The sequence below is a fragment of the Peromyscus maniculatus genome, chromosome 8, assembly GCF_049852395.1.
Source record: "Peromyscus maniculatus bairdii isolate BWxNUB_F1_BW_parent chromosome 8, HU_Pman_BW_mat_3.1, whole genome shotgun sequence".
NCBI lineage: Eukaryota > Metazoa > Chordata > Mammalia > Rodentia > Cricetidae > Peromyscus > Peromyscus maniculatus.
The window spans coordinates 33552163-33624251 of record NC_134859.1 but is presented as its reverse complement, the minus strand read 5'-3'; the positions used below and the strand labels follow the sequence as shown (position 1 = coordinate 33624251).

General features: G+C 41.0%; 3 protein-coding genes and 2 pseudogenes across 3 annotated transcripts; all 5 read right to left on the bottom strand.

The window, feature by feature from the left end:
* Window positions 1–12258: 12258 nt before the first annotated feature.
* LOC102912052 (olfactory receptor 2Y1-like) lies at window positions 12259–13194 on the bottom strand. The gene has a single exon (XM_006987107.3). It carries the CDS (start codon window positions 13192–13194, stop codon window positions 12259–12261), a length of 936 nt encoding a protein of 311 aa, XP_006987169.3.
* A 21707-nt stretch (window positions 13195–34901) lies between these two features.
* LOC102912381 (olfactory receptor 2Y1B-like) lies at window positions 34902–35822 on the bottom strand. The gene has a single exon (XM_006987108.3). The coding sequence runs from the start codon at window positions 35820–35822 to the stop codon at window positions 34902–34904; it is 921 nt and encodes a 306-aa protein (XP_006987170.1).
* An 8005-nt stretch (window positions 35823–43827) lies between these two features.
* On the bottom strand, window positions 43828–44347 carry LOC102913323 (large ribosomal subunit protein uL23 pseudogene; annotated as a pseudogene).
* A 5241-nt stretch (window positions 44348–49588) lies between these two features.
* LOC102913010 (olfactory receptor 2Y1B-like) lies at window positions 49589–50581 on the bottom strand (annotated as a pseudogene).
* A 10398-nt stretch (window positions 50582–60979) lies between these two features.
* On the bottom strand, window positions 60980–61915 carry LOC102912698 (olfactory receptor 2Y1B-like). The gene has a single exon (XM_006987109.1). The coding sequence runs from the start codon at window positions 61913–61915 to the stop codon at window positions 60980–60982; it is 936 nt and encodes a 311-aa protein (XP_006987171.1).
* Window positions 61916–72089: the final 10174 nt, after the last annotated feature.

Below are 72089 nucleotides of genomic sequence, written 5' to 3'. Positions count from 1 at the left end.
AAATTTTATCTATGAACAGAAAAGGAGGGCCTTTGTTTAGTCAGATATTTTTGAATTTGAACATAGTTCCAATTGCTGCCCTCAGGCCCCGACATATGGCTCCCCTATGAGGGCTTGGATGTTAACGGCACTCTTATGACTAACTAGGCACCAAAGCATCTTCCTATCAATTCTCTGGACTACTTGCTCTTGTGCAGACTCAATCATGCTCTGACCTGGCTCCAGTGTCTTTCATACTGTAAAACACATCGTATTACACTTTATTCCTGTAGTTTTTAAGGCAATCTGAAAGATTCTTCTATTAAATATCCTGTAAGAGCACACTCCAAAATTTAAGAGCAAGTCCCCCAAACCAGAGATGGACCAGAGTCTGTGTAGCTGACATTCAAAGAATAGTGAATTCACAAATGTCCTGCTTCACTGTGACTCTGCACACAGAACATGGTCCCCATCTGTGATGAGTTCCCTCTGTGCCCCCTGAGAAATTCTTAGTTTATTATAACAGCTCTGATCATGCCTTTGTTCTTTTCCTTCCAACTGTGAGGGCAGCTATTTACTACACATATAAGGACAGTGACTTCAAGTCCACCTTCACTGTGTATATTAAAAATTATTTCCCTTGCTTTAGTAGAAAAATATGAGCAGAAAAAGAGGAAAAGATGCAAGTGAGATTTTTTGACATACTGCATGTGGAGTAGGCACAGGGTGTATGCATGATGGAAGATGAAAGAAAATTTATTTGAGTAAATTATTTTTGCTGGAATTTATAATTTCTTTGCCCCCAAACTGGAGACCCAATACAATGGAGCTCACTGATGATTTCCTAGTTCAATATTTATTTTTAAATGTGCTTTTCCCCATGAATCTAACCATGTCAAGCATTCAGCACTTACCTGGAGTCCAGGGTCAGAAAACTCCCACTTTTGCTTTCTTCAAATATATTGAATTTGAAGGACAAATGAGACCCACTAGAGGCTTGAGGAAACTTCTGATGTCTGAAGGACACTTTGCATCTTGGTCCTAATTTCACCTGTGATAATAAGGACTCAGGTCAGAACTCAAGTCCTTGAGAAGTCACATAGCACATACAGCGGAGGATGCTGAGCAGGCTATCCCAAGAGGTGAAAGCATCCTCCTCAATAACCTCCTGCACGTCATACCAACCAGCTGACGCCAAGAAGCAGCTGGCACCTTATCAAGTCTCCAATTGACCCTAACTAAGGCTGTACATACCAGTTATGTTTAGAAGCATTCTTTTTCATGTCCTGTTACTCTAGGATTGAACCCAGGGTCTTGCCCAGGCTAGGCAAGTACTCTACCACTAAGTTATATCCCAGTCCCACAGATTCATTCTTTAAAAGCAGTGGAGAGGGAGTTGCTTTCAAAGCACAGCCTTGGAGACCTAAGGCCCACTGTGGCAATTATAATGAACTTGCCTGGCTCTCCAAGAACTGCCTTGCAGCTCTCAATACTCTCTGTTCTCCTAGTTCTGTCAAACCTAAGTGACCTAGTGTTTATTCCCAGGAGAGCTTCCTGATCACTCATGTGATTCTGCTCCCTGAGATTCGGTCTGCTTCCTGACTTAGACCACAGTCCTATCAGCCTTTTGCTAGACAAACTAAGTCCCACATCTCACTTGAAGCCAGCCATATTCACCATGTCACAGCTGTCTTCCTTCTCTGGAGTCATCACACAAAGCTTATGTATTTCCAGGTAGCTGCTCCTTTGATCCAGCTGAAATTTGTTTCCCTTATGTAAAGTATGATGCTTTTATTTTTTTCCGTTATAATATTTAATGGGTGAGTGCTTATTATTTTTTGCTCCATTTTTATTTTCAACATATTTATAAATTCACATATTCATTCAAAAACAATGCATGGGCAAATAACACCTTTTTCCTTTAGTATGGGGGAGAAGTTTGTGCAAGATTACCCATATTCACTTAAGGAATTGTATTATGAGTTAAGGAAAAAGCTTTGCTAATGCTATTAATAAATTTGTAGTCTTACATGACTGAGCCCCAGTTTCCCCATCAGTAAGATATTATTATGATCTATCTCTAATACCATTGTTTGTGGTTGAATGGCATATAGTGTGTAAGGTGCCTAGTGTATGGTAGATATTCATTGAGTGGTTCTTTATAATGCTAAAATTTATTCAGCACAGACATATTATCTTGGGCTAATTTAGTCTTGAAAACACACTCTAGTTGAAATAATTTCAATGTTGGAAGCACAAGTCTGTTCCTTAGCACAAGAGGCATAACACCATCAAGAGAAACTTTAAAACACTACACACACTATTATCTTCATACACAATTAGTGTAAATGGCACAGATTATCATATACAAATGGAAGAACAGTTATTTGGACTTGATCAATGAGTGGACAATAATAGCTAAAACTACATAGTGCTGTGACAGGCATTCTTCCAGGATCTCTGCACATTTCAACCCAGGCAATGTTCATAATAACTTGCCCTGTTACCATGCCCACTTCGCTGAAGACAGTGCTGAGCCACAGATTACCCAGTGTCAATTACACAGCTACCCAGTGCCACCTTTCCCTCTAAACCTTGGTGTGCTGACTAGATTTATGTCAACTTGACACAAGCCAGAGTCATCTGGTAGGAGGGAACCTCAACTGAGAAAAGGCCTCCTTATTACTGGGCTATATATAGGCAGCTTTGTAGAGCATTTTCTTAATCAGTGATTGATGGGGGAGGCCCCAGTCCATTGTGGGTGGGACCTCCCCTGGGCTGGTGGTTCTGGGTTTTATAAGAAAGCAGGCTGAGCAAACCATGATGAGCAAACCAGTAAGCCACACTCCTCCATAGGCTCTGCATCAGCTCCTGCCTCCTGGGCCCCACCCAGTTTGACTTCCTGCCTTTATTTCCTTCAGTGGACTGTGGCTCAGGATATGTAAGCCAAAAAATCTCCTTTCTCTCCAACTTGCTTTCTGTCACTTTGCTACATCACAGTGGTAGAAATTCTAATTAAGATACCAGATTAGACCAAATTGAGTTCCCAGGAATACTTTGCTATAGTTCTGGAGGAAAACCAGAGATGGTAGGAAACTATATGAATGCATATGTGGTTCCACAGTCATGTTACTCAGCCTTTTCTTCACTGTGACAAACACTTTCAGCACGAGTTAAGTGGGGAAGGACTTGTCTTGGCTCACTCTTCCAGACAATAATGGTGGGTATATGTGGTGGCTTGAATAAGAATGGCCCCCATAGGCTCATATATTTGAATCCTTAGTCATCAGGGATTAGCACTACTTGAGAAGGATTAGGAGATTTGGCCTTGTTGGAGTAGGTGTGGCCTTGTTGGTGGAAGTATGTCACTGGGAGTGGGCTTTGAGGTTTCAAAAGCCTAAGCCAGGTCCAGTATCTCTCTCTTCCTGTTGCCCTGGGATCTAGATGTAGAGCTCTCAGCTACTTCTCCAGCATCGTGTCTGCCTGTGTGCTGCCATGCTGTCTTCTATGCTGATAATAGACTAACCCTCTGAAACTGTAAGCAAGTCCCCAGTTAAATGCTTTCTTTTCTAAGAATGGCCTTGGTCATGGTGTTTCTTCACAGCAATAGAGCAGTGAATAAGACAATATGGTAAATCAAAACCATTGAAATCATGGCAGCCAGAAAACAGAGAGGAAATACCTGGGCTTGTGGGCTTCCAGCTTTTCTCTCCCTTTATTCCACCTGGGCCCCATTGTAGGGCTAGTGTTGCCTACCTTCAGGATGAATCATCCCCATTTAATTAATCTCTGGAAACACATGAGTAGATACAGTCAATGGGGTGCCACACTAGTCTCCTGAATGTCTCTCAGCCAAACTGAATTGAAAATCAAACAAATATTAAAAAAAAAAGCGGGTGGGCTCCTTGAGTAGAAGAAACCAAGCTGGAACTAAGTTGGAAGCTTCCTCCCTGCCACTAGCAATCATATGCTGAAAGGTGCCAAATAGGCTGAGGGGGAGCAAAGGCATTAGTAGTCTTACCTATGAGTCTGCATATGGCAGCCTGCTAGGAATATGGACCCAGTGCTGCAATAACGGCACAGCTGTTATGGGGGCCACCATGACCACTTCACAGTCTGCTCCTCAGGAGGGATTTTAGATCTAATATCATTAACCTGATTTGTAAAAAGGCATGGGTGAGGAGATCATGACCATTGATGAGGAACTTATTGTTGCATAGTTAAATTAACATGGAATCAAACTGCCTTCTAAACATTTATGCTTATAAAAATAGGCAAATGTTAACCTTGTGTCTCTTCACAAATAAAAAAATGATGGTGAATTCACAACCTTTTGGCTGCTCAAGGTGCTAAGAAAACAGGAGATTTGAGCAATCAATCATGAACAGGATATTTCTGCTATTCCAATCAATGCTCAAGGAATATGATGGAAGAAGGGACAGAAAGCCTAGACTCTTGTCAACTCTAGTGGTGAGTTGGCAAGTTCTCAGGGTCCTACCCCTCCCTGTTGATAAATTCTATACCCACTGGTGAATCCAACAGGCTCTACTGGACTATTCCTAACACATAGTCACACAGAGTAGGCTACAATACAACAACAACAACAGCAACAATGCATTGTTTTTATTTGCTGTCTGTTGCTGTGATAAAACCCTGACTAAAACAAACTTGGTAAGTGAAGGGTTGATTTCACCTCATAGGTTAGGGTCCATCATAGAGGGAAGCCAAAGCAGGAACTCAAGGCTGGAGCTTAGAGCAGAAACCATGGCAGAATGCTGGTTACTGTATTGTTTCCAGGCTCTCTTTCAGCTACCTTGCTTATATACCCAGGCACACATGCCCAGAGGTGGCACTGCCCACAGTGTGCTGGGCATCCTATATCAGTTAGCAGTGAGAAAATTGCCCCACAGACAGGATGCAGGAAATTCCTCTGCTGTGGTTCCCTCTTCCCAGATGTGTAAATTTAACAAGCAACATCAGTAACATTACTAGAGGGCATGAGGTTCTTGAGCACACAGATAAGCACTAGGGAAACCAGGGGGGTGAAACACATAGGCTTATCTCTTCACACAAAGGTGTTGTTTACCTGTTTTCCACCTGGAAAGTTGGAAATGGATGGAGTTTATAGCCTGATGATCTTTTGCTATCTGTGGGCCCAGGCATCACCTGATTCCTCCAGACCATTATGTTTGCTACTATTATATTATCTACAATATATTTTTGTTATATATATATATAGTTTGTTATTATACTATTATCCCAGACTTCTTTTCCTCCCTAGATCTTGAATATTGCTTCACAATCAATAAAACTCACTCTTATGAATGACATCACTTGTGCTTTATAATAGCCTGGGTAACTTCTATGTCATCTTAGGAACAGGCCAATCCTGACTCCCACAGGCTATTATGTTTACCTCAGTAATTCTCCCTAGACCTTTATGTTGAATGTTGTTTCTGAGCCAACAGAACAAACCTTTATGGAAGAGGCCCTATATACTTTATGAAGAGTTTCAATATACACACCTTTGTTGTACCCACAGGATTGAGTTGTCATCAGGAAACTTCAATCCTCAAATTGTGCTGTGCTTAAATAGGTCTGAAATAAACTGCCTGGCGTGAGAGTCTAGAAGTTTGAACCAACACCAGCTAACTAAATGGTTTTGGACTGTATTTTCTTCTTGCTTCACACAGATAGACATTCTTTTGGCCCTGGTGGTTGCAGGGATGTCCACATTCGGGAACATGGGAAAGGGACCTGTAAGAGGAGGGGTACAGTGGTGCGAGAAAGATAAGAGAGAGTGTGGGCTTGAGAGTAATCAGAGCACACTACATGTGTGAAATCATCAAAGAAGAAATTTCATTAATAAAAAGTATAAAAGGTGCAATTATTACTATACTGTTTATTGGTTTTGCATATAGGAAGGGTGTGGGAAGACTGTGGGACCTGTATACAGTGATAGGCTTTGTTTGCAATATAATCATCAAACACTGATTATAACAGCTTTCTTGGGATATAATTCACATACATAATGCACATGTTTAAGATCTACATTTTAATGTTTCAGTACACTCACAAATTTCCATATTTATCATTTTAGAACATTTTGTCACCTCATCTCATTTTATACCCATTTGCAGTCACTGTCCTGCCTCTCACTTTCAGGCGACCATTGATGTAAATTTGTCTCTTTGTACATTTCATAGTAAGACACTTCACAGTGTGTGTGACCTTTTGTTGTATGTAAGCTCCTTTCCTTTTGCGTAGTTTTAGGGGATTGTCCATGGTGGCATATTTCAGCACACCATTCTTTTTTTTTTTTTTATTAAGAAAAAATTTCCATTCGTTTCACAAACCAATCAAAGATACCCTTCTTCCCTCCTCCTGCCCCCTAGCCTCCCCCTCCCAACCCATCCCCCCACTCTGCCCCACAGGAAGGCAAGGCCTCCCATAGTGAGGCATATCCGGTAGAGGCAAGTCCAAGCCCCTCCTCCTGCCTCAAGGCTGCACAAGGTGTCCCATCATAGGTAGTGGACTCCAAAAAGCTGGCTCATACACCAGGGATAGATTCTGATCCTACCGCCAGGGCCCCTCCACGCAGATCAGGCTACATAGCTGTCTCACAGGCAGAGGGCCCAGCCCAGTCCCATTCAGGCTACACAGCCATTGATTCAACTTTCATGAGTTCCCACTAGTTTGGTTTAGTCGTCTCTGCTGATTTCTCCATCGTGATCTTGGTGCACTTGCTCATGTATAAACGAGTAGAATCTATATGAGCCAGCCTTGTTGTTAGGCCACCAACAAGGGACATTTGTGTTTCTCTTGAATCTTTTGGGAGTCTACAAGCCCCTGCCTCCAATCTGGGAAGATGACATGCCGTAAAGGTGCTGGTTCAGGGAAACAGCTGTGTGTGCTTTCTAGGGTTCAACTGCTGTTGATTTTATCTGAGGCAGTTCAGGATCAGTGTTGCCAGGAATTTGGACTCATTTCAAAGATAAAACAATAGGTTTTCATGTCAATTAAAAAAATTGCCAGCACAAGATCTGCACATGATTAAGCCAGTCAACAGTCCAGCATAGAGAGGGAGGCCCTCATGAGCCCTTAGCCGAGAGGTATTGACAACTGACAGCTGCCGGGGAAGGGAGAGTCAGTTTTCTTCAGTTTGCTTTTCCTCAATGATTTCTACTTGATTTCCTGTTTTATTGTGGTTTTAGGGCTTAAATCCAGGGCTTTGCTCACAGTCAGCACATCCCCTGCCACTGAGCTACATCCCAGGCCTTCTGTTTGACTTTTGAATTGTTTCTGCCTCACTAAGTTTTTTGTTGTTGTTGTTGCTAGGGTCCTGCATTATTTCTGTGTTGTCTGTATTTGTTGATTCATTTCCTTTCCACACCTATTTTAACTTCTCCATCCCTGCATTTGCCCCATCCATTCCTTGTTTTGTCAGGTAAAGTTGTGTTGCCATGAAAGAGCTTTGTCCATTTTTCTTTGTGACACCGTTTATGTACTGAAACACTAGGGGTTTATTCTAGCCTTTGCAATCTGGTTTTAGGCTTGTTTTTGCATATTTTTTCTATTTTAAAAAGTATTTTCTTAGTTTGAATGAATTAAATGCAAATAAAAATTAAGCTACAATATACATCATGAACAGAAACAACAAGAACAAACATAGCACAGGACTTGATTTCCTTGCATTAGTCACAAAGCATGTGACTAGAAAACTGCAAAATCAATTAAATTTCTTTGAAAAAAAAAGGGTAGTTCGATTCCCAATTTTCTGAGAAACCGCCATACTGATTTCCACAGTGGTTGTACAAGCTTGCATTCCCACCAACAGTGGAGGAGTGTTCCCTTTGCTCCACATCCTCTCCAACATTGAATGTCATTGGTGTTTTTGATCGTTGCCATTCTGACAGGTGTAAGGTGGTATCTCAGAGTCGTTTTGATTTGCATTTCTCTGATGATTAAGGATGTTGAGAATTTCCTTAAATGTCTTTCAACCATTTGTGATTCTTGTTTTGTGAATTCTCTGTTTTGCTCTTTAGACCATTTTTTACCTCAAGACCCAGCCATCCCACTCTTGGGCATATACCCAAGGAATGCTGATTCATACCACAAAGATACATGCTCATCTATGTTCATAGGAGCACTATTTGTAATAGCGAGAACCTGGAAACATCCTAGATGCCCGTCAAGAAGAATGGATTAAGAAAATGTGGTACATATACACAATGGAGTACTGCTCAGCAGAGAAAAACAATGAAAGCATGAAATTTGCAGGCAAATGGATAGAACTAGAAAAAATCATCCTGAGTGAGGTAACCCAAACCCAGAAGGACAAACATGGTATGTACTCACTCATAAGTGGATTCTAGATATAAAGTAAAGAACAATCAGGCTACAACCCACAGAACCATGGAGGCTATATATATATAGCATAGGGGACCCTAGGATGACTATGGCTTATAGTAAGTTTTGGTTTTATTCAATTACTGAGCAAACCTCAACAAAACATTTCACTATTAAGATAAGAATTTATTCTATATCAAACTGGTAATAGAAAAATTAAATTAATTAATTAAAAAATAAAAAATAAAAAAATTAAAATTAAAAATAAAAGAAAAATTTAAACTATTAAAAAACCAAACACATATTTTGCTAAAGTAAAAAGGGGGAGCTAGGGACTCATCATTCCTTTCCACATTCTATTCTTTCCCTTGTTTTATATATTTAAAATTTTTTATTGGTGGATTCTGCTGGAGTATCTGCTGCAGATAAGCACTGGAGGGCTCCTGTTGCAAATCACCCTCTGGAGTGATGGAAGGATCTTTCTACTGGCACTTGGGGGGACCCAATCTGGTGTTGGTGTCGGCCCGGGGTTCTGTTTATCTCTTTCCTCAGGACAATGAGGTTCCTCTTTGGATTCCTGCGCGCTGAGTGCACCTTGTGGCTACTGTTGAAGCCCAACATGGCAGAGACCTATTGGGCCTTCGTGAAAAACTTTCCCCTTCTGGTGCCAATAGGGACTGAGAGCCCAATATTGCCAACTTTGGCAAACATTAACATAAGCCTAGGAACTGTAACCATGAGGTTGTATTCTCTAGAAAGTAATGTATGGTAAGTGCTTTTTCAAGTATTTTTGAGAATGTGTCACCCAGACACCTTGGAGATTAAGGATAACCCTGAAGGTCAATGACCTCTATTTGTTAACAATTGCATGCCAGGAAGCCTTTTCATTTTCAAAATCCTCTTCAAGCTGGTATAACACATACTTTTCAGGAGTGGCTCTGTGTTACATTTATTGACCTCCTGAAATTCATTTAGCCCCCTTGGATGATACCTTAAAATTTATCAGCCTAGCTAGGCATTGGTGGTGCACGCCTTTAATCCCAGCACTTGGGAGGCAGAGCCAGGTGGATCTCAGTGAGTTCGAGGCCAGCCTGGGCTACCAAGTGAGTTCTAGGAAAAGTGCAAAGCTACACAGAGAAACCCTGTCTTGAAAAACCAAAAAAAAAAAAATTATCAGCCTAAACATAGCCATTATAAGACCATTAGTTATGCTCCTTGTGAGCTGCCTGTTTTTTCTTTATGGTTCTTAGTTGTCCTTTTACAGAGCTGCCTGATTATGTCGTTCTGGGATCAAGAAAAATGGACCTTGGCAGTTTGTGTTCCTGGAGTTGTATCCATGTCAATGGATGCCCACACACTCCAGAAGAGAATTTGACATTGCTGCTGCTGTTGTTGCTGTTATAACAGAGGTGGCCACCACTGCTACTGTTTCTGGGATTACCATTTCATAATTGCTTACTACAGCTAGCAAGTGGAGACCCTGGCAGCAAAAGTAGCTACCACAGTTAATTAATCTTTCATTCTATTGGGCATGATAAATTTAATTCAATAGTTATATACATTTCGATTGGTTTTTAAAATTATAAATTTATAAACTCAAGTTCCATTTGCCTTTGGGATACCATCTTACAAGGACTCCAATTTGCAGTAAGGCTCGTTAAGGAAGGGAATGGCTCAGTTGCCTTTAGCCTACTGGCTATGGGTGGGTTAGGACTTCTGTTGGTCTTTTCTATGTCAAACACACAGATTGCAAGCCCAGCACCACATTGAGATCTTTGGCAGCAGTTAACTCTGCAGCTCATACACGATTGAGCCTGTGTGATAATGAGTATTCAGAGATGGGTAATATCTGGGGGGCGCTCACCAACCTAAGACAGAGTGCCTATGTGGCCTGGGCAGGCGTCTCCATGATGGGTAAGGTGACCTGCTGACATTAGTCAGAAGCTCATTTATTAGTATAAGAGGGACCTGTAGGGTCCTGGCCCCCATTTTGGATAACTGTTGCTTTGCTTGCTGACCTTGATCTTGATATCTTCCCTATGCTAATTCCCTCCTGGGTTTCACCCTCCTGAATGCTTAAGGGAAGTTCCTTGTCTATGTATCCTGCACAATGGGCGTTAACAGCTTAGATGCAAGATTGTAAAACATCTGTAGCAAACTTCTACCCTCCAAGGTTCTCCCATTGTGCTGTAAGCCTGTATTCAAGACCTCCTCCCGCCTTCAATAAATGACATTCGGCGCTAAAAAAAAAAAATGATGGCTTGGGAAAGCTAAACACTGCTAGGAAGTTTTACTGTTTGTTCTTGCCAATACTTAGGATAGGCCCTGACTTTCCCCTTACCAGAACATTCACTAAAAAGATCTTAAGCCGGGCGGTGGCGGTGCACGCCTTTGATCCCAGCATGCGAAAGGTGGAACTCTGTGAGTTTGAGGCAAGCCTAGTCTACAGAGCAAGTTCCAGGAAAGGCTCCAAAACTACACAGAGAAACTGTCTTGAAAAAACAAAAAAAATAAAAATAAAAATAAAAATAAATAAATAAAATATTATAATTGTCAAAAAAGGGTAATAACCAGCAGTTACTGATACATCACAGCTAACTTAATATAAATTTCTTGACATGTATATACCAAGTGAACCAAAATGATCATTTTCAAAACAAAGAATTTCGACAATCAAACAAAATAAAATAGTTCATGGCTTCTAAGTGACGTTTTTGTTTATCTTAAAAACCCAAAACATTGATGTAGTAAAATAAGTTAAAGCTATACTATCATATACAAAAATATGACAATAGTCAATTAAGTATTATACAGTTTTTCAAACTAAAGGAAAAGAAATCAAAAGACTAAAAGATATTTCTGTCTAATCTAATGTATACTGATTTCTACAAGTGTTGTAAGGGTTTGGTGTAGTGCAACTGTTTGTACTTCTGCTGCATTTTAAAAAAGGCTAGGGTGAGAAGACAGCAGACTTCTTTGTGTGTTCTCTGGGCTTCTAGTTACTTTTGCTTTTTCAGCACTAGATGGCAGGCTAAGGCCAGGTTAGTCACATGCACACTCGTGGTGTGTGTCACTGTATCAGAAATGGAAGGTGATATAAGCCTAGAGATATCTGTAGACTTCAGCTGGTGTGTTGTTCAGCAAACATGAGTGAGTTCCAAGAGGTTTTTTCATGCTACAGTCCTCTCTGGATCACAGTAAACACCTCATTTACAATCAGTGGTTTGTGGTGAGAAGCAAGTCATTCTCCAGGATCTAGGTAGACTCACTATAGTGAGATAAGGCTCTGGATATATGCAACACCCAGGGCCACAAACACCAAAAAGACTACACAGATTCTGGCCCACTGAGACCATTGCAGGTCTAGATAAGACCAGTGGACAACCTGGCATGAGCTGTATGCTGCTGAGGTAGACCCATGGCCCAGTCCACTATAATCAGCCACAGGTGACAATGGCCAGCACAGAAAGGTGGTATCAGAGCAACAGGTCTCCTTTTGACTTAATTCAAGCACTCTTTGTACAAACACTAACCTGGGTGTGGAAACCATTAGGATCATCCCAGTGTTAGGTTTCACCACCCAACCTTGAATACCAAGGCAAAGGCTTGTGATTACTATGCTATCCTATTCTAGAAAACGAAGCCTCCAACTCTGATGAGTTGGGATAGCATGATGAAGGCAGTGTCTTGGCCACCTACGCTGACTCTAAGCTGGGACACACCACTAAGAAAATTGCTTGAATTTGTTCAACATTATTTCCAAAGTAATATAAAATAAACAGGTAATGACATTAGCAAAAAAAGTGAGAAATTACAATTAAAATGATGTTTTATATAATCGCATGTATGAATAATGTATTCCAATGGTACACACCAAACACTTTTGCACCCGCTTAATGTTGTATATATTACTGACTCTTGTTTCCTCTTCTACCTGGAATCTGTGCCTCTCCCCAGTACCTTCCACAGAGCCCCCTTCATGTCTTTGTTCCTGAGGGTATAAATCAGAGGGTTGAACATGGGGGTGATGATAGTATAAAAAAGGGCAACAAACTTTCCCTCACCTTCAGAATACTTGTGGACAGGTTGCAGATATGTGGAGATGCCTGAGCCAAAAAACATGGCAACCACAATGAGGTGAGATGTACATGTCCCAAAAGCCTTTCTGCGACCTGCCATTGACTTGATGTTCAGGACTGCCTTGGCAATGTGGGCATAGGAGCCTAGAATTAGCACTAAAGGACAGACTAAGATAATGACCCGGGCCACAAACAAGTTGGCCTCTGTTCCTCCTGTGTCCTCACAGGCCAACTTCAGGAGAACAGGCAGCTCACAGAAGAAGTGGTTCAGTTGGTGTCCACAGAGGGGCATGGCCATCACGAGGCTTGTCTGGATCAGAGAGTTCACGAGTCCTCCCACCCAGGAGAATACAACCAATGCCCTGCAGAGAAGGGGGTGCATAATGGTTGTGTAGTGGAGTGGGCGACACACAGCGGCATAGCGGTCTATAGCCATTGTCACCAAAAGCACACATTCAATTCCTCCCAGCGAGAGCATTATGAAGAGTTGGGCAACACACCTTCCAAAGCTGATGGTCCTGTCAAGTCCAGAGAGGTTGACCAGAAGCTGGGGCACAGTGCTGGCAGTGTAGCAGAGGTCCAGGAAGGAGAGGTGGCTGAGAAAGTAGTACATGGGTGTGTGTAGGTGAAGGTCCAGTTGTGACAGGATGATGATCAGGGTGTTGCCAAAGAGAGTCAGAGAGTAGATAATAGAAATGGAGGCAAAGAAGATAGGTTCTAGGTGAGGCCAGTCTGAGAAGCCCACCAAAATGAAGCCCTCTTCTGAACTGGTGTTCAAACTTCCCATAGTCTTCCACCTACACAAATTGAAGATAGCTCAATGTTTCTTATGAAGTATATGAATTACTATTCCTTATATGCCTCAAAAACTGCAGGTTTTATGGATATTAATATCTTTTAATTTCTGTTGGACCTTCCTTCCTATATAAATATGCTTATTAATTCTTAGAGAATTTCATACAAGCATATGAAATATTTTGATCATATTTTTTTCCACTCCTACCCCTAACTCCTTGTAAATTTACCCTTTCCTCCACCATTTTCTAACTTCATATCTCTTTAAAAGAAATAACCCATTGTGTTGAATTTGTGATGCCCATGTGTTCATGGCTATGGGGCTAAATACTGGAGCATGGATGACCTAGAGGCCATACACCCTCCCCACTTTTTTTTTTCAAGACAAGGTTTCTCTGTGTAGCCATGGCTGTCCTGACATTCACTCTGTAGACCAGGCTGGCCTGGGACTCAGAGATCTGCCTGCCTCCTGAGTGCTGGGATTAGGGTGTGAACCACCATGGCCTGGCATGAGGCCATACCCTTAGTGAAAACTGTGTCTTCCTCCCCAGTAGTCATCAGTTGTTAGTTGCTCCTTCCTCAGCTAGGAGTAGTGCCGTGAACTCTTCTCCCCTCCCTGCTGGAATATTGCCAACCTTGACCCTGTACAGCTCTTGTGCATGCTACCAAGTCTTTCTTAATTCAGCTGTTCTCTAACATGCAGATAACTGGATTAATAGAGTTGTGACCCTTTCTTGAATCCCATTCCTGCTGCCTGTTTGTTCTCTGATGTTAGAATGGCCACTCAGTCCTCTGGAAATGGTGTTTCCTTCTTTGCACGTAACGATGATGTAGTGCCGTCCTCATGGCATTAATATTGTGATCTAAAAATAGTAATGTGGGACTTATTTCCAAAATTTAATGTGGAAGATGAAGCATTAATATTTGGTGTTCTCAGGGTAACAACAGGATATCCAAGAAGAGTCTCAGTGAGGGCCCAGAATCAGCGGTGTAGTAGGAACCAGAGGCTGCAAGTCAGACTAATGACTCTTTGCGATGGACACTTGCAAGTAAAGATATGTGGACAAAGGGGTTCATGGTGTGACTCACTGTGTCACACTGCAGCTTCCGTGACGAGATTATTAATATTTTCCCTTTCCCTCTTTTTTCCTTTTTTTCTCTTAAATTTTTTTTTGGAGGGGTGGGTGGGTTGCAGGAGCAGAGGGTGGATGCGAAGGGACAGGGAAATAAATGGGATCAACATGCATGATATGAAAGACACATTGAATAAATGAAAAGAAAGTAAAAAAAATTTGGTGTTCTATTTTCTAATTTTTCTTTGCCTCTGAGAAAGACTCAGTAGTTTGAGGCAGAGGGTGAAACAGACCAAATTTATGAAAGTCTGACCATTTGGTTCTCTCTTCCTATATCAGACAATATTTTGAAATTATCATAACAAATATGTGTTCTGTAACTATAGCTTGATAAACAATAATGATGCAAGGAGGGTAATTTGTTAGTATAAGATATTTATATTACCCCTGCAGTAGAATATGACTTTGTGAAAGTAGAGGGTTAATTGTGAATGTTTATTGTCAACTCTAAGGCAAAGTCTTAAAATGGTATTTTAAAAACTAGCAAAATTAAAAAATTAACATACAAAGCAACAAGAGAGAACTGAGAGCTACAATAATCATAGATAAATAATGAAAGTCAGGTAGACATAAAAAGTTATTCTTCTCACTGTCCTGAGTGCTTAGGAGGTAGAGGTTGGTGGACCAGGAATTCAAGATTATCTTTGTCTGCATGGTGAATTCAAGGCCGCCCAGAGCTATATAAGACTATTGACTTGTTTTCTGTTGCTGTGATAAAACACTGACCAAAAACAACTTGGGGAGGAAAGGGTTTAGCTCATTTTACAGGTTCCTATTCATTATTAAGAGAAGGGTAGGATCTCAAGCCAGGTGCTCGAAGCAAACCTCAGAGGAAAACTACTTAGCATCTTGCTCCCTCTAGTTTTTCTCAGCTACCTTTCTTATACAGCTAAGGCCCATCTGCCTAGGGATGGTGCTGCCCACAGTAGACTGTGTTCTCCCACGCCAAACATTAATCAAGACAATCCTTGAAGACATGACCACAAGCCAATCTGATCTGGAAACTCCTCCAAATAAAACTCCCGCAAATAAATCTGGGTTGTGCCAATTTGATAGCCGAATCTAACTAGGAAAAAGACCCTGTCTCAAAACACAGTAAAAAAGTATGCCCAGGCTACCTACCCACTATACTAAGCCAAGCATGGATAAAGAGATTTCTATCTATGCTTACTGTGAATAGGTTTTGCCACTCTGACTCATGCTGCTTTGGGATAAATTTACTGAACTGGAAGATGAGCACAAACACACCAGAGCTGAATAGACGATTTCAGCAAGATATTTTGATTCTTCCCTCATGAAAAAGACAAACTGTCAACTATAAGGTAAATCATTATACATACATATATATATATATATATATTATATACCTCAAATCAGATTATCAAAGCTTCTTTTTTAATGCCCTCTCATAGGAAAGTGCCAGATCTTGTGCATTCGCAGATCAGTTGTCACTCATCTGTCACTTGTTCTGAATGTTTGCTTCTGTGTTAAATATTTAGGTGCAAAACAAATAAGTAAGTATTTGATAAAATTCTTCTTCTTTTCTTTCTTCTTTTTTTTTTGAGACAGGGTTTCATTATGTAGCCCTGGTTGGTCTAGAACTCTCTAGACCAGGCTGTCTTTAAACTCACAAAGAGCCACCTGCCTCTGCCTCCTCCATGCTGCTATTAAAAGCATCTACTACCACACCCAGAATTTGATAAGTTTTTGATTGGAGTTAAAGGTTTTTGACACAGCCTTGTATAGTGGCACAGCTTTGTAATCGTAGCATTCTGAAGGCTGAGGTAGGAAGATCATGGTGTTAAGGTCAGCCTGGGCAACATAGTGAGACTCTGTTCCCCTAAATGTAACAACAAGAACAAGAAAACAATACCAAATAAAAAGCACCAATGTTGTTAAATGAATGAATTAATGGATGCCTTTCATATTTTAGTAAAATACACGGTACATATAAATATCTCAGGAACACAGGAGTATTCTCAAGGGAGAACTAACAAGTCTATAATATATCTCAGTTGGTAGCACAACAATTTAGCCATCCATGCTCTTTAGTTTCATTAATAACTTTAAAAATCACATATAGAAATGCTATATTTACTGTAGAAAATATTAGACTTCTCATTATGTGACATATGTATGTTAGAATTATAATCCAAAATAATTTGACCTTGATAAAACTAGATTCCAATAGTCATCAAAATAGGTAATAGAAGATAAAATAGAATCAGAGAAAACTGAACTTTGATTCACAACCTCAGTTGGACAAATGTAGAATGGAGGTGAGAAGAAGCTCGCAACCCTGAGAGCCATTTACTAAGAAGTTAGAAGACATAGATGTGAAGATGTAGTGACCTGAGACTCAATGTATGTCAACAGTGCCTTCCCAAGTGAATACAGCTAAGTTCAAAGTTAAACAGGGCAACACTCCTAAGAGAAGACCTGGCCTCTCCAGTTTACAATGAGACCTGACAATCATTCTCTGTAAGAGTGTGCTTGTCAGGTGTTGTGTGTTGTGTGGGCAGTCAAAGGAGGAGAGTCACCCCAGAATGTAGTTTTAGGCTCTCTGACAGCAGGCAGGAACAGTTTCTGTGAACTGAACCTCGAACCTCCATCCAGAAGCGTATTTATTGAGTGTAACAAAGGTTGTGTTTGGAGTAGAACAAGTCCCCCACACCAAAGCCCCTTGGATCTGTTCTCTCTGTTCTCTGAAGGAAATCATCACAGCCCACAGCCTTAGTTCTTCTTGTGTAATGTTTTCAGTACCAATAACTCAAGATGCTCCAAGTGTGCTGGATAGATAGGCTTGTGACAAAAGTCAGCAACGGATGGAAAACTTCCTCAGAAAAAGGACTCTATAAATCATAGAAAACAGTCACTGTTCTCTACTATGATTTCTTCAAGGTCTTGATACCTTCAACAAACACTAAAACATTCAACTGTTACCCTAGACACAGTGAGAAACAACTGTTACATTCTAATGTTTACCCTAGATACAATGACTCTACCAGATTCCCACTACATTTGTTTAATGAGTCCCTTGTCTTATTTCTTTACCCATAGACTTTTCTCTGTATCTCTAGCCTCTATTTCCTTCTTTATGGGGAATCTTCCTATTTCTTTGCTCCAGCATGTTCCATGCACCCATTTCTGGAAAAACACAACCCCGTGACTAACATCGGATGTCTAGGGTGGGTGCCCTGTCTGGCACAGAATTAGCTTTACTCTCTGCCTAGAATAATAGCTGGCACAGAAGAGCGCTGAAGGGTGAACTTGGTGAGCCTGCAGCAGCATCCTACAGCGCTGTTGGACAGGTCCTTAGAGAGGCATGAAGCCTCGAAGTCGGTTCAGTCTTGTTTAGTGGGGCAAAGACATTGTCCTGCTTCCTGGGGCGGGGGGTTAGTCTTTTACTCAGGAATATGGTGTGCAAAGACACAGCCCCAGACTATGCAACCTCAAAGTCAAGGTGTTTTCTTTCTCTGTCCCATCAAGTGACTCATTTTCTTGCCTAAATAAGACTTTGTCTTCTGTGTACCCCTTTATGAATCTGTGGCTTGGAGGGATGTGTTCTGTTTTCTAGTTGTCAAAGCTCTGTGGAGATTGTAGCAGAACCCCAACATCAATACTTACCTGGAACACTGAGACCAGAGTCTCCCTGTGTTTGACACTGCTCATCTTGCAATTCTTTTTTTTTTTTTTCCCAGACAGAATTTCTCTGTGTAACAATTCTGGCTGTCCTGGAAATCACTCTGTAGACCAGGCTGGCCTCAAACTTACAGAGATCCACATGCCTTTGCCTCCCAAGTGCTGGAATTAAAGGCATGTGCCACCACAGCCTGGCTCATCTTGCAGTTCTTACACTGCCCTTGGATCTGTTACTTAGGAACCAGTTTCTCCGGCTAGCGCGTCTTGCTAATTCTTGCCCTATAGTTAGTATAGATTCTTTTCTTCCCTCTTTTTTGTGGTCAATACTAGGGCTTAACTCATGCCTATATTTATTAATCATGAAAAGAAAATTTCCCTGGGAATTATTTTCATTGTTTAAGAACAATTGCATCTCACTTTTTTCATGGATCATAACCAGGCCTTTGGTATGTCCCACACATTATTTCTATTCCTTCATCTCAGGACCCACGTAAGTTTTGACCCCCATCACACTGCTTCTGGAGTTGGTCAGCATGGAGTCCTTTTGGGAGTCCAATGCATGTGGCTGAAAGCTGTGTGTGTGGCTCATTAGGGTGTACATAGACCAACTCCTTCCAAACGATCAACTTGCAAACACTGAGGAAAATATTTATGGTGTACACATTCTCTGGGTCCTTTCCTGTTGACAAAACTGTCTCACTGTGTATCTCCTGGGTGTCCTGGAACTTGCCATGTAGACCAAGCTTGTCTTGAACTTGGAGATCTGCCTGCCTCTGGCTTTCCAGTGCTGGCATTAAAGGTGTGTGCCACTACACCTGGCCCTGTCAGTGAAACTTTTTGTCTCAGGGAAAGCATGAGATGGGCTGCGGTTGGCATCCTGGCTCCTAACGACACACACTTTATTTCCAGCCATCATCATATATGGACAAATTTAGAAATTTATAAAAACTAGAGAAACACCAAGAGTCTGCAGAGGTCAAAAAGAGTACAGACTAATAACAAGTTCCTGGCTATACACTTGGATCACACCATTGTGTGTGTGTGTGTGTGTGTGTGTGTGTGTGTGTGTGTGTGTAGATTCAGAGGACAATAGAATTGATCAGTCATCTGTAAACTTCCTAATGAGGCTTTAGACTGGAAAAGAGAATCTATATAGATGAATGTGGACTGGTCTCTGTGTTCAGAGACCTGTCCTAGGTTAGAGATGAGAACCTTGCTTTGCTCTCCTAAAGCCAACACTCAAACACGGGGGTGGATTTACAGGAAGGGAGACTGTGGCTGCCCAAGGAGAAAGAACTGAAAAAGAAACGAAGGTTCTAAAACTAGGCTGCCTGGAAAGGGAGCCCTGCTCCTGACACTCAGATCGTCACACTCATTCTGAATGGCCTGCAGAATTTGTAAAAATACTTCTGATTAGGTGAAGGTTTGTGTTAGCTGGTTTGTGACCTATCACCCTGCTCTGATGTTAGATGGTTCGTGACCTCTCACCTTGCCCTGATCTTTACTTTTCTAATGTTAAAAATACACTAAATATTGAAGTCTTTTTCTAATATCCTTGGTGCACAGCTTTTCGAGATTTCCATATTTGGTTTTATTTATTATAAAGACTAGCTTTTATCTGTATTCATCTTTCTGTATGTGTCTCTATGTCTATGAATGATCTTTATAAATAATAAACCCTTGGTTTATTATTATTTATTTCTAACAGTGTGTAGAATTAAATCCTTCAGCTCAGGCCACTGTTTTGATGATCTTGTCAGGTTATAATGGAACTACATTCAAGCCATACAATTTAAGTTTATTTTTTAACAAAGGAAAAGGTTCTACTAACTCATCCCTAATCACCTTCTTTGACTGTGTATTGTTAGGCTTGAATCTGCTTTCGATTTGTCTCATTAGGCCTTCACATGTGACTGTCCTGTTGGTGTTAGGACATTAATGTCACTGTGAAAACCAAATAGGCACCAAAGCATGATCCTATTGATGCTCTCCACCCTGCTCTTGTGCAGACCCACGTATATTCTGATTGGTCCCCATCCCTTTCATGATAGACACTGCACACTATCACATTTTCATCCCACAAGCTTCTCAGGAAATTTGTAAGGCTCTCCAGTCAAATATCCAAGAATACTCTATCCTAAATATTCAGTATACATTCCCCAAACCACAGATGGTTTGTAGTAAGTTTAGTTGAGCTTCCAAGAGTGAATTGAAGAGATTGCTGCTTTTCATGAGCTGCACACAGAACACGGTCTCCATCCATGATGGGTAGGTACCTCCTGTGTATGCCCCTCCAAGTAATTCTTGGTTTGTTTCTATAACTGACTGAACTTCTGTTCTTTGGTCCTCAGTGATGCCTGCAAGTTACTGTGTATATAAGAGCCTGACTGCTTATGTTTTAAAACTTATTTCACTAATTTTATGCAATTGCAGAGGAAGAGATTCAGACAAGAATTTTCTAGACCTGATATATAACAGAGCAGAGTGGTTAGGTGAGAGAGAATATAAGAGTTCATGAGAGATAAAATATTTTTCTATTCCTTTAATGTTATTTGCTCCCAAACTAATGGTCCAACACAGTGGAGACTAGAGTTGATTGCTTGGTGCAATACTTCTTTTTAAAGTGTGATTGTGAGTATCTCACCCAATCCCCACTTACCTGAAGTTCAAGGACAAAACCTTTATCTCTGTCCAGTCTACTGGCTTCAAAGGAGAGGTGAGGCCCACTGGCGACCGGTGGTACCTTGTGATGTCTGAAAGACACTCCCCTCTTTGATTCTGCAGAGGGCTCAGGTCATGGCTCCTCTCCCTTAAAAGTCATGATAGCATATGTAGTGGACAGTACTGAGACTCCTAACCTAGAATGAGAGTATGCCCCTCACCCTGACCCTTTGAAACCAAGAAGTAACGTGTGTTATCAAACCTGCTCCTGAAACTAAAGCTGATGTACACATCAATTCTGCCCTGAGGGAATTCAGGTGCCTTCCTAGGCTTTGAACCCAGGGTCTTCTGCATATTAAAGTAAATACTGTAGCACTGAATTATATCTCCAGTCCTTCAGAAGCACTCTTTTAAAGCAATGGAGAATGAGTGGCTTATGAAAGATGACCTTGGAGACCTAAGGCCCACTGTGGCAATTATAATGAACTTGCCTAGCTCTCCAAGAACTGCCTTGCAGCTCTCAATACTCTCTATTCCCCTAGCTCTGTCAAACCTGAGTGACCTAGTGTGTATTCCCAGGACAGCTTCTAACTTGGTCGTGGGATTCTGCAGCCCAGGATTCCTTCTCTTGCCTGCCTGCTTGGACCCTTACTAGCCTTTTGCCAAGTAGATCAAATTCTATGCTGCATTTGAAGCCTGACATTTTCACCAAACTACAGCTGTTCTCCTTCGCTGGAGTTTTCATATGATGCCTGGATAGTTGTTCTATTGATCCAACTGATACTTATTTCCTTTATGTGAGTTAGGATGTGGTCATTTCTTTCCTTCCCTTCTCTTGCTTTTGAGTTTTATTCATATTGATTGACTTTTAAGATTAGAATACAAAGTAATAAGTTTCATCGCTAGATCTTCATACATATGCCCGTTATTCTTTGCTCTTATTTTATCCTTCTCTATTGCCCCTTTTCAATCCCCATTTCCCCTAGTTGGTTCAGTTTCTCCAGTTAGTGCCACTTTCTGTTTCCTGATTACATGTACCCATTTACCTCCTCCATTAATATCCTAGTTTGCTTTCTGTTTCTGTGATAAAGGTCACAGCCCAAATCAACTTGGGGAGGAAAGGTTTATTTGATTTTATTGCTTACAGTCCATCATTCAGAGAATTCAGGGCAGGAACTCAAGGCAGGAACCTGGAGGCAGGAACTGATGCAGAGGCCATAGAGAAATGTTGCTTACTGGCTTGCTACTCTTAGCTTGCTCAGCTTGCTTTCTTGTACAACATAGGACCACCAGTCCAGGGGTGATACCACCTACAGTGGGCTTGACCTCCCATATCAATCATTAACTAAAAAAATACCCACAGGCTTGCCTACAGACACTCTAATAGAGGCATCTTCTCAAATGAGGGTCTCTCTTTGCAGATTACTCTAGTTTGTGTTAAGTTGACAGGAAAACTAATCAGTATGATTAAGACATCCCCCCTTTTTATGCTGTTCTTTCTAGTTTTGTGAATTACACACACATGTACACACACACAAACATGTAATTTTAAATCTGGAGTCTATATATGGGGGGGGAATATTGAATTTGTCTTTCTGAATCTGGCTTATTTTGCTTTGCATAATGATTTTAAGTTGCATCTATTTCCCCCCAAAGGATATGACTCTGATTTCTTTTATTTCTGTCAAATTATATTTGTATATACATTGTATTTCTTGATCCATTTCTTAGTTGATGGAAACATAGATTGGTTCCATGACTTAGCTATGATGCTTAATGCTGCAATAAACATTGATAGAACAGATCTCTATGTTAAGTTGACTTGAAGTCTTTTGAATAAATACCCAGAAGTGGTATAGTTAGGTCATATGACAGATCTATCTTTAGTTTGTTTTCAAATGGGTACAGTTTTAAGTTTTTTTCATAATTTCATATGAGTACTGTATTCACCTGATTTCCCCTCTCCATCTCCTCTCTCCAGCTCCATACACATTTCTCCCACTCCTTCTTGCATTTGTGACCTTTTATTCTTTAATTATTATCATTACATATACAAATATGTATATCTACATATAAATTTATAAACACAACCTGATGAGTTCATTTAGTATTTCTTATATGTATATATGTTTAGAGATGGTCATTTGGGATTGGATCACCTATCAGGAGGCTTGTCCCTGGAGAACACTGGTTTTTCCACTTTCAGCCTGTAGCTCTTCATGTAGGGATAGGGCCTTGTGAGATTTCTCCCATCCACATTGGCATGTCAATTGGTAGTGTCATTTTTCAGGTCTTGTTTAGGTGACGATACTGTTGAGTTTACCTAGGTATACATAGGCATGTATGTCATACATAAAAGTTACAATTTTGCAGCAGATGTCTCTGTCCTTTGGCTCTTACAAGCTTTCTGCTGCTCCTTCTTAAGTGCTGTTTTTAGTTTTTGAGGATGTGTCTGTCATATTGATTTCCATTGTGGTTGGATTCATTTACAGTCTCACCTTGGTTGTTATTTGTTTTCTTATTGACTGTGATGAAATGGAATCCCAATGTAGTCTTCCTTTGCATTTCTGTGGTAGATAGTGAAATTGAACATTTTCCCCCTTTGTTGATTGGCTATTTGTGCATTATCTTTTTTTCTATTAAGAAATTTTTTATTCATTTTACATACAAATCAAAGATTGTGCCTCACAAGTTCTTTAAGAACTATTGGTTCATATCATTAACCCATTTATTAACTGAGTGATTGTTAGAATGAAACCAGAAAACCCACCCCCCATTCCTACCTCCTCCAGGGCAAAGCCTCCCCCGAGGACTGAGATAAACCTGGTAAACTCAGTCCAGGGAGGTCCAGTTCCCTTCTCCCAGACTGAGCCAGGGGCCCCTGCATAAGCCCCAGGTTTTAAACAGTCAATTCATGCAATGAGCACAGGACTTGGTCCCACTGCCTAGATGCCTCCCAAACAGATCAAGCCAATCAATTGTCTCACCTATTCAGAGGGCCTGATCCAGCTGGGGGCCCCTCAGCCTTTGGTTCATAGTTCATGTGTTTCCATTTGTTTGGCTATTTTTATTTTTCAGTAATTGAGTAAAACCGAAATTTATTTTAAGCCACAGTCGTCCTAGGGACCTCCATGCTATATATATAGCCCTCCATGGTTTTATGGGTTGTGGTCTGATTATTCTTTATTTTATATTTAGAATCCACTTATGAGTGAGTACATACCACGACGGTCTTTCTGGGTTTGGGTTGCCTCACTCAGGATAATTTTTTTCTAGTTCCATCCATTTGCCTGCAAATTTCATGCTTTCATTGTTTTTCTCTGCTGAGTAATACTCCATTGTGTATATGTACCACATTTTTTTTATCCATTCTTCCGTTGACGGGCATCTAGGATGTTTCCAGGTTCTCGCTATTACAAATAGTGCTGCTATGAACATAGCTGAGCATGTATCTTTATGGTATGAATCAGCATTCCTTGGGTATATGCCCAAGAGTGGGATGGCTAGGCCTTGAGGTAGTTCGATTCCTAATTTTCTGAGAAACCGCCATATTGATTTCCACAGTGGTTGTACAAGCTTACATTCCCACCAAAAGTGGAGGAGTGTTCCCTTTGCTCCACATCCTCTCCAACATTGGTTGTCATTGGTGTTTTTGATCGTAGCCATTCTGACAAGTGTAAGGTGGTATCTCAGAGTCGTTTTGATTTGCATTTCTCTGGTGATTTAGGATGTTGAGCATTTCTTTAAATGTCTTTCAGCCATTTGTGATTCTTGTTTTGTGAATTCTCTGTTTAGCTCTTTAGCCCATTTTTTAATTGGACTGTTCAGTATTTTGATGTCTAGTTTCTTGAGTTCTTTATATACTGTGGAGATCAATCCTCTGTCAGATGTTGGGTTGGTGAAGATCTTTTCCCATTCTGTTGGCTGTCTTTTTGTCTTATTGACTGTGTCTTTTGCCCTGCAAAAGCTTCTCAATTTTGAGAGGTCCCATTTATTAATTGTTGTGCTCAGGGTCTGTGCTGTTGGTGTTTTATTTAGGAAATGGTCTCCGGTGCCAATGTGTTCAAGAGTGCTTCCTACTTTCTTTTCTATTAAGTTTAGTGTAACTGGATTTATGTTCAGGTCTTTGATCCACTTGGACTTGAGTTTTGTGCATGGTGACAGATATGGATATATTTGTAATCTTTTACATATTGAGATCCAGTTATGCCAGCACCATTTGTTGAAGATACTTTCTTTTTTCCATTGTATAGTTTTGGCTCCTTTGTCAAAAAACCAGGTGTTCATATGTGCATGGATTCATGTCAGGGTCTTCAATTCGATTCCATTGGTCCGTATGTTGGTTTTTATACCAGTATCAAGCTGTTTTTATTACTATAGCTCTATAGTAGAGTTTGAGGTCAGGGATGGTTATGCCTTTATTGTATAGGATTCTTTTAGCTATCCTGGGTCTTTTGTTTTTCCATAAGAAGTTGAGTATTTTTCTTTCCAAGTCTGTGAAGAATTGTGTTGGGATTTTGATGGGGATTGCATTGAATCTGTAGATTGCTTTTGGTAAGATTGCCATTTTTACTATGTTAATCCTATCTATCCATGAGTATGAGAGATCCTTCCATTTTCTGATATCTTCTTCAATTTCTTTCTTTAAAGATTTAAAGTTCTTATCAAAAAGTTCCTTCACTTGTTTAGTTAGTGTTATCCCAAGGTATTTTATATTATTTGTGGCTATTGTAAAGGGTGATGTTTCTCTGACTTCTTTCTCAGCCCTTTTATCATTTGTGTATAGGAGGGCTACTAATTTTTTTTTAGTTGATCTTGTATCCTGCCACTTTACTGAAGGAGTTTATCAGCTGTAGGAGTTCTCTGGTAGAGTTTTTGGGGTCACTTATGTATATTATCCTATCATCTGTAAATAGTGAAAGTTTGACTTCTTCCTTGCCAAATTGTATCCCTTTGCTCTCCTTTTGTTGTCTTATTGCTCTAGCTAGAACTTCTAGTACTATATTGAATAAATATGTGGAGAGTGGACAGCCTTGTCTTGTTCCTGAATTTAGTGGTATTGCTTTGAGTTTCTCTCCATTTAATTTGATGTTTGCTGTTGGCTTGCTATAAATTGCCTTTATTATGTTTAGAAATGTTCCTTGTATTTCTGATCTTTCTAAGATCTTTATCATGAAGGGGTGTTGGATTTTGTCAAAGGCTTTTTCAGCATCTAAGGAGATGATCATGTGGTTTTTTTTCTTTCAGTTTGTTTATATGGTGTATTACATTGACTGATTTTCGTATGTTGAACCATCCTTGCATCCGTGGGATGAATCCTACTTGGTCATGATGGATGATTGTTTTGATGTATTCTTGGATTCGGTTTGCCAATATTTTGTTGAGTATTTTTGCATCAATGTTCATGAGGGAGATTGGTCTGTAGTTCTCTTTCTTTGTTGCATCTTTGTGTGGTTTGGGTATCAGGGTAATTGTAGCCTCATAAAAAGAGTTTGGTAGTGTTCCTTCTGTTTCTATTGTGTGGAACACTTTGAAGAGTATTGGTATTAGTTCTTCTTTGAAAGTCTGGTAGAATTCTGCACTGAAACCATCTGGTCCTGGGCTTTTTTTGGTTGGGAGACTTTTGATGACTGTTTCTATTTCTTTAGAGGTTATTGGTCTATTTAAATGGTTTATCTGGTCTTGATTTAATTTTGGTATGTGGTATTTATCCAGAAAATTGTCCATTTCTTCCTGGTTTTCCATTTTTGTGGAGTACAGGTTTTTGAAGTATGATCTGATGATTCTCTGGATTTCCTCTTTGTCCACAAGATTTCTTCTACATTTAAATCACTCATGGCCCTACTGAGGCCAGGCTGTAGAATCACAACTTCTATGTCTTCCTGAATCCTCAGATGGAGGCCAGAAACTCCACATTTAGTGCAGCTTACCACCTACTCCTTGCACTTCCCACGTGCCTGATACTGAGGAACACCGCTTCAGCTAGAGTTCCTGCCCATCACTTATGGGTCCCCTGCCCCGCTTTGTGGCCAGTCAGCAGCTAGGTCTTAGTCATGTCCATGTTTGATAATTTGGAAAATAAAGCTTCTCTGGGAAATATTTCTATTCCTTTATGTTGTTGTTGAAAAAAATGTAAATTTGATCTAATGCTTTTGAGGGTCTCCATGATGGTTTAAAAAACTGCCTAAAATCTTTCTTTTATGTTTTTTGGTCCAGACCAGACTTGAACTTGCAGTCCTCTTGCCTTACTCTTTACCAGTGCTGGGGCTATATTTCTGTCCCATCAAATTCACATTCTTGAACACCAGCTGCATCTTACTCTTCCCAAAGACCCAAATTTGATCTCTTGTAGATGTCTGCTGGAGATGTCTTTCTGAATGCTGTGGATGTATTGCTCTGACTGATGGATAAATAAAATGCTGATTGGCCAGTAGCCAGACAGGAAGTATAGTATAGGTGGGATAAAGAGAGAGGAGATTCTTTTTTTTTCAGTTTTCTTTATTAAGAAATTTTCTACTCACTCCACATACTATCCGCAGATCCCCTCTCCTCCCACAGCCCTCTTTCCCAAGCCACCCCACATCCCACATCCCCCAAATCGAGGTCTCCCATGGGGAGTCAGCAGAGCCTGGCACACTGAGCCTAGGCAGGTCCAAGCCCTTTCCCACTGCACCAAGGCTGTGCAAGGCATCACAACTCAGGCACCGGATTTCCAGAAGCCTGCTCATAGACCAGGGACAGATCCCGATCCCCCTATCTGGGTGCCCCCCAAAACAGTTTGAGCCAAACAAGTGTCTTCCATATCCAGAGGGCCTAGTCCAGTCCCATGGGGGCTCCACAGCCACCATTCCACAGTTCACAGGCTTAGACTAGTGTAGCTGGTCATCTCTGTACGTCCTCCCATCATGATCTCGACATCCCTCACCTGCAGAATCTCTGAGAGTGGAGAATTCTGGGAAAGAAAGGTTGAGTCAGGGGCTGCTGCCAGCTGCTGCCATGAGAAGCAAGATATAAAGCACCAGTAAGCCACAAGCCAAGTGGCAACTTATAGATGAATAAAAATGGGTTAATTTAAGATATAAGAACTAGATAGCAAGAAGCCTGCCATGGCCATGCAGTTTATAAGAAATATAAGTCTCTGTGTGTTTACTTGGGTCTGAGTGGCTGCAGGAGCTGGGTGGACACAGGAAAACTTCAACTACAAATGTCAGCTGTTATTCCTTGGTTTCTGTCTCATAACGAAGACAAACTTTGACCCTGGTCACAATGTCTCAGGGACTGGGCAGCATGAAGCCTTGCTGTGGGAGTCCAGTGCACATGAGTGAGATGGGGAGAGGCACAGACAAATAAACACTTTCATCCAAATGTCAGTCAAAAACACTAAGGAAAGTAATCATGACTAGAAACTTTGTGCTCTAGGGGACAGTGTGGACAATATCTGGTTCCCAATGGTGGTTGTGTTTTTATTTCTTTTGGACACAAACATAGACACATCTGAAAAGAAGGAACAATGATTAAGAAAATACGTTTGTGAGATTGGCCTGTAGACAAGCCTGTGGGGTATTTTCTCAAGCAGTGACTGATGTGGGAAGGTCTAGCCCATGGTGGGTGGTGCTATCCCTGGGCAGGTGGTACTGGGGTGTATAAGAAACCAGGCTGAGTAAGCCATGGAGAGTAAGCCAGTAAGCAGCTTTCCTATATGACTTCTGCTTGAGTTCCTGCCTCAAGGTTCGTGCTTGAGTTCCTGCCCCGACTTCCCCAGTGATGGGTTATTACCTATAAGTATATGATGAAGTAAACCCTTTCTTCCCCAACTTGCTTTTGGTCATAGTGCTTATCACAGCAAAAGAACCCCCAACCAGGGTGCCAAATGTTTTATTACAGTAGAAGAATGAAGTGGCGACAGGCTGATGTAGCTGGTTCTTGATCCTAGCCTTCAGTTGTCTCCCACACTTGAACAAAATACAGACCTAAGATTATACATTGGTCAGGAAAATGACTAGCTTAATTCAAAATCTTGGCGGTAGACTTGCTTTAAAGTTTAAAACCTTGAAAAATAAATATAATCAAAGCACGATACAATTCATAAAGGCATCTTGAAAGAGCCTATGTGAAAAGCAAGTGTGTTTCTATCACATTTGGAGTGTAGATAAGAGCACGCTCAAACCCAGGCATGGTAGTCTAAGTCTGTGTTTAAAGGTCTGTTGCTGTTTTCCTAAAGTTACAACTGGCACTAACTGACTGGATTTACAGGATGGTAGACTGTAGCTTAGGAAGAAAAAAACCTTGATCAGAAAATAGAGTGATTGCCTGGAAACGATTTGAGTCTCTAGTGACTTTTAAGCTTCCCGATCACTCAGAGGTGAAAAGGAAGTTTTTCAGTGTAGTGTGAATGGTAGATGGCCTTTTGATAAAAACCTGGAGCCTGATATTGGGGTGAAAGCTGAAAGATCAAAGAAGCAGAGCAAGCCACAGCCGCCACCTCTTACCTCACCAACTCTTCAGCCTGAAAAGCCTTTCTGGCCAAAAGGAGTTCCTCAGCCCTATATATGTGTTTCTGAACTAGATGGTTTTGTGATGAGTTCCTTCATGTGCCCTGTTCTTTGGAGATTTATTTCCATAACTGCACATGATCCTGTTATTCACCTTCTGGCTCTGACTTTTGTCATTTGCTTCACCCTGGGGATGCTATTTGAGTTTTGAAAGGGATTTCAAAATTATTTGTATGTTAGCCTTTATAATTTATGTCTTTAAAAACTCACTTTGCTATTCATATGATTGTAGAGGAAGAGATGCCTAGAAGAATATTTTTGACATGCTCGATGTAGATTAGTTAGAGGGTAAGTAGATAAGAGATCACCAAAGACTTTATAAGTGACAAGATGTTTTTGCATGAATTTAACTTCTTTATACACTGTATACACAAATACAAGGGAGCTCAGCATTAATTATCTGGTAGAATATTATTCATTTTCTGAATTTTAACAGAGTGTCAGTGACTGAAAAAAAGATGGAAAGAAAGAAAAGGACAGTGGAAACAGGGAGTTCATGTTAATCTTTCAGTTTTACCCAGCGACCCCTCCTAGGTCTAGACCAGGGCGTGAATGAGTAAAGTGAGTTTCCAGCAACAACTTGGTACACATTTCTGTAGAATAAAATGAGGCTGTGGGAATGTACGCACGTGCACACCTGTGGTTATACACGTGTGTTAGTTGGTCTTTCTGCTGTTGTAATACCTGCCTGAACAACTTAAGTAGGAGGAATTTATTTGGCTCATGGATTCAGTGTTTCTAGTCCAGCATGATGGATGAGAGCTGTCAAGTCATGACTTCTGGAAGCAGAGTTTCTTCTTCTTTCTCTTTCTTTTTCTCCCATTTCTCTTTTTTCCTCTTTCTTTCTTCCTTCTTCCCTCTCCTCCTCCTTTTCCTCCTCCCCCCCCCCACCTTGATTAAACCTAGGGTCTTGCCCATGCTAGGCAAATGCTCTACCATCGATAGTCTTCTAAGCTTTTATTTTGAAATGAGGTCTAAGTTGCCCAAAATGGTTTTCAACTCTCAGTATAAGCCACACAAGGCCTTGGATTACTGTCCTGTCACCTCAGCTCCCAGGGGAGCTGGGTTTACAATCTTACTACAAGTCCCAGGTAAACTATCCACTTTTTTTTTTAGCACTAGCTCAATGTCTGTTGAGCTCCATATATTTTCTTACCACAAGATATCTCTCCATCCCTTTCTCTTTGGCATTTTTGTTTTAAACTCATATTTTTTCCTATATCACGTTCAGGATGTTGTGTAGTCATTTCACTTGATTTGAAACATCCTCTCCTAGAGGGTGGTAGAAGGCTCATAAGACTTGGGAAGTAAACAAAGCATCAAGGCCCAGAAAGTAATACAACTTGCAAGACTCAGGATGTTCCCGAAAGTGACAAGATTCACAAGGCCCCTCTCTAGGTTTGTATAAGCAGTAAAGATGGCTGCAGAGTGGGAAGTCTCCAATGAGCAGCTGCCTACAAGAAGTATAAGAAGCTACAGCCTTTATAAGTAATTTCTCATGAAAGCTTGAGCATGAAAGGTGATACAGTTGCCTTTAAGTCATGTGTGCTCCTGTAAATAACCCCTGACCCATACTACTGTAAGCAGCTTCAGTAAACTCACTGGTTCCTTAACCTAGACTTAGATGAAATCATTTTATTGATCTGTTGTTGGTTCTCTACTTATGGTGAATATACATTCTGTGGTCATGTCTCTGTAGGAAAAGGCCCACATCATAGGATCACATTTTGATGAATTTTCTTTCCATTTATGTGGGAGATAGATTTTAAGTGTAGTTTGATGATTTTTACTTTTAATTTTTATTTTATAATTGTACAATTTTGGGAACATTGTAATATGGGCATTCAATATGACTCATCTACCCAGGGTAATTTATATTTTCATTTCCTCATATTTTTTTGTTTATATATATTTGGCGTAGCGAAAAAGGGCCAAGGAAAGAACATCCTGTCTCTGACTTGATCTCTTGACCCCAAGTTCTGAGCTTTAGAAATCCCCACCCCTGTGGTTCAGTGTTAATGGCTAAATAAAGTTGGCAGCCAAGCAATACTTTCCCACTAGCTCACTGTGCACACTCCAAAACCCTATAAAAGGCCTTCTCCTCTGTCCAGCCTCCTCCTGTCTCTCTCCCCATTCAAAGGCAGCTGCCACTCTGTGCCACTCACCAATAAATCTCTTATGTGAAGTTTGTTGCGCAGTAGGATTTTTGTGGCATTACTTGGCTCCTGACGGGCAAGTTACCTTTGTGCCAGAAAAACACTCTTATTTGGAATCTTCAAACTCTTCTCTTCTAGTAATTTTGAAATACACAATGCATTGTTTAATACATAATCATCCCCCTAGGCTATAAATTATGAGAAAAATTTCCTAATACATATTTCCACACTATTTGACTTTGATGCCCCCCATTCTATCTGCTGATGATTTTTCTGCTTGATACTTCTTTGAGAAATATTTTATTTTATACATATGACTATTTGCACACATGTATGTATGTATGCATGTATGTGCACCTTGTGTGTGCAGTGCCTATGGAGGCCAGAAGAAGACATCGGATCCCCTGGAACTGGAGTTTCAGATGGTTGTGAGCTGGATGTGAGTGCTGGGAACTGAACCCAGATCCTATAGAAGAACAACCAGTTCTCTGAACTTCTGAGCCATCTCTCCCACTGCTTGCTTCTTATATGAAGCCAACTTCATGTGTGAATGAGAAGATAGGGTGTTCGAGACTCTCTGATACACTTTTTAGTGAAAAATAACAGGATTTGTTTTTGTGACTCAATAGCATTCACCAGCTCCCACATTTTACAACAGGGTACTCTTGAGAAATGAGGGATAAGAGATATTGGATAGAAGGATAGAGGGGAGAGAAACAGATAGAAACATAGCCTTGGGAGGGCCTGGCCCCCATTATCCACCGGCTCCTTCTGTCCCTTTTAAAGGGCTGTTTATAGGAATGCCAAGGGGTGGAGCAAAAGATCTCCCCCTAGCTCAGCCAAGTATAGACCCTCCCAATTACCTAGCAACCATGCACATAGTCAAGCAATATTCTAATGCATCCCTGCTGGGTAAAGCAAGCTCAGCTCTCACTAGGAAAACTTTGTGGGCCTTCACACATTGTGTATCTATGTTACATTAAAAAAAATCTGTTCTGTGGACTGATAGCTGTGGAGCCCCCATGGGACTGGACTAGGCCCTCTGCATAGGTGAGACAATTGTTTAGCTTGGACTGTTTAGGGGACCCCCAGGCAGTGAGATCAGTATCTGTCTCATTCCCTTTGTGTGCATTTCCAGTGCGGGGTTGGTAGATTATAGGCCAGCTCTAACTTTATTTATTTATTTTTTTGTAGAACCTCCATGTCATCATTTGCTGCAGCCAGCACAGTAAAAGCTAAAGCTTGGAATTTCTGGAAGAGAAGAGCAGTGAAAAACGACTGTGCAGAGGGACACACAGACTCTCTGGGTTCCATTTAGGGGGACACGAGAGCAGCTTTATTTTGCAGCGTGGAATACTTAAAGGGCGGAATGAGGTCATGAGGAGTGTCAGGCCTTGTCTAGAGCTTTAGAGGTCACAGGGCTCAGAGTTGCCTGTTAGCATGCCTCCTCCAAAAGGTGCACCTAAAGGCATTTTCCTTCTGGCTCTCAGGCTACCCTGAAGTTATTCCAGAGAAACATGGGAACACCAAGGGAAAGATAAATTGAGTCACAGGTTCCCATTGAATTTAGGTTTGCCATTGATGAAAACTTCACAGGCTGTCTGTTTAGCTACTTTTACTGTCAAAGGCATATTGATTTAATTTAATTAGTGATATTGAGCATATTTTCACTTACCTTTTGGCCATGTGTATGTATCCTTTTGAGGGATGTCTATTGAGGTCTTTTGCCTTTTTGTATAGTTTGTGTGTATTGTGTTGTGTATGGTGTGTGTAATATGTGTGTGTCTGTGTGGTCTGTGTGCATATGCATGTTTGAGTGTATGTGTGTGTGTGTGTGTGTGTGTGTGTGTGTGTATGTGTATGTGTACTATTTTGATTATAACACAGGTTTGGGTAATTTCTCCAATGCTATTTGTTTCAGGATACTTAAAAATTTCTTTTTTGATTTCCTCCTTATTCCATTGATTGTTAAAAGTGAGTTGTTTAATTCTCAAGCATTGGTCTGTTTACCATAGCTTTTCTTGTTATTGATTTCTAGTTTTGTCACATGTTAGACAATATCTAATATGATTTCATTAAAAAATTTGTGGAGGGGTGGAGAGCTCAGTGGTTAAGAGCACTTGCTGCTTTTGCAGAACACCTGGTTTCCATTCCCAGCACCCACATGGTAACACGCATTAGCCAGTTCCAGGGAATCTAACACCCTTTTTTTGCCTCATGGACGACAGGTACACATATGATGTACACACATATGTGTCAGCAAAACACTCTTATGCATAAAGTAAAAATAAAGACATATAAAAATTTTTGATGAGCCCTGTTTCATGGTTTCTCATATAATATCCCCAAATCTGTTTCCTATCCTCTTGAGAAAAAACCAAACCAAAATACTACCTACTGTAGCACAAAATCTGCTATGTCTATTTGTTCTAGCATGTAATTTAACTTATTTCCTCTCCTGATACTTTGTCCACTGATGCAAGTAGAGTGTGAAAGTCCCCTAAAACACTGCATTAAATTGGACTCTCTCATTTTCTATCTAGTGATTTTTTTCTTTATGTATCTGGATGCTCTGATATTGAATGCATGCATTTTGAGTCATTTTCTTGTGCTGAATTGCCTCTTTCATCATTACATGTCATTACAAAGTAAAAGAATTACTCATTCTTTTTCATTTCTGGAGGCATATTCTTGCACTTTCTGTTTTCCCATCTCAGCCACTCATGTGCTGGGATCACATGTGTACACCACCATGCCTGCTGTGCATGAAATACCTTAGTCTTCCTCTTACTTCTCATGTTCTTAGAAGAAGCAAGTTTCTCAAAGAAATATATGTTTGGATATCTTAAATATTTACTTTTATCCATTCAATAATAAGCATTCAATAAGTCATCAGTAACAACAGTAACTACAGATAAGCATTTATAACTGTCTTGTGTTAGAGTTCTCTTCTCTCTCTGTCTCTTATGTTCACACTTGTTCTTTAGTGATTTTCTGTAGTTGTGAGTGTTTATTATCTTCAGAAGTTTTTGTGCTACAAGTCTGTGGTTAGTTACCATGAACCTTAAGAAACATCTTTTGATTAGGACAAACTTCTGATGTGAGAGTAACATGACATAAACATGAAGATAAGAAAAATGAAAGGAAATATACTAACATAAAACAACACACATTTTAAATCTTTCCTACTATAATTTACATATTTTATATTGCTTATTTCTTAGTGTGGTATTTCTTTTTAGTTGTTTTGTGTTTTAGTCTTTATAGAGATGTGGGTGGCTTATGTACTGTTTATGATACTAGAGCATTCTGAAATTTTATAATTATTTTTAGCTATGTCTATTTTTTCCTCAGTTTGAAGAACACCATTAAAAAATACAATTCTTGTTTGAAAGTCCCTGTGGAAATATATTCAGTCAGACTTGCCCCCATCCCACAAAATTCTTTATGTCTCACTTCTAAGGGAAAGTATGTTGGGTACAGAATTCTTGACAGTGTGAGAGACACTATACAATATTTTATCCAGACACCTTTCTCCTCTTATTCCTAGTCTATTCATTTCCCTAGCACCTTCCACAGAGCCCCCTTCACATCCTTGTTCCTCAGGGTGTAAATCAGAGGGTTGAGCATGGGGGTAACTATGGTATAAAAAAGGGCAACAAACTTTCCTTCACTCTCAGAATACCCATGGACAGGTTGGAGATATGTGTACATGGCTGAGCCATAAAAAAGGCAAACCACCATGAGGTGGGACCCACAAGTCCCCAGAGCCTTTCTGCGCCCAGCCTCTGACTTAATCTTCAGCACCGCGTGAGCAATGTGTGCATAAGTGCCTAGAATTAGTGTTACAGGACAGGCCAACATTATGACTCCAGCCACAAACAAGTTGTCCTCTATTCCCTCTGTGTCCTCACAAGCCAGCTTCAGGAGAACAAGCATATCACAGAAGAAGTGGTTCAGATGACGGCCGCAGAGAGGTATGGTCATGATGAGGCCTGTCTGAGTCAGGGAGATCGCAAGGCCTCCCACCCAGGAGGAGATGGCCAATGCCTGGCAGAGAAGGGAGTGCATGATGCTAGTGTAGTGCAGTGGATGGCACACAGCGGCATAGCGGTCGAAAGCCATTACCACGAGGAGCACACACTCAGTCCCCCCCAGCAAGAGCACTGTGAAGAACTGGGTCATGCACCCAGCATAGCTCATGGTCTTGTCAAGTCCAGAAATATTGACAAGAAGCTGAGGCACAGTGCTGGTGGTGTAGCAGAGGTCCAGGAAAGAGAGGTTGTTGAGGAAGAAGTACATTGGCGTTTGCAGCCGACGATCCATTCGTGAGATTGTGATGATGGTGGAGTTGCCAAAGATGGTTAGGAAGTAGAAAATTAAAATGAAGATAAAAAAGATGTGCTCCAGTTGAGGCCAATCTGAGAAGCCCATTAAAATGAAGCCACCTTCTAGGCTGGTGTTGAAACTGTCCATAGCCCTTCAGCCTCACAAAACAGAAGACAATTCAATGCTTGCTATCGTAGGGGGCACTCTGAAGTCACTTCAGCCCACAGCGTCACTCAAAGCTGTAGGAATCCTGGCACATTTGCCTTCCTTCTGGTCTATCTCCTGTTGACTCTCTGCCTAGGTGTCACAGGCTGAAGACTCAAAGATTCCTTGTTCTAAACCTGCAGTCAGGTTGGATTCCAGGAACCGCAGGACCTACAAGCAGGATAGATTATCACCCAATTATCTCAGTGGATTGGCTCCACTGTGCAGTACATCATCTGATAGGAACCAGATTGGTTTCCTGCTATCAGTGATGCACACTGTGGCAATGAAAGCCATAGCCACAAGGAACACATAATCAGTTACACCCAGCAATAATGCTATGAAGAGCTGAGCTACACACCCAGCATAGCTGATAGTCTGATCAACTTGGGAAAGGTTGATCAGGAGCTGGGGCACAGTGCTACCGGTGAAGCAGAGGTATGGGAAGAAGAGGTGCTCAAGGAAGAAGCACATGGATGCTTGCCATTGGAGGTTCAGTGAGTGAGAGCAATGATGGTGGTTTTGCCACCGAGGCTTAGAGAGTAGAAAATGGAAATGAAGATGAGGAGAAGAAGTTCCTGTTAAGGCTAATCCGAGAAGCCTACCCATATGAAGCCTTCTAAGCTGAGATTGAAACTACCCATAGCCCCTACTTTCACTTCAGAACTTCAGAAGACAATGGAATGATTCTTATTGTAAAAGACACTCAGATGCTCCTTTTGCTGAAGTGATTGATTTCCCACTTTGCTCTACAAAGCGATTAAAGCTAGATGAAAGCCTTGCATGTTTGCCACCATTCTTCTCTCTCTCCTTCACCTGTTGACTCTGCACAGGTTGCATAGGCTGGAGATACAGAGAATCCTTGTTTTAAACCTCTAGTCAGCTTGGATTCCAAGAGCAGCAAAGACATGAAAGACTATCACCAAAATGTGAAATATTATCTACAATGATGACACTACATTTATACCCACACTGATCTCCCAAGAAGACCATTATTGGCAGATTAACAATTTATGGGCTCACATTGCAGGACTAGAGCTGAGACAATGATAGCTGGACCACACCTTGACTTGGCTTGCTTAATAATGTGATCTTCTTGGCCCACATATTTCTCTATTTAGACCCCAGTCTCATATTTGTACCCTACAGATAAACATGTGGTCACTGGATTCCTTTGTCTGATCCTCTTCCCAGTATGCATTGACTCAATACACTTTCTCTGCATCTCACGACTCCTTATCTTCAGTTGGCCTGTTGCTATTCGTGGCTGAGTCTACCTGTTGGTATTGATGGGTTTAGGGCTTTTGAAGTAAAAAAAAAATTACACTGCAAAGAACATGAATTAAAACATTATTCCACAATGTTCTATATATACCCCAGAGTCATAGGCTCCATATTATATTTAATTATTCAACTCAGCTCTACTCTCCATGCCTGAATTTTCTATTCGTACCCAGGGAAGAGATGATTGGAGCAGGAGTCATGTGGCCTTTGCTTGAATCATATTCCTCCTGCCTGTTTGATTTGTGTCTTAATTCGGGCCACCTAGTGCTCTAGATAGTACATTTTCAACCCTGTGGGGATGGTGTTCCCTTCCTCACAGTCTTGACTTGAGGACCCAGGAGCACCAGTGTGGAATCTGCTGTTAAATTCTTATGAAAGAAACCCCAGCACTGTTATTCTCATTTGCTCCTTTGCATAGTCTATGAGCAAAGTGTTTCAGTAGAGCAGGAGGAAGGAGTCCCCAGGATGACTTCAGAGGGTTCACTCTGGCTGTTCATTTTTTCTGCAGTTAAGTGCGTATGGGTAGTGTAACGGTCTCTGAGGCCCTGTCCACGACCAGTTGTCATCTGCCACGAAGGATTTAGAGCCTGTAGCTACATCACAGGAAAAATACAACCACAAATAGGTTTCTTATGATGAGTCTCCCCACCATGAATATTTTCTCACCTCTCATCATCTCCCCTGTGACAAGGTGCTCCCTTCTCACCAGACCTATCTTCCTTAAACAGTTTCTTTCTCTCTTTTAAATATGCCTTTGTGCCTCTACACGGTGTGACTCTTCATCAGTAGAGAATACAGTGAATGTAAAGACAAATGTTGGTGGCTTCTTTTGCTGTCTAAGAAAAAGATGACACATTAATATCACTTTCTTTCATGGCATAGCAATTTTAAATAAAATTTGTTGAGTAAAACATTAGACTCTCACTACAAAGTCAGTAGGAATTAATTTTTCCCCAAGAAACTAGATCAGCTACACACTTTCATATACTAAAAGGGAGGAAGGGTATTAAAAAGGTGGTTCTTTTAAAAGCTCATTTGCTGAGGCAAAATTATAAAAAGAACTGTAAGGTTTTATGGTATCTATATGCAGGTCTTTTACCTGTTCATTTGGTTTTATCCCAAGATACTTTGTTCTTTTTATTCTATTGTGCATGAAACAGTGGTATTATATTTTTTTCCCTGATAGTTGGGTGACTTTGGAGATAGTTTTTTTTTAATGTATTTGTATCTTGTAAGTTAGATCAGCTCTTTCATCAGTTCTGACACTTTTCTGCTGTTGCTTGTGTATTGAGGGTATTATGTCCGTATTATCAAGTCTCTCAAAAGCAGAGGTTGCCTTTTATTTCTTTGTCCTGGGGAAACTGGATATGTACATGCAGAAGGGTAGAGAGAGACCCATATCCCACATCAAATGTAAATATTAACTGAACATGGGGAACTTTGATGTTGCTCTTGGCATTTTTTTATGTATGATAGCAAACACAAAAACCAACGACAGTGAAACACACTGTGGAATGTGAACAATAATGATGTCTCTAGGTACATCTGTAGACATCTGTAGTTCAGGCTGTTGATAATCTGAAGGCTATGCATGTCAGGGGTGGGGCAGAGAATAAATGGGCAATTTCCATACAACACTGCTGTGACTTAAACTGCTCCAAAATAATATCTACTTTAATCATTGTAAGAAAAATGAACAATTAAGCAAGAAAAAATGCACAAAATAAATAGTTTCTATGATAAACAATAAAGGTAGTTTGCTTCTGAATAATTTACCCTTTAAGAAATATAACAGAAGTTGTTTGGAGAAAAATAAAATGAAACAGACATCCAACTTGAATCTACATGAAGGTCCGTGTGTGTGTTGGGGTAAGGGTGGCACAGAGATTGTGGGAATGGTCAACCAGTGACTTATTCAGCCTCAGACCCATACCATGAGGGTGAACCCACCCCTGGCACTGCCTGGAGTGCCAGGACCCCAGAGGCTGGATGGTCCAGAGACCTAGGATAGAACCAAACATGACTGGAGAAAACAATGTCAACATAAAGATGCCTAATGATATTCTGCTATACTCATACATTGGTAACTATCCCATTTGTCATCAAAGAGCTTTTATCCAGTAACTGATGGAAACAGATGCAGAGAACCACTGCTAAACACTGGACAGAGCTCAGGAAATCCTGCTGAAGAGGGATTGTACAAACCAGTCAAGGACATCATAAGAAGACCCACAGAAACAACTAACCAGCCCTCATAGGTGCTCACAGAGTCTGAACCAACAACTAGGGAGTCTACATGGGACTTACCTAGGCCCTTTACATATATGTGACAATTGTGTAGCTTAATCTTCTTGTGGGACTCCTAACGGTGGGAACAGAGGCTGTCTCTAACGCTTTGGCTGGCTTTTGGGAACCTATTCCTCATGCTGGGTTGCCTTGTCCAGCCTTAACACAAGGGGAGGAGCTTAGTCCTACTGCAACTTGATGTGCCATGCTTTGTTGACACCCATGGATGGCCGACCCCTTTCTGGACAGAAACAGAGAAAGAGTGGTTTGGGGGTGCAGAGGGGAGAAGGATTCAATTGCTGGAGTTATAACACCTTTCTAATCTTTCAAACATTTTTTCCCACTCCATTCTCTCTTGTGGTCAATAGCCAGGGTCTGACTTACGTTCATATTTAATAATCAAGATAATCAAAGGGATAAATAAAATTACCCCCTGAGAAACATTTCCATTGTTGAACAGTAACTGCAATTTACTGATCACACGGACACAAATTTGGCCTCTACTATATCTCAAACATTATTTCTTTGCCCCTTTTTGTTTGTTTGTTTGTTTGTTTGTTTGTTTTTTCAGAGCTGAGGACCGAACCCAGGACCTTGTGCTTGCTAGGCAAGTGCTCTACCACTGAGCTAAATCCCCAACCCTCTTTGCCCCTTTTTATTAAACATAGATTTTTCTCTCATAAAATATAATCAGAATACAGTTTCTCCTCCCTCTCCTCCTCCACGTTCCTCCCTACCTCCTCTCCCATCCAGATCCTCATGTCTCTCATTAGAAAAGCGCAGGCTTCTAAGAGATAACAACCAAACATAACAAAATAAAATATAATAAGATAAAATGAAATCATCATATGGAAGTTAGACAAGCCAAGCCAACAGAAAAATAAAAGCCCTGAGAGAAGGCACAAGAATCAGAGACCCACTCATTTACACACTCAGGAATTCCATAAAAGTACTAACTGAAAGCTACAGTATATATACAGAGGACCTGGTGCAGACCTATGTAGGCACCGTGATTGCTGCTTCAATCTCCGTGAGTTCATGTGAGCTGTGCTTCATTGTTGAACATCTTTTTCTAATTCTATATTATGAGCCAGATATGTTTTGACTGTGGTCACACTGGCTCAGGGACTGGGCAGAAATGAGCCTCCCACTGCGTATAGGTGAGAGCTGGTGAGGAGGACACAATGGAAAGCATGCAGATGTACGAAGATCTCCTCCCAGCTGATGAGTCTCCAAATATTGAGGAAAATGGACACAGCATAGAAGCTTTCCTGTGTTCTATTCCTCAAGCAGAGGTCATTGCTTGAAAGTATCTTGTCCTGTTGATGGGTGAAAGTGGAAGTGATCCTAAGCAGATGTAACCAGCTCCAAATAATGTATGCGCTAATCCTAGCCATCACCAGATGTTACAGATATTATTTAGTGGATGGTCTGAACACATTAGACAAAATATCAACTGTTATACAAGTTCTTGGCAGTACACGGAGTAGAACATCGACTAAACATCTAGAATCAAAGCATAGTAAAATTGAGAAACCATCTTTAAACATTGTTCCTGGGAAATAGGTGTTCCTAACTAAGCATTAGAACCTGAAAAGGGGATGTTTAAAGATAAGTGTGATCATTAGTAGAAAAGAGTAAAGATATGTCCTGTAGAAAAGCCATGAGTTTGCCTTGCTCTTTTCCTTCAGGCACAACACAGAACAACTGATACATTACAGGAAGGCAAATTTCACTCTCCAAGAATACTTGAAAAAAGAGTAAAGGTTTCTAAAAGCAGCTTGCCTGGAAAGGAAGTGATATGCAGGCAACTTTAAAGCTTCTGCTCTCTCAAAGGGTGCAAGATGCCTGTCCAGGATATAACAAAATGTTTCTGCATAGATCAAAGATGGTGTTGGTGGTTTGGTGTGTTCCAATCAGAACTAGTGGTCTCTACTTTTATACTTTTACTTATATTTTAAAATTTTTCTCTCCTGCCACTGATCTATTTGGCACACAGAATTTTGAGTTATATTACAAAAACCAGTGATTACCTTTGTTGAAATCCTTATATGTGTTTTTCCTTTTCTCTTTTCCCTCCCTCTTTCTTTCTCTCTCCTTCCTTCCTTTCTTTCTGTCTTCCTTCCTTCCTTCCTTCTTTCTTTCTTTTTATTTATTCTTCTCTCATACAATACATCCTGACCAGTTTCCCCCCCCCCCTACTCCTCCCATTTCCCCTCCCCTTCTCTCTCCCCCAAATCCACTCCTCCTTCATTTCCCTTCAGAAAGGAGCAGGCTTCCCAGGGATATCAACCAAACATGGCATAACAAGATACAATAAGACTAGGCAGAAGTGTATTTTCAATGCATCTATCTATACATGATCTTTAAAAATAGCCAACTTCTTGGTCAACAACCACGTTTAAATTTTTTTCTTACAGGGTGCAGTTCTACACCCTTCAGCAAGCTCTATTTATTAGATGATGTTGTTCAGCTATACTGGAACTGTGATCTAGCTATGAAATTTCATCTTTCCTCTGAGCAAATGTGGTCCCACAAATTCCTTCCTCACCAACTTTGTTGTTTGACCTTGTTTGTCTTGGAGTGGTTAAGTAGGGAACAAAACATCCTTTAACTCAGTCTCCATTCCTAACTGCTATGCTACAAAGTTAGTCACTCTCTGACCTGGGTGCCATTTCCTCTGCACTATAGAGCACAGGGCTTCCTATAGTTTTCCAAGAGTCTTTAGGAAAATCTGCTGCAAGACTGGTCTATCAAATATCCAGTAGCAACCTGTAGAAATTTTTACTATAAGACCAAGAAAGCATGTAGATTGAAGTCAACATAATCAACATTCAAAGACTGAAATAACACATTCCTTATTTTCATCATGAGTGTCTCAATCTGGAAGAGGTTCCCTCCTGTTGTCTACTGTTCTAAGAATTTCTTGATTTATTTCAACAATCCTGACACGACCTCTATTCTTTGTCTTTTGGATCTGGTGTTTGGAATTTTCTTAGCTATCAAAGTTTTGATATCATATTATTTGTTACAGAAGGGAATTCTAAGTGTTAATTGCCCAGTGTAATGTCTCTTATTTTCTGTATTTTAACTGTGTAACCTAAGGAGTTCACCCAGTCAGCACTTACCTGGAGTTCAAAACCTTCAACAATTCTGTTGACTGCAAAGGAGAAATGATGCCCACCAGAGACTGGTGACAGCTACTGATGTCTGAAAGTCAGTTTGGAAGAACTCAGGTCAGAACTTCTGTCCCAGAGAAATCATGATAGTAAATGATCTTCCCTCAGCAGCACACAATGCTGATGCTCCAGACCTTAGAGGTGAGAGCCACGAAGATGGAGGGCCATCAGCCTCCTTCTGATCTCAAAACTAGGCTGGCATAGTGTGACACCATTTCTTGACTGTGTATTCATACGTACATTCTTTGGCGACAATGGTAAGGAGAATGAGTTGGCAAGTGTATGTGGTCTTGGAGACTGCTGGGATCCATTGCACTACTTATAATTAGCAGAATGGCCCTCTAAGATTGGCCCTGCAATTTCTCAGTTATCTCTATTCCCCATGCTCTGCCAGACTAATTTGTCTTACTAATTATTCTCAAAATACAACTTCTTACTTAATCAAAGGACTCTGTAGTCTGAGATACATTCTACCTCCCTACTTTGATCCCAGTCCTACTAGACCGTCACCAATCAGACCAAATGCCACATCTCGCTTGAGGCCTGCCATGTTCATGACATTTCAAATCTGTTTCTTCTCTGTACCCTTCCTGTAGTGCTCATATATTCCCAGATATGTTTACAAACAGGAATGGATCCAACTCATTACTTTTGCTGGGGAGTACAATACTTTCATTTTTCTGTAAGATGTAATACATTAATATTCATTGTTTTATGTCTTGTTTTTATTTATAATAATCTTACAAATTCATGCATTCACTTAAAATAATATACTGAATCTCAAAAAACCAAAAAAAAAAACTGAAAAATAATACTCTTTCATACTATGGGAAATAAAAAAGTCAATGCACAGATACCTATAGTCACTTAAAGAACCATAATATGACTTAAGGAAATAGCTTTGTCATTGCTAGCCTTGTGATTTGACATGCTTGAGCCTTAGTTTCCCCACCTGTAAGATGATTTTACCATGACCTACCTTGAACCACTGCTTGTGGACTCCTGGTACATGGCAGATAGTCTCTCAGTGGTAATATTAATGTCAAATTAATTTTTAGGCCTTCATTTTGACTGAAAGGAGAACAAGAATATGATCTTTGATTCAAGGAAGTTCATATTCAAAGGAAAAGAGAAGCTCACATATATAGCTAGGAAACAGGAAAAAAATATGTTAGGCTTTCTTTTTGGTGAACCAATGGTTTTTTTTTTTATGGTGAAAAAGTATATTTAGAATTAGCCAGCTGGACTCAGTTTAGATGATCCCAATTTTGTTGGCAACATCCAGAGCATCGTAGTCAGGAGCCAACCGAACATATGCCTTCTTCTCTCCATCAGGCCCTATGAGAGTGTTGACTTTGGCCACATCAATGTCATAGAGTTTCTTCACAGCCTGCTTGATCTGGTGCTTCTTGGCCTTGACATCCACAATGAACACAAGTGTGGTGTTGTCTTCTGTCTTCTTCATGGCTGACTCAGTGGTCAGGGGAACTTGATGATGGCATAGTGGTCAAGCTTGTTTCTTCTGGGCACGCTCTTTCGAGGATATTTAGGCTGCCTCCTGAGCCGCAGGGTCTTGGGCCGCCGGAACGTGGGTGACATGAGGATCTTCTTTTTGTGGCTGTGGACGCCTTTCAGCACCGCCTTCTTGGCTTTCAAGGCCTTTGCTTTGGCTTCGGCTTTGGGAGGGGCAGGAGCTTCCTTCTTCGCTTTCGGCGCCATCTTGCTAACCAATGGGTTTTTATGGGGGCTACTAACAGGAGTATGGGTGAGGACTTACCTCTGAGAGCAGGGATGACTCAAAATCAACTGAATAACTGAGAAGCCCACATCAACCAGGGTGAAGACTTATGAAAGCTACAAGCCTGGAGTACTCTCCGCAGGTGTAGGCAGCTCCACAGGTCCTAGGACCTCTTCCCTACACACTGGCTGGTCAGAGTTCTCAGCAGTTGTTTACTCCTGTATAAGGCTTTCTTTATGACTCCTTTTATTGTATCTGGGCTATCAGACTGCAGTTGGTGCTGCCCACATTCAGGACTGGTCTTAATAGACACAGCCAGAGCTTTACAAATCTCCTAAGTGTGTCTCAATCCAATCATGGTGACAATCAAGATTAACAACTACCAAACAAGCTTTAAAAATGATGTAGAAAAATTTCCCCGGGTAGAATATGATTATGTTTTTTATTAGTTGTGCGTAATGGGAGGTTTTGGAGAGATGGATAGATTTTTTTTTTTATATATCAAAGTTTTGTTTACAACACAATTAGCAAGTACTGATTTTAATAGTTTTGTTAAGATGTAATTAACCACATTGGGGTGTGTGGTTCAGTGGATAGCACTGTTGCTGTGCAAGTGTGGGGTACTGAGTTTGGATACCCCAAACCTGTGTAGAAGCTGGACAGGGATGGTGACTAACTATAACCCCAGTACTCAGGAGACAGAGATGGGCTATGGAACAAATTGAATATCTTAACTCAATCTGTGGGTTTTGAGTTTGATTGAGAGACTCAATATGTATGGTTAAGGGGCTTCAGAGACAGCCCAACTGTTAAGCGTGCTTGCCGCTTTTGCAGAGTATTGTGGGATATTCACCAGAGAAGACTGCTTGGATATGATGTGGTGGTTTGAAAGGAAATGGCCCCCAAAGAGAGTGGTACTATTAGGAAGAGTGGCCTTGTTGGAAGAAGTGTGTCACTGTGGGGGTGGGCTTTGAGATCTCTTTTGCTCAAGCTTTCCTCAGTGTGACTGTCAGTCAAATTCCTGTTGCCTGCAAGATGTAGCACTCTCGGCTACAGCACCACGTCTGCTTGCATGCCACTAGGCTCCCCGCCATGATGATAATGGACTGAATCTCTGAAACTGTAAGCAAGCCACTCCAATTAAATGGTTTACTTTATAAAAGTTGCCATGGTCATGGTGTCTTTTCACAGCTAAGACACATGGATTTAAGACAATAGAAAGTCTTTATTAGCCAATCAGGGACGATACTGGGTATTTCTCAGAGTGAGCTTTTAAGCACAAAGGCCATGTTCTGGGTTGGCATTCTTCAGTTAACAAGAACAGTTAAACAGAAGTGGAACTGCAGAAGCCAAAAAGCAAGGTTACTACACTTAGAGACTTCCCCAGAATTATATGGACTCTGATGGATCAGGTCTTTGTTTTCATTTTGGCTGCTGGGGGTGTCTACATGCTGAGCTTGTGCTTCTGTCACTGAGTGAGTTGTGCTAAGGTCTGGGGCCTGTTACACAGAGAATCTAAGTTCAGTCCCCAGCACCCACATTGGGTGGTTCAATCCCACCTATAACTCCATCTCCAGGAGATCCAAACTCATCTTCTGGCCTCAGGTCCCTGCACATAACATGCACATACATAATAGATACATACAAAGGTACATAAATGAAAATAAAACAAATCTTTAAAAACAAACAAACAAAGTAGAGAGCAATTGAAGAATATACCCAATGCCATCTTCGAGCCTCTGCGCGCGCGCACACACACACACACACACACACACACACACACACACATGCATGAGTACCTGCGTACACACATGTGTACCCACACATTTAGAAACATGTGTACATGCACATATACACTATATACACCATATACTGAAGTATTTCATTTGCTTTTCCTTGAAATTACGGGAACTATACTCATGTAAAACTCAATCCTGAGTTGAACATGATTTCACCGGTTCCTTTATTGTACACCATGCACACAGAATCATTCGTCTATCAAACAATTACATACACGTGAAGTATATAATTGAGAATAAAGTGACTTAGTAGTCTTTTAAAAAGACTTAATTTATTTAATTTTATTCGGTGTGTATAGGTGTTTCGCCTGCCTGTCTGCTGGTGCGTCATGTGTGTAAAGTGTCAGCAGAGGCCAGCAGAGGGCACTGAATTCCCTAGAGTTAGAGTTACAGATGGCTGGGAGCTGCCATGTAGGCGCTGGCAATCAAACTCAGGTTAACTAGAAGAGCAGCCAGTGCTCTCAACTGTTGAGCCATCTTTCCAGCCCCTGATTTCATATTCTTTTTGAAAAGATTTACTTATTGATTTATTTTCCCCTGATAATGATCAAGAAAGTTTCGATAGTGGTTTGTTATAAGCTTGGTAGAATTCAACAATGAAGTCATCTGGTACTGGGTATTTCTTTGGTGAGATGCTTTTTAAGTCACTTATTTAATCTCAATGATTGTGATGGTTCTATTGAAGCTTTACATTTCTTTATGGTTCAGTCTTGCTAAGCTGAATGTATCCAAGAACTTGTCCATTTTGTCTGTGTCATCGAACTCATTGGTTTACTATTTCTCAGAGAGATCTCCAGTGGTCTTTGCATTTCCACGGTGTCTGCTGCAATGGTATTAATTGTTCAGTCTTCTCTTTCTTTTTTTTTCTAGCCAAGGTGTCTTAGTTAGGGTTTCTATTGCTGTGATGAGACACCATGACCATGACCACTCTTATAAAGGAAACCATTTAATTGTGGGGGCATACAGTCCAGAAGGGCTTACAGTCCATTATCATCATGGTGTAGAGCATATCAGCATGCAGGCAGACATTTGCTGGCTACATCTTGATCAGAAGGCAACAGAAAGTGGTCTGTGACAGAGAGAAGCTTAAGAAAAAGAGGCCTCAAAGCCCGCCTCCACAAAGCTATATTTCCTTCAATAGGGCCACACCTATTTTAACAAGCCCACACCTCCTAATAGTGTCACTCCCTATGAGCTTATGGGGGCCAATTAAATTCAAACTATCACACAAGAGTTTGTCATTTTGTTATTTTTAATAGCCAGCTTTTCATTTTGTTTATCACTCCTATATATATGCATGATCATATATAGAACAAACATATATATGTATACATACATTTGTCTAAGATTGGCTTAATTTTCTTAATATAATTATCTCAGATTGCATTCTTTTTTATGCAAATGACATGGCTTTGCTCTTGGTGGCAAAAATCATTTAGCCACTATTTTGAATAAGAAGGTCTATGGCTGCCCAGGGGTTAGAGGTTTCCATGGAGATGGCATCTGCATCCCACAAGACATAAATTGCAAAAGCAATGGCCGTGTGGTGCCCAGCTGTACCAATTGCTTCACTGGAGTAATGCTATCTTTAATGATCATCTCTCTTTACTGACTGTCAAATAAAAGAGTAATGCACTAGTCACAAAACTTTATTTAGTCCTCCTTTCTCTATTAAGTATGTATATATGCCATAATTGTTTCAACAGTATGAAAGGATGCAAAAGAAAGCATGTGTTTCAGGTATATGGTTAGTGATTATCCTGAGTTAAAGAGGTGTAAAGGTGTGGATGGCTGAGTAGTAGATCCTAAGGAAGTAGGATCGGAAATGTAATAGGCCAAGTCCAAATACAGACCCTTAATTTAATGCTTAGGTAACCTGAAGCAAGTTATACAAAAATTACTTGAACTTTAGTGCCTTAATCAGTAAAACTAATGCAATGATGGGGAGAGGGACTATAGCTATTTAAATGTTGAGGTACTAAGTGTGACAATGTACACTCTTCAGCATGGATTTTTGACACAAAAGGTTCAAGAAATGGAAGCAATGATCACATTGCTTTATACATTCACCTTATACAAAGAGCAAAAGCATGCAACTGATGGCAGAATGTTCCTAATTCGGAAGAATGCAGAGGCCAGGTCAGAACAGAGCAGGGAGAATCGGTGATGCACATTCTGCTCCCATTTAGTTTCCTTTCCAGCTTTCCAAGCTCACTCCTCTACTATTAAGCTTTCACTCTTGAGACTGGCTGGGCATCTCAGTGACACAGAGACACATTTTCTAGTGTGGTGATTTGCAAGCTTGGATACCCAGGACCTTGGAAAAAAAGTGTAATGGGGAGGGGAATCCTTTCTCAGAAAAAGAGAACCATAGGGGCAATGGTATGGGTTGGCTTGGGGTTACAAAAGTGTCCCAGGCTCACGTCACGTGAACGTGGGTAAGCTACTTAAAAACGCTGAAGCTTGGTTAATCATGAATCGCTGGTGATTATATGAAGCTCTCACAGTTATTTGTATAAAAATATTTCAAAGACTAAGTAACGATTGCTGTTGGAATTAAGACTTTTTTAATCCAACCAGAAAAGTGAGTAAAACTTTAAAGCTTATTTACAAGGATAGCTATTGTTTGATCTGAAACCATCGTTTAAGTACCTGAAAAGAAACAGCTGTGGTAGGATCTGAAGGCTGCGTCCCTCCTGCCTATGCCAACTCCTCTCTGCGTTCACTAGTGTTACTTTCATTCTTTCTCTTTGTTATCCCGCTTTCTTCATGCTTATTGTTTTTATAATCATTTATCTTCTCTTCTCCCGTCAATGAAAAATATCTTCACCATGGCAACAAACAAACCTGTTGGGCCCATCTGAGAAGGCTTCAATGCTCTTCTTATTTGGTGCTATTTCACAGATTTTGTTATTTTCTTTAAGTATTAGTGAAATGACATCATGTATGAAACTTTCTTCTGATGATGTCTATCTGGCCATAGTCTCCTTTTTCTCCCTCTGGTAATAGTGGGCACTAAAAAACTAAAAAGGCAGAGGTGATCTAAGCCCTGAATGTATGGAAGGATGCAGCCAACTAGTTAGAAAACCAGTGGTGAACAGTGTTCTATACCTTTGGGCAAAGTACCATCTACACAACATATGATGGGAATCACCAGCTTTGGAAAAGGGGTGTCTCATTCAATTAAGTCTTCCCTCATACTCAGAAATTCCCAAACACCTGTGCTAGTCTCCCATGTGGTGAGAAGAAACCATCTTCTCAAACATTCCTGTGCAATGTTTAAGCTAAATCAGCTTTGACCCCCTTCTTCCAAGGACTGTACACACTAACAGAGAAAGAAGCTAAAGGGATCTTGACTTTCACCTCCCAAGGAACAAAATTCTGAGACTTGCTGAAGGATATTTCTTAGTCAGCAGAACAGGATCAACTTAATGATATGAGAGCTATCAAAGAAAGTTGTAGTGACCCTATTTTCTTCCCCTACCATGAGTCTGTGCCTCTCCCTAGCACCCTCCACAGAGCCCCCTTCACATCCTTGTTCCTCAGGGTATAAATCAGAGGGTTGAGCATGGGGGTGATGATAGTATAAAAAAGGGCAACGAACTTTCCGTTACTCTCAGAATAGCTGCCCTTGGGCTGTAAGTATGTGTAGATGGCTGAGCCATAAAACAGAGAAACCACCAGGAGGTGGGACCCACAGGTCCCAAAAGCTTTTCTTCGTCCAGCCATTGATTTGATCTTTAGCACTGCCCTGGCAATCTGTGCATAGGAGCCAAGAATGAGTGCTGCAGGGAAAACCAAGATTATGGCTCTGGCCACAAACATCTTGACCTCGGTTCCTCCCGTGTCTTCACAGGCCAACTTCAGGAGAACAGGCATCTCACAGAAGAAGTGATTCAGTTGGTGTCCACAGAGGGGCATGGCCATCATGAGCCCTGTCTGAATCAGAGAGTTCAAGAAGCCTCCTACCCATGAGGCAATCGCCAATGCCTGGCAGAGAAGGGGGTGCATGATGGTCATGTAGTGCAGGGGACGACACACAGCAGCATAGCGGTCAAAGGCCATCACCACCAGGAGCACACACTCAGTGGAGCCCAGAGCAAGAGATATGAGCAACTGGGCCACACATCCTCCATAGCTGATGGTCCTGTCAAGTCCATGAAGGTTGATGAGGAGTTGGGGCACAGTGCTGGTGGTGTAGCAGAGGTCCAGGAAGGAGAGGTGTGAGAGGAAGAAGTACATGGGAGTGTGTAATCGAAGGTCCATTTGGGAGAGAGCAATGATGGTGGTGTTGCCAAACAGAGTTAGAGAGTAGAAAATTGAAATAAAGACAAAAAGAAAGAGTTCCAGCTGAGGCCAATCTGAGAAGCCCACCAAAATGAAACTCCCTCCTAAACTGTCATTGAAGCTGTCCATAGCCTTTTATGCACACAAACAGCAGGGGACAATTTAATGTCCACTATGAAGGATGCTAATCTAAACAACATTCCCAGTATTCCCTTAGTTTTCCTAAACCAGGCACTTTGATTTCCACTTATTTGCTCAGTTCCATCTGCCAAATAATCTTTCTCTCATTAGTACAGAGATAAGTGGATTGGGATGATAGCACATTTGTTTGGACCTTACTTAGTCCTGTCGCTTGTGTATTCCAGAATTTTAGCCAAGTTTTTCAATCCTTGAATCTGATACTTCCTTTTCTGAAAGGAGAGCTGACACCCTGCCTCCTTAATAGAACTGACATTTGTATCCATTTTCACTAATGTGGAAACTGCATTTGAAAAGTCGAACGCAGGACTGGTGTTCATCTAGGTGGTAAAGGGTTTGGTTTTGATTCCAAGAACTTCTAAAGTCAAGCAAAATAAATGAAGAAAGTACTGCAGAAGTGTATGTAGTATTCTACAGTCTTCTCTTTTGTTCTCCATAGTCTATGAGGCACAGTTTCTGCCTGTTAAGACTCAGGTCTAACCAGGCTGAGGTCACATGTTTGTCCCTCTTGAACATCTGTGACTTTCTGCTCAGTGTAAATGGTCAGTGTGCCAACGTGGGAGGCCTCGCTCATACCACTGCCATCTGATGGAAAAGATTAAGAAGAGTGGTGTTCCATCCTTTTAGGGGGAAATTATTTATAACAAATTTGTTTCTCTTCATGAATCATTGTGCTTGGGATGTACGGTAACTTTTCAATCAACTTATCAAACCATTTTTGGACTTCCCAAGAGGAGCTGTTCTCATCTCTCAAACCCAAAGTTCTTTGCGTCAATATTCTCTAGAGTCTAATGTATTCGATGATAATCTGTCACGTCTCTTTGTTCCTCAAAAGCTCAGAATTCCTGGGTGCCAGACAATACAGAGTTTAAAAAGACATGTCTTCCCTTAAGCATGTTAACATTACTAATATTGACAGTGCTAAATTACTGTTACTTTCATCCAGGGCATGTAGAAGATGTTAAATACCTTATTTTGTGTGAAACACTTGATTTGTTCTTCAAGTCTCATGAAATATTCCTTCAGGAAACCTAAGAATTAACCATGAACACACCTTAATGAATTGTGGCAGTAGAATATGCATAAAATTGCTTGTGTTTAAAGGTTAATATTTCTTGTGGTAAAAATATGAAAGGTATATGAAAAAGTTTATCACAAAGAAAGAAATCAGTGATTAACAGAAGTTTCACCTCTGCTTAATATGAGAAATGATGCCAACTTCATATATTGCCCTCTCATTAAATCTGTATTAGAAGGTCACTAACGGCACCAAGATGGATCAATGCTACAAGAAATGCATTTGAGTATCACACTTGTGCCCTTTTGGAAAAGATGGAGAAAATATAAATTATAATGACCAAGTGTTAATATATATGTTTTTTAAATCAGCACATGTAAGATCGTTTTTTGATGGAGATTAAGTGCTCTGATGCATTCTTAAATTATGAAGGATGTGTCATATATACTTTTAACACTGGTGTGTCCTGCAAATATTCTTTCAAGACCATCCAACTGGATCTGTTGAATTTATTCAGCATTGTACCCTCATCTCACAGTGCAGTATTGGAGCGATGAAAGTCTCTTAATCAACATTTTTGGGTGAATTAAGGAGTGTGTTTCACACCCTGGTACTGTGTATGATACACCCAAATATCTCAGATATATTTATTTTCTGTGCAATAATAATGAATCAACACTGTCCTATTCTCATTTAGTGATATGCTAGATGCTAGCCACTCATACTATACATTTTAATCTCAATCATATTCATACTATCATGTAGACATTCTTAACATACCTACAGTTCAGCAAAATATCAAAAGAATTATTTTATGAAAATTCCTGAAATCCCAATCCCCAAAGATTTTAACACAATGTAATCAAGAGCTAGATGATATTAAGTGCCTGCCACAGTCTGCAAAACAATACTGAACAGGCAGCATTGAACTGAGCTTCAGAACCTCTGCTGGACATGTACAGAACTGATTTGACAATAATTTATTTTAAAAGTAGGAACTAGAAAGTGACCAAGGAATACATGGCCAAAGACTCAGAGTGAGGAAATATTGTTCACTTGACTGATAGATTTTAACAAATGCAAGCTAAGATTCAATAAAAATGGTGGTACAGAACCTTAATAGTTTTGGAGTAAATCCAAAAGTAATTTCTTATTGATATGCAGATTTTCAAATCAAAGCTTGCTGAGTGAAGCCCCGGGCTAACTTCCTCATCCACAGTATATTGCTCTGCTACGCTTTCCATGGCTCGTTTCCCATTTCTGTCTTCACGGGGATTTCTTTCTTTGACTCAACTATTTCTTTGTTGACTATTTTCTGGATTGTATCTTCCACTTTCCTATGAATCTAATTATGAAAAAATGTAAGGTTTTATGGTCTCCCTGACAAAATCAGATTAGGAAGTTGACCTTATTCAGACTTAAAATTTTGGTACCTAGAGTAATGACAGATGCATGAGAATGCTTAATATACCCCTGAGCCTGCGGGCTCAGACTTGTTCCAGTTTTGAACAGGTCTGTAGAAATAAACTGACATTGTATAGGCTTGTGTGGACAGTAAGGTGCAGAGGTAGCCCTACTTCCTTGGAATCTGATCTTTGTAACTGGAATCTAGTACACAATGAGAGTCAATACATCGATTGTAAGTTAAAGTTTCTTCCATCTCTGCCCCCACTGTATTGAATTTCATCTGCCACACAAAGACTCATGCCTGCTTGTGAGTCGCTTCTCTGGGAGAACGAGTCTGCCGTTCTAATCCCCATGGCTCAATAAAAGAAAATAGTACCATGTAAGCTCCAGTCAAAGTGACATCTTAAAATTTCCGTTTCATTTCATATTGCCCAAATATTGTATTTCAGCAAAGAAGAAAATTATGTTTATTGGACATATGACTATTTCATGATGGCTTGCATCTCCATCCCACCCATCCACAAAAAACTTCATCCTGAAATAAAAATATGGTTCCTGGCAGTCAGATAGAATAGGGAGTATTAAGTCCTGGTGGTAGGTTGCTTTAAAACTCTGATCGCAGATCAAAGAATAATAAGATTGACAAGGCATGTAAACATCCTAGATGAGGAGCAGTGATCTAAATAGAGTTTTTAGATTGGAAAACAAGTGTACATTGTTTGAAACCTGCCACACAGAAAAAGCACCCAATCCTCTTTGTTCTTTTTTTTTTTTTTTTTTTTTTTTTTTTTCAGAGCTGAGGACCGAACCCAGGGCTTTGCGCTTGCTAGGCAAGCGCTCTACCACTGAGCTAAATCCCCAACCCCCCTCTTTGTTCTTAAAAGGTCCAAGCTTAGACCAGCTGGTGACATTTCCAAGAAGGCAGATTGTGGCTTAATACGAGCTGAACTGAAGAAAGAGCAAAGTGATCTAAAAATACACCATTGTGAAACCTGTAACCTGAAAAGGTGCCTGCTCACTCAAAAGGGAGGATTTGATCAGAATATTGTAAAAAGGTTCCTTCAGTCACTGAATGATGAACTGAAACATTGCAGAATACTTCCCAGCCCTGGTATTTGTTTTGTATGTATTTTAAAAGTTTATTTCTTGCACCAAATCTTTTTGGGCCACACAAAGCATTCTTGATATCATTTACATATTTTGTTTTCAGCTATAGAAAAGTCAGTGATTATCTATGTTCAGCTTTCTGTGTGCCTGTGTGTATGTGAGTATGTGCATGGACCAGTGTATCTATGCATAATCTCCATAATGAATTTATTGGTCAGGACTCATGTTTGAAAATTTTTTCCTTTTTTTTTCTGAGACAGGGTTTCTCTGTATAGTTTTGGTGCCTGTCCTGGATCTCTCTCTGTAGACCAGACTGGCCTCGAACTCACAGAGATCCTCCTGCCTCTGCCTCCCAAGTGCTGAGATTAAAGGCGCGCACCACTGCTGCCTGTCTGAAAATTTTTTCCAGCAGCACATGTTATTTCATCTTCCATGCTAGTCCACTAATTTAATATTGCCAGACTGTAGTGGAACCCTATTCAAACCATTACATTTAATCTTCTGGGTGGAGGGCTCTCAGGAATTCTTTCCTGATTACCTTCACTGTGAACCGTGAATTTTAAAAACTAATCTAAGTTCACTTCTTCCTGTTATGCCACACAGGAAGCTCTCTCCACTAGTGTCTGGGATATGAACTCGCTATCAAACCTTACCAGGCACCAAAGCAGCCTCCTGCCCAACGTGTTCATCTACAGGCCCAATAACTTTCTGATCTGGATTTTGTCCCTTCACACTAAGACCACACAGCATTCCATACTATGCCACAGGTTTATTTAGGGTGACCTTCAATACTGATAAATAGTCCAGACAACACGATTACATTGGCAATATACTGCTACAAAATCAGGGTTTGAATCCAGCTAGCTTTTTTGACATGAAAGACTAAATTGACAAATTGCTTATTTTTTGTCTCTTCTAAGGATGAGTTCCCTCTCACTGTCTATGCTTCCAGCAAGTATTCCTAGTTTTGAAATTTGAAATTTTGTTATGTTTTATGTGTTCAGGTGAGAGGACAGATGCCAATAAAGACTATAGATAACAAAATATGCTTTTTCATAAATTTAACATTTTTTCTATGTGCTCAAACCAGGCAACCAGCAGAGTGGAACCCAGTGCCAATTGCTTAGTAGAATATTGTCATTTTTGATTTTAGAATGTGAGTCCTGAGCTTCTCACTCAATTGTCACTTACCTAGAGCTCCAGAAGAGAGAACCATGTCATTTACCACCCTCAGATCTGTTGGCTTGTGAGACATATCTGAGACTATCTATCTCTAGAGAGGTTCAGGATAGACTTGTTTCTTTGAGGTACTGGTGCATTTTTTGGGGGTATAGAGGTCTTAGGACAAGGCTCCCACCCTGGAGAAGTCATGACTATGCATAGTTCTGACCAGGAGAGAGGTAATTGAGCCTCCTAACCTAGAAAGTAGAGGCATCCCCCCTGTGTAGCCAATGTTTATCCTAACTAACTGAGACCGGGTAGGGCCTAGTGCTTTATCAAAGTACCTTTGGACTTTAAGGATATCTAGACATCTCCTGACCCTCAGAGTGTGAACACCTCACTCAGTTCTGTCCTGGGGGCATTATGTATTCCTCCTGGCAAAAAAACTGTTCATCAAGTATGGCCTTGGAGACCTCTGTGCCCCAATGTGGCAATTATAAGCAATTGGCAGACTCTCAAAGACCTGCCGTACAGCCTTGAGTTCCATCGATTCTCTATGCTGTGCCCAAGCCAAACAGAGCCAGTCAGTGTCCTCACAACTTACCCTTACTTACTTGTTAGACTTCTCATAATGAGATTCTCGTATTTCCTATGCTTTGGTCCAAGTCCTGTCGTCAGTCAGACCAAATTCCGTATCTCCTGTGTACTTTTACCACACACCTGAATTTATTTCCTTCTATGGACTCCTCAGACAACACTCATTCTCCCCTATATGCAAAAGTGATCCAACTAAACATTTATTTCCTTGGTGGAAAAGCTTGAGGTTTTTCATGTATGTCACAACCAATATTTAATATATCATTGTTTCTTCTTTTTATCCTGTTTTACCCACAATAAACCTGAAAAATCAATATTTTCTTTGGTAGTGCAGACTCAGGCAGAATTAAAGGAGATTCTAAGGGGTCACATGTTAGCGAGCACTGCGGGAAACCAGGGCACTGAAAAACCTGCCCTGAACAGGTTCTAAGCAAGCACGACTTCACTGTCTCTGCAAAGAGGAAACCCACAAACGTGGAAAAGTCACTCCCTTCAGCTCTAGCAATGGCTGCCTTTGAAAACTGAGGGTGATGGGGTTTCCCAGTGAAACCCCTTTAAGCCTAAGGATGACCAATATGATGCCTCAGGTGACTCAACACCACAAGTACAAATAAGAATTTTTGTTTAGATAACAAGGCTTTCTTCTCTGTCTTGATTTGGATCGTGTAGTAACTAAGCAATTCACTAAATCTTACAGTATAGTAAAAACTAGTTTTCTCCAATGAAGTCTCACTGGGTATACAAACCACACTTAAGAGCAGGCCCCATGCCCAGCAGGAGATGGCCAACACAAGATGAACTTAGTGGTATTTTGTTTCATAATGCTTTGTTTTGGGCTGTTTTTTTTTCTTAAAACCATACCTTTGCAATTTTGTGTCTTTACAGGATTTCTCTGTGGCAAGTGTGTGTGTCTGCATCTTTATGTGTTTCTTCTGCCTTTTTTTTTGATATTTGTTTTGTCCCCATCTGGTTTACTTGTCTGTTTGCTTAGTTTCCTAGTGAGAGAAATAAAGGGTGTGGATTTGAGTGGGTGGGGAGGATGTGGGAGGAGTTCCAGGGAGGGGAAACCATGATCAGAATACATTGTATGAAAAAAATCTATTTTTAATAAAAAAGAAATCTTTTCGCAGTAGATGAGAACCAATACAGAGAATCACAGCTATTCAGCGTGCAGTGACTGAGAGACTGTAGAGTGCTCATCTCTAAATGGGATGTTTCTATTATGCCCTTTCCCCACAAAGCTCAGTTATCATTGCAGGAGAAGGTGTAGAAAGTTTGTCCAGAGCCAGAGGCAGTGGAGACCCGCCATGAAATAGTACTTGCTGGGCATGGCAGCACTATTGCACACCTGTGGTCACACCAGCTGTGACCACATACTCAACCTAAACAAGATCAGATCAACCCAAGTCCCAGGATGGAAGGGGGAGGACTCATCAAGTCCCACCACTAGCTAAAGAGCTATTGACAATGGACAATTTCTGGTGGAGCAAGTGCCAGTTTTCTTCAAAGATGTGTTCCCGGAGAGGCTCCACATGCTCTTACAGATGGCCCTGCGCACACGCCCATAAAGGTAGCTAAGTGGATGCAGTGGGCTAAAAACAAAAGCACGTGAAGTTGGAAGGGAAATGTGGTAGGGTAGCAGGGGGGAGTTGGAGGGGAGGGTTGAGGCAGGAGTTTATCCAAACACATTATATGTATGTGTGAATTCTCAAACAATAGAAGGAAAATCTAAAAGTTCATTACATCTTTGATAGCAAAATTTTAGGGAGCAAAAAGGAGTTATTGTCATAAACCTTGGCCCTGAGAAATCTTGATTTACAAAAATCTTTTGCTCTGTAAGTGGCAATACCATGAGATGTGATACTGGAAGTCCTCACCCAAAAGTTAGAGAACATTCCCAGACTTGAATCTTACAACTCCAAGTGACTAGACTCTGTAGTATGGAATGTTGCTGGTCATGCATTGTAACCCATCTCCATTTCTTTTGGATATGGTAGCTAAATGCCTACTATGACTTCTCACTCTAGTCCCTTATCCAAATGTCTCACAGATAGCCCATTTGTAATGGGACTTTATAAGCTAATAATTACCCAAATGACTAACCAAGTACAGGAAATTACTGGTGGGCTCACCTCTCCTGATATGAACAATAATTCCTAAAATTTTACAGTACATTGGAGAACAATGGTTTACAGTATTTAACTGTACATTTCAAAATAGCTAGTTGAGATGACTATGATTGTTTTCAGAACAAAGAATAATAAATGTTTGAGGTGACAGACATGCCATTGCACTTTTTATCTGTCTATTGAAACATCATACCACATTCCAAAACTACTGAAGGTCTTGACTAAGCTACCTCAAAATATAAAACAGAAACAGTATTGGAATATAGATTACTTGGAGCTGAAATCATGTGAGAAAATGCAACTTTAGGCATGCCTATGTAGCCTGCCTTTTCCTACAAGTAGGAAGCCATAATGATGTGTAGCTGGAGGGTTTCTCTCCAGGTTCCCCAAGCCCCGCAGTCCCACAATCCACTTATAAAATAATCACTCAGACGCTTATATCACTTACAAACTGTATGGCCGTGGCAGGCTTCTTGCTAACTGTTCTTATAACTTAAATTAATCCATTTCCATAAATCTATACCTTGCCACGTGGCTGGTGGCTTACCGGCGACTTCACATGCTGCTGGTCATGGCGGCATCTGGCAGTGTCTCTCTGCCTCAGCCTTCCGCTTCCCAGAATTCTCCTCTCTCCTTGTCCCACCTACTTCCTGCCTGGCCACTGGCCAATCAGTGTTTTATTTGACAGACAGACCATCCCACAGCAATGATGATTTTGACTTAGTCACCAAGACTAGTAATGTAGGGCTGTAATGAACCTGAATAAATGAACCAATTAAAGCAACATTCACTTTAAGCTTGTTTTTCTACCTACAGGCATGTCTCTTAGTGAAATCTCTAGAATATACTACTTTGTTAGAGATCCATTTGTTTTCTAGCCCTTTAAAAATTTATTTGTTCTTTGCCTGAAAAGTATAAAACCAACTTGTTTCAGTGTTTTTCTTGGAAAGTTACTCTCCTGTGAAGCTCTTCATGTATACATAAACTAATAAAGCTTATATGCTTTTCTTTTGGTAATCATCATTCTATGAGTTTGGATACTCTACCCAGACAAAGAACCCACAGAAGAACCAACAGGTAGTCTCAGGAAATCCCGTCCTCCTCAATGACATTCACAATTATTATGCATTAGATTACCTAAAATAAAAAATGATATCCAAGATAAAAGTCATAACATAATCCTCCATAAAATCTTCTGAAAATTTAATATTCTTCCTTTTTTATATTAGTGCCTTCAATCTGTTTGTGATATTGGGATGAGATTGTCAAAGTTTATTCAAGAGGATACACCTACATAAGATCTAAAGCTCTATATTCTGAGCGAAGTATCTCAGAACATGATCTCCTTATTTTCTCAGGAACAGGAAGAAACCATGAAGAAGCTAGAAGGGTAGTGAATGTCAGAAAAGTTAGAAACAGGCCTTAAGATGTTGGGGGGAGGGCATCTGTCATGTGGCAGCATGGGCAGCAGGAGGGATGCATTCCCCCACACCCAACAATGCCTGAAGGCAGGTTGAGGAGCTGGCCCTGAGGTCCAATGAGTGGGAGAGCTGCCCTTGCCCACCACCAGCTGCAAAACTCGGGAGAGCAGGCCCTGTACCTTGCTTGGCCAGAATAATAGAGACAATCCTATTGGCAGTTGTTAGCATGGGAGAGCTGTCCCCATGACTCCCCTGTCATATGGCCACATGGGCAGAGAGAGATGTCTGTGTGCCTTGCCCCCCACCCAACAGAGGTTGGTGGGAGAGCTGGCCCTGAGGTCCTAAGACTGATAGAGCTAGCCCTGCCCCTCATCTGCTGCAGCCCTAGGAGAGTGGCCCCTATGCCATGCCTGGGCAATGCAGTAGAGCTGGCCCTGAAGGTGGTAGGTGTGGGAGATCCAACCCTGAGGACATGAAAGCAGGAGAACTGGCCTTGCCCCTTGCTCGTTGCTGCATTGGGTGAACTCACCAGGGCACTGCAGGAGAGCTCACCCTGGTGGTGAGGACAAGGGAGAGCTGGCAGGATGACTGACCCTGTAACTACCCAGACCCAGAATCAGGGTTATGAATTGACCCACCCCAATTTCCACTCCATCTGTGATCTTCTGGAGCATGTGAAGGGACCAGTCCTACAGACCCAGAGCTGCAGGATCTCCACAACATAGGGCAACAACAGGAAAACCAAGAGGAGTGCCAGTGAGGGCCCAGCATTGATAGTGCAGCAGAAACCAGAGGTCTCTAACCAGACCAATGACTCTTTGCAATGAATACTTGCAAGTAAAGGTAGATGGGCACAAGGGTTTGCTGCGTGACTCACTGTGTCACATTACAGCTTCCACGACGAGATTTCTTTTTTTCTATTCTTTTTTTTCTCTTAAATTTTATTTGGCGGGGGCACTGAAAGGGCAGAGGGTGAATATGCAGGGACAAGAAATAAATAGGATCAAGATGCATGATGTGAAAGACACAAAGAACAAATAAAAAGAAAGTTAAAAAAAGATGTTGGGAGGGTGTGACCTGGGCCACAATTACTTAAAAAATAGATGGTAAACTAATGACATCTAATAAACTACTGCCATCTGTGCTGGGAATAACTGACTTGATAAAAAGTAATGTCACATTTAACTATATCGACCATCACTGCCCCAAATATCTATAGCCCATTACTACTTTCCAGTGTGGCCAGAATATACACTCCAAGTAAATTCTTGTGGAAAATGGTGATATAAATAGCATCTTACTCTGTTTTGCATGAAGACCCTAGATACTGACCTACAAAGAATCTCAAGAGATAGCCTCTTATAATGTACTCAAAAAGAAGGTTTAAAATCCCGAGAACTACTGGTCTGTCTGCTGTGACCAATGGTCAAGACGGGATTCTAGATATGAGAGCTACCCCAGAAATTTTACTACCTCTTCTCCTCACCGCTTACCCTGAGTCTGTGCCTCTCCCGAGCACCTTCCACAGAGCCCCCTTCACATCTTTGTTCCTCAGGGTGTAGATCAAAGGATTGAACATGGGGGTAACAATAGTATAAAAAAGGGCAACAAACTTCCCCTTGCTTTCAGAATATCTGTGGACTGGTTGAAGATACGTATAAATACCTGAGCCATAAAAGAGAGACACCACCATGAGGTGGGACCCACAAGTCCCAAAAGCCTTTCTGCGCCCAGCCATTGACTTGACTTTTAGTACAGCCCGGGCAATGTGAACATAGGAGCCTAGAATCAGAACTGCAGGGCACACTAAGACTATTGTTCGAGCCACAAACATCTTAGCTTCTGTTCCTTCTGTGTCCTCGCAGGCCAACTTCAGGAATATGGGCATTTCACAGAAGAAGTGATTGATCTGATGGCCACAGAGTCGCATGGCCATCACAAGACCTGTCTGAATCAGAGAGTTCACAAGGCCTCCTATCCAGGAGGAGAAGGCCAATGCCTTGCAGAGAAGGGGGTGCATGATAGTGGTGTAGTGGAGTGGGTTACACACAGCAGCATAGCGGTCGAAGGCCATAGCCACCAAAATCAAACATTCTGTGGAGGCTAGAGCAAGAAATATATACAGCTGGGCCACACAACCTCCGTAGCTGATGGTCCTGTCAAGTCCATGAAGGTTGATCAGGAGCTGGGGCACGGTGCTGGTGGTGTAGCAGAGGTCCAGGAAGGAGAGGTGGGAGAGGAAGAAGTACATGGGTTTGTGCAGTCGAAGGTCCAGTCTTGCAAGAGCAATGATGGTTGTGTTGCCAAAGATAGTCAGGGAGTAGAAAATCAAAATAGTGACAAAAAGGAAGACTTGTAGTTGAGGCCAATCTGAGAAACCCACCAAAATGAAACTCTCTGGTGAACTAGAGTTGTAGTTTCCCATAGCCTTTCAGAAGCACAAATACTAAAATTCAACTCATTATTTCCTATAAGGCGTATGGGTTAAAACACTACTCCTAGTATTCTACATATACTCAAAAATCAAGCTGGTCATCTTCTGATTTGCTATTCCATCCCATCGATCCAGTCTTCTTTCTATTCTGTTCTTCAGATAGGAAAGCACTGGTTCAAGGTGTTGCTAGAACTCCAACCTAGCTGTCTGGATGTTTCCAGACTCAGTCCTTTGGGTCCGATGCTTCTTTGTCTGAAGGTAGAAATTCTATGTTGCTCCCTGACAGCACTGAGATGCACATCCAAATGCAGTCACATGGAAACTGCATTACCACAATATAATGTTTGCATTTGATAGCTGCTGGGAGCTGGAGAATCAGCGGGAGAATCAGTTTTATATAATGGTGTGACCACTAATAGGTTGACTACACACCAGGGCTGTCACCTTTCTCAAGACTAGATGAACAACACAAACTGGACTGGATGGGGGAAAGGGAAAAAAAAGAAAAACAAGTCTCAAAGTTGGATGGAAGGTAGTGAGGGTGGTTATGGGAGGTTTAGGGGAGGTGTGAATATGTTGAAAGTTCAGTGTATGAAATTCTCAAAGAACTAATGAAAATATTGTTAATATTTAATGTAGGGTTCATGATACAGATAACTGATAAAGATGTTTTCTAGCCTGTGCAACTAACTTGTATCCTATATCCAACTCCCAGCAACTGAGAAAACTAAAATAAAAACATGGATAAAATGAACTTAAAAAAAGATAGCATTAGTGCTGTTCTCATTTCTTCCTTGTTATGGTGTATGAGGCAGAATTCTGCAAATACCTGAAGATCCAGTATTAACCAGGCTAAGACCACAAATCTGCTCCCCCAGTGCTTATCTGCTTTCCTTTGCTGAGTGTATGCGATCCATATGGCGCTCACAGGAGACTCACTCAAGTCAGCAGGTGTCTGTCATAAGAACCGAGAAGAGCACACACCTGTCCCTGTAGGGACACAAAAGGGCTTTTGAGAAGTATGTGGCTTCCCATGTATCACCATGCCTATCGCCATGTGCCCACCTTCATCCCACTGATAGAACCATCTCTGAACTTCTCAGGAAAAGTTTTCTTCTCCTGTCAAGCCAAATTTCTTTGTATGGTTTCTATCTGTACTTTGAGACTGGTTTTCAGTTAGTAGCACAAGGATTTTGACTGTCTCAGCCCCACCAGTGATGCTTATAATGAACTCACTAAGTTATTTTACTTTTCTTTGTCCTCTTGCAAGCTGAGATGCTCCTAGGCACTGAGGAACACAGAAAAAAGGATAATGTATACAAGAGGCATTAAATTATTTCTAATTTTACTTATGGCATGTAGTAGATATTAAATAACTTGAGTGAAACATTTCACTCTTCTTCCCAATGTCACTAAAATCAGTGTCTTCTAGCAACTTGGAGAGTTAACAATGAATGCACTTTAATAATCTGTGGGTGTGGATAAAAGTCACTTTCCCTTATAAGTGGAGGTTCATCATAGTTTAAAAATTCTGAATAGGATCTAGGAAAGCAGAAAAAGATGTTAGTAATCCATAGAACCTACCTATGCTCCATACAAGCAGTTTTGGGAAATTAAGACATTATTCTTTTCACTGAGCCTACTATACTAAAAGTCATTACCAGTACCCTAGATGGATATTTGAATACCATGCTTGAAGCCTCTGTGGGAAATATGAACAAAAGGTGAACTGTGAAACAAAGCGTGAATATATACATAGGTAACCAGGACACCAAAGATGGTTTTGAGTGACAATGACAATTGAGTACAGCTATTTATGAAGGTTACAGGCACACCCCTATATATGGACTTTATCACTTGTTCTGGAGGCTTGCTTCACATAAGTATAAATCTTGTATATTTTACAGGATTTTGATGGGGATTAAGTGCTGTGAAACATTCTGAAATGAGAAAAAATGGCAGCATGTACTTCTACCAGCGGTCTGTCTACACAGCTAAGCTTTAAGTGTCATGTGTTGGGTCTTTTCAATTATTCACTCATTTCCTAGTTCATTGCTTGGTGGAAATGGGCTCTCAACCAATGTTGAACTTGTTAATGGGTACATTCCACTTATGGCACCATGCCTGGTACTATAAAAATCCCAGGAATATTTGTTTCCTTGAAATAGGAAAGAATTAACACTTTCATATTGCTTCTCAGTTAGTAACCATGAGGATTGTAATTGTTTCCATCCTATCAATAATGTTTCTAATGATATGTAGACAGCTTAATATACTTGAAGTACACAATCAGACCAGTTATGTGAAAGGTGCTGGAATCGCAAAGGATCTCAACATAACTAAAGAAGACGCTGTAGACCATTAAGTGGCTACCACATACATAAGGCAGAATTTACTTTAACTACAAGTTTTCAGCTGTACAAAAAGAGATGGAAGTGATTAAATTGAAAGCTTTTAATTCATGTATTTAAAAAGTAGAAAATGCAAATGATCTGGATGTATTGACCAATGGTAAATAAAAACCAGAAGTGGTGACTTAACAATGGCTTTTTACCAAATGCAATCTGAGGGTAGATTAAAAAAAATACAGAGCTGTGATTGCTTTGGTTAGAAGTGAACCTGAAACTCATTTTTCCATAAGTGCATCATAGGGTGCACCCCCCACACCTGTACACGTTGTTAACCCAGGGCTTGTTCTATGAAACCCGTGTGCATTTCCTCAGCCTTTTACGTCTCTCCCCGCTATGTCCTTCAGTTGCTCCTGACATGTTTATGGGTAATTACATTTCTGACTCCTCCATCTATCATTTCTACTTTTTTTCTGGTTAAAATCCTTCACTTATTTTCACTCTACCTCATGCAACCAGTTCTGGAAAAGTGCAATTTGGTGTGGTCACCGTATCTGAAATTAGGTCCATAAGTTGACCTATACCATTCAGCCTTTTACTTTTGGTGCCTAGTATTCTAATGACTGGTACATGAAAGTTCTTTATAGGTCCTTGACCCTAAAATACTCTCTTACACTAGTTCTTTACCGGTTCCTTAGGAGAACATGAATTCTTACAGCAATTCCATTATTGCGTAAAAAGTTGGCTGTGACAATATTCTATTTCCTTGAGTGTTGTTCTTTTACTTGGAAAACTAGTGTACAAGGTGAGATTCCCAATGCTTGGGATTTCCAAAGGTGAAGACTTTCCCACCCCATTCTCCATTGCCTTTTTTCTGTATAAGCAAGATCTTGACACAAGTGGCAGCTTGTGTGATCCACCTTAGGGGATTTGTACTGCTTTCCAATCCCCAGAGTCCTGCAGAGGGCATGCTGACCGGCCCAACCACAATACCTATGTTCATCTGAAGTGTCTCATTGATCTTGAGACTGATGCCATCAGTTCACAGCTCCCCTGTCTGCACACTGCTCATGTATCTGTTACTCAGGTACCAGTTCCTGCAGTTATGACACCTTACCAGCCACTCACAGAGTTTTTCTTCATTCTTTTCTTGACTCTGGTAACTGGGGCCTTCTTGATTATATACACGTTCTGAATTCATGAAGAGAATGTCCCTCTGGAGCCTTTTGCATCTTTTAAGAACACCTGTAAACTACTCCTCACCTGAATCCAATGATGGGCCTCTGGCATATTTCTAGTCACATATCTAATCACTTAGGCTGACTTTGACCTTTGTCACACTTGCTCAGGGACTGGGCAGCCATGAGCTTCCTGTGTGAGCCCAGTACATGTGGGTGAAGATGGGGCAGACTTGTTAGTGTTCTCACATGTAGACATAGGCCTTTTCCAAGTGACTACCTCCACACATAGAGGAAAACAATGACCTTCAAGTTTTTACTGGATCCCATATCCAAGTGGAGTAATACTTCAACAATTTATATTTATATTGTATACATTTTTCATCCAGTAAAAAAATGAAATGATGTTTGCCAATGGAAAAGGCCATAATTATTAATGCTTTCATTTCAACCATCTACTAGTTGTTAAAAAAAATACACTTTTGTGGCTCAATGTGAAGACAGTTTCAAAGTAAATAAGTATAAAAATAGACTGCCTAGAAAAATTTGATATTCTCAAAGAGTCAAAGCTTTCATCTCAAATTCTGAGAGTTGAACACTTCAGGATGTTAGAAAAATGTTCCTTCATTAACTGAACAATTGGGAAGGTTTGGGCCCTCCTGCACAGCTGTGACTTTCCTTATTCTTCTGACCCTACGTTTTTAAAGGTTGAATCTCTACTTCTAATCTGCTTGACACACATAAGGTATTTTGACATTTATGCATTTGCTTTCTGAAGTATAATAGTCAGTGTCATCTGTGTTAAAGTGTGTGTTTATGTCTGAGCATGTGCACACATCTGTGTGCCTATGCATGAATTCTATAAATAACATTTATGATCAGCCATCAGAATCAGTGTTCATGTTACATCCTTCAGGCAGCCTATCTTTTAATAGATAGGGACTCAGTGTATAGTCTAGACAGATCTTGACCTCATATGCTCCTGCCTTTTCCATCCAGGTGTTGACATTATAGGCTGTACCAGAATGACCAGCTTGCAGTCAACTAGTTGCATGATATTTTCAGAATATGATAGAAGGAATTTGTATCACTTATTACTTCCCACACCTGTATTGTTCAACCCTGTATTCTTAACTTTTGACCTGACTGCTCTTCCACCTGTTATGCCTGCATGTGTGACTCTTTTGTTTCTGTTTGAGAAATTAACTTACTTTCACACCTGTCTAGTCACCAAAGTGTCATACTAACCCCCTCCCCCACCATTACCATGTACTCTACTACAAACTGTTATTTTTCTGGTCTGGACCATATTCCCTCCACACTAAGAATTACACAGCATGTCTTCCAATTCCAGAAGTTTTAGGGTGATCTTTATTATCTTAAACATGCCAAATGTAACTATAAAGTTTTTAGTATCATTCCAACTAACCAAGGTTTGGGTCCAGACAGTTTTTTTAGACAATGACTCCATTGAGTTGATTGTTTTAACAGTGACTTCTGATACAAAATGTCAACTCTTCCTAAGGTCAACTCCCTGTTGTTCTCTAATCTTCCACCAAGTCTTCCTTGATTTCACTTCAATTGCTGTTGACCACACTCCTAATTCTCTACCTAATAACTTTGAGCATATTTTTTTTACATGTTTTGAGTAATCCAACTAGTGAGTTGGTGAATGGATCTTAGAGAAAGATGATTAGTAATAGAATGTTCATTTTTTAATTTAACATTTCTCTATCCTCAATCTAGGTAACCAGAATAGTGAAATCTTGTGTTTATTATATAATGGAATATTTCTTGATTCTGGTTTTAAATTGTGAGACTGGTGTAGGTAGCTCAACCAGTGAGTACTCACTCAGAGTTCCAGGAACAGAAAGTATTGCATTACCATCTTCAGCTTTCTTGGTTTCAAAATGATGTGTGATTCATCTGCACCTAGAGATGTTCTAGGGAGAACTGACATATTTTGTAAGATGCTGGCCTTGCATGAGAGCTCTTGTCTGGAGAACTTACTTACTTTCAATGATTATTCATGACTCCCTTTCCAGGGAAGAGTTTTCTCACTGGTGCTCATAACCTAAGGGATGGCAGTGTCTTCCCAATGTACCCTGTAGCCTCCCTTACCAGAGAGACAAGGAAGAAGCTGGAGTATTATCAAACCTCCTCTTAGCTTAGTGCATCACATATGCCCTGGGGAAATTGTCAAAGACTCCTCAGTAGCAGCAAAGAAAAATTGTTTGTCAAGGATGGCCTTGGAGATGTCTGAGTCCCAGTGTGGCAATTACAACTAGTGGATGGTCCTCTGTAAGATATCAAATACAATCTTCAGTTCTCTGTATTCCCAGTACGCTGCCAGTCGAATTCTATTGAGTATCCCCATAATATGACTTTTTCCCTTTATCAATTTACCCTCTGAGATTCCTCAGACTGCATTTACTTTCATCTCCTTTCTTTATGTCCTTGACCAGTCAGGCCAAATTCCCAGTCCTATTTGAAGTGTTCTGTGTTGACCACACCTTATATTTTCTCACAGTCTGGTTTATATGCATCGTTGACCTAACTGAGTGTTTCCTTAAGGGAAGTCTGTTTTTTATCTCTCTCCCACACAAATAAAATGTATCACTATGGCCCTGGGTTACTTCCTATGGCTGTCATAAAGCATAGTGATCAAAAGCCATTTAGGCAGAAAAGAGTTTATTTGATTTTACAACTCCCAAGTTATAGTCCAACATTGAGGGAAGTCAGCTCAGGAACTCAAGTCAGAAGCCTGGAGGCAAGAACTGAAACAGGGTGACTCCCCATGGGAGGCCTTCCCTTGGAGGAGGTGGGAATGGGGGAGTGTTGGGGAAGAAGGCTGGGGGAGGGGCAGGAGGAGGGAGGAGAGGGGCTCTGCTGCTAGTATGTAATATGACTAGAAAAATTCTTAATAATAAAAAAGAAAAAAGGAATCTCAAAAATAGGCAAAAGTTAAAGTGGAGAAATAACTACAACCCAATCCCTGGAATTGGAGAAAATAAAAAAATGAAAAAAGATTTGAAGCAGAGGCCATGGAGGGATGCCACTTACTGGCTTACTTCCCGTGTTTTGCTTAGTTTGCTTTTGATCTCTCTGCCTTGGGGCCCGGGGCACTGCCCACAGTGCTGGGTCCTCCTACATCAACCACCAATCCAGATAATGCCCCCACAGACTTTCCTACAGGCTAAATGATGAAGCCAATTCTTCAATTGATGTTTTCTCTTCCCAGATGACTGCAGCTTGTATCAGATTGACAAAACAAAAAAGAAAAGAAAAGAAAACACACAACCAGCACAATTATGATTCCCTATTGTCTGATTTCATCAATAACAAACTGAAAAACATCATTTCATCAATATATTCCAGTTTATGTACCAAAAAGTTAACACGAATCTACTCAATGTAGGGAGTTAATTTTTTTTTTCAGTTTTTCAAAAACTTCAATATTTCACCAAGTATTTAAATTTTACAACCACGGTTTCTTGTATGTAATTAATCTTAAAAAGGATTTATTGGCTTCTAAAATAATCTTTTACATATATCTAATGAGCTGAACTACTTAAAAAAAACTTTTTGTTGATGTTTTATGGACTTCATATCGTGCATCCTGATGCCCCTCATTTTCCTCTCCCCTCCTTTTTGCCCTCTGTCCTTGCAACAACCCCCTGAAAAAAAATTTAAAAGTAAAACAAAAAAACCAAAGCACAAAACCAAACCAACCAAACAAACAAACAAAAACCAGTAAAAAATTCTCTCCGTGGAAGCTGTAGTGTGGCCCAGTGAGTCACACAGTAAACCCTTTTGTCCACACATCTTCACTTGCAAGTGTTCATTGCAGTAAGTCATTGGTCTGGTTTGAGCCCTCTGGCTTCTGCTGCACCCCTGATACTGGGCTCTCACTGGACTCCTCTTGGGTATCCTATTGTTGTGTCTTGGAGATCCTGCAGTTATGAATCTGAATGCAGAGCTCCTTCTCATGCAGCAGCAGTTCATAGATGAGGTGGATGTTGGCATGGGCTCCTGGGTTGGTCATCTCTCCAGCTTTCCCTCATTGTCCCCACCAAGGTGAGCTCTCTGGCACTGCCCCAGCTAATCACCCAGTGCAGCAGACAGCAGGGGAGCAGGGCCAGTTCTCCTGCTCTGATACCCTCGGGTCAGGTTCACCTACATTCACACCACCAGGGCTAGCATACAGTTTTGCCCAGGTGAGGTGCAGAGTCAGCTCTCCAGATTGCTGCACTTGGTGAGGAGCAAGGCCAGCTTTTCCATCCTTGTGACCCTGGGGAGGGGGCAGGGATATCTTTCCTGCTCTCACGTGTACAGGCGTGGCTCACCTGTGCACCTGCCAACAGGATCAGCTCTAGTGTGTCTCCAGGCAAGGTGCCCTGCCCACTCTCATGTGCTACAGCTGGTCAGGGGTAGGGCCATCTCTCCCACTCTCAGTGTCCCTGGGGCCAGCTCTCTCACCTGCTGCAGGTGGTAAGGGGTGAGGGTAGAGAGGGCATGTTACCACACCCATGTCACCACATGGCAGATGACTGGGGACAGGGTCGGTCCTCCTGCTCTCACGCCGCTGGGCCAGCTCACCTGGGCCCCTGACAACAGGGTCATCTCTACTGTGGTGCTTGGGAGAGGTGCAGGGCCTCTAGCCATGAGGGGCTGGGGCCAGCTCTGTGCAGCCCTATCCTTACTGATTTCAGTGATAATAAGAGCCACAGACAAAAACAGACTGAGGCTGTGGCTGGGCCACAGACCCAGACATCATTCCTGGCCTGGATAACACTATGGCTCTGGGTGGCAGTGCAGGCTACTCAGATCTGCATGGGCCCAGCAGAGGACCAACCCTTGGACAGTAGTCCGTCTCTGTGTGGTGGCCCAGGCCGTTGATATCCTCGTGGCCCTTAGTGACACTATGGGCCATGTATATCAATATAGAACCCAGCTGTGGTTGGACCATGGACCCAGACATGGCCCTTGGAAGCAGTCCAGGCCAGATATCACCATGGTTCCCATGTTGGCAGTGCTGGTCACTCAGATTGGCATGGACCCAACAGCAATGTGGTCCTTGAACCACCACATAGCCTCAGGTGTGGACCCAGATTCTGGGCATCCATATGGCCTTTGATGGCAACAGCATCCTCAGACATCAATGCAGACCCTGGCTGAGGCAGGGCCACTGACCCAGACATCAACATGGTCACAGGTACTAGCCCAGACTCCACATGTCCACAGGGCCCTCAGTAATAACAGCAACCATGGACATCAACGTAGACTTCCACAGCTGCATCACGGCCATGAACTAAGTGATGGCCCTTGGTATCAGCCCAGACCCAGACATCTCCATGTCACTGGGTGTCCAGCAGGGCATCTAAATCAGCTCATTCCTCACTGTCTCTTCAGATCTGTTTCCAGCACATGATCTGTGCTGCCAATGTCACTGTCTCTGTCTTTCTGTGTCTGTCTGTCTGTCTGTCTGTCTGTCTCTCTCTCTCTCCCATTTTGCTACCCGGTACTCACCGTAATGATGACTGACTGCCCTGCCCCAGAGGTCCCTGGCAGGCTTGTGGGTGAATTCTAGGTCTCTGTCCTTGGGGCAGAGCTGTGTTTGTCCTCCACAGCCTGCTAGGGCTAGAAACACCAAGCAGCTCATGGGTGAATTCTTCCCATCTAAGGTCCGTTCAATGAGTTAAAATTTTAATAATAAGCCGGGCGGTGGTGGTGCACGCCTTTAATCTCAGCACTTGGGAGGCAGAGGCAGGCGGATCTCTGTGAGTTTGAGGCCAGACTGGACTACAGAGTGAGTTCTAGGAAAGCCGCAAAGCTACACAGAGAAAGCCTGTCTTGAAAAACAAAAACAAAGCAAACAAAAAAAAATTTAATAATAAAAATTATCTGTAAACACTTAAGGGATCATAACACAATGTAGGAAAACAGCTGTAGATGCAAGTTTTTTAAATCCTGACAAGATTTCTTACATATTTAAGACTCATTTTCTCCATCAGGGAGGTGATTTTGTGACCTATTCTATAAGGCTGTTTGAGGATTAATGAAAATATATGCAGATGCCCGAATATGAGAAAAATTTATTAAGAGGAAGACTTCAGGGTAAGATGTCAGACTAGAGGCTGCTTCTGTGTGAGGTGGTAAAGGAGAGTTAGAAAAATTAAAAAGAAACTTTACAGGAAAGGCACAAAGCTACACAGAGAAACCCTGTCTCAAAAAACCAATCAATCAATCAATCAATCAATCAATCAATCAGTAAAAAGAAACTTTATTCCAGGGGGAATTTCAAGTATTAATTGTCAAAATCCATGCCCACTGGAATTTGAATCATGCCATTATGTGACCTAGATGTTGATACACTGAGCTAGAGGTTTTAATGTCTGATCTTCAGGTTTTCAATCTTGATTTCGTCCTGTCTCTCCTTTCTATGTTCCCATATCACCATTTAGGAACAAGAATGTTCATACTTTGTTATTGTATGTCGGAACTGTATAAAATGTTTTTGTTTTTGAGAGAGAGTTTCTCTGTATAGCTTGTGGCTATCCTGAAACTCACTGTGTAGACCAGGGTGGCTTCAAACTCAGAGAGATCTGCCTGTGTCTGCCTCCCGAGAGTGCTGGGATT

Bases quoted from the DNA above. Each gene is read 5' to 3' on its own strand.
- LOC102912381 (XM_006987108.3), bottom strand. From the start codon at position 35,822: ATGGACAGTTTCAACACCAGCCTAGAAGGTGGCTTCATTTTAATGGGC.
- LOC102912698 (XM_006987109.1), bottom strand. From the start codon at position 61,915: ATGGGAAACTACAACTCTAGTTCACCAGAGAGTTTCATTTTGGTGGGT.
- LOC102912052 (XM_006987107.3), bottom strand. From the start codon at position 13,194: ATGGGAAGTTTGAACACCAGTTCAGAAGAGGGCTTCATTTTGGTGGGC.